General features: G+C 48.4%; 1 protein-coding gene and 2 long non-coding RNA genes across 3 annotated transcripts in view; all 3 read right to left on the bottom strand.

Annotated features, from left to right (window-relative positions):
* Positions 1-1430, bottom strand: part of LOC118840951 — a 4547-nt gene extending 3117 nt beyond the window's left edge. The window contains exons 1-2 of the long non-coding RNA XR_005009832.1: positions 1389-1430; positions 828-1005 (exon numbers count right to left, since the gene is read on the bottom strand). This is a non-coding gene — a long non-coding RNA (uncharacterized LOC118840951). The remainder of the gene's footprint in view (positions 1-827; positions 1006-1388) is intronic.
* LOC118840952 lies at positions 1428-8311 on the bottom strand. The gene is made up of 3 exons (XR_005009833.1): positions 8000-8311; positions 7779-7888; positions 1428-1466 (listed from the first exon to the last, which is right to left on the bottom strand). It is a non-coding gene; the product is annotated as an uncharacterized LOC118840952 (long non-coding RNA).
* Positions 8312-16410: 8099 nt separating this feature from the next.
* Positions 16411-48065, bottom strand: HS1BP3 (HCLS1 binding protein 3). Its single transcript, XM_036752480.1, has 7 exons — positions 47852-48065; positions 43879-44044; positions 34071-34278; positions 31117-31330; positions 20063-20241; positions 18599-18722; positions 16411-17477 (listed from the first exon to the last, which is right to left on the bottom strand). Exons 1-7 carry the CDS (start codon positions 47884-47886, stop codon positions 17210-17212), a joined length of 1194 nt encoding a protein of 397 aa, XP_036608375.1. The 5' UTR covers positions 47887-48065; the 3' UTR covers positions 16411-17209.
* Positions 48066-70832: the final 22767 nt, after the last annotated feature.

Here is a 70832-nt window from a genome sequence, read left to right as displayed (position 1 = left end):
AATTTACCAGGGGTGGGGGAGAGAGCCGGCTAAAGGCATCTCAACAAACTGAGGAAGGAGAGGCCACTGGCAAAGGGGGTGGGGGTGGGGAGAAGACAAAGTACCTTCACGGGGCCTTGGAGGAAGGGGGGAAGAGAAGGCAGAGAGGGTGGAATGAGAATTCCATTTCATGGCTCTGCCCTCTCCCCTTAGATGACCTCTATATACTAATTGGTGTCCATGCTGTCACCACCTCCCCCTCCACTTCCTCCCTCCTTGTTGGCATAATTCTTGGTATACAGTAAGTGGTGAATAAATGCTGACTGAATTGGACTGAGCTGAAACCCAGAATGGCAGGATAGCTCGGCCGCTGCCAGGTGCCTCAGAGATTGATGGTCCAGGGAAAGCATCCTAGATTTGAGGAGCTGCTGGAGTCTCAGAGGGGACCCATTCCTGCATGCCCACTCAGACACCCCCCACAAATGCCCAGACCTTGGCGAAGGGGAGCCCGCTGCCTCAGGAGGCAGCCTGTTTTGCTCTGGGACAGCTCTCACAGGGAGGGAGTCTTTGCATGGCCAGCCCTCTCTGCTCAGAGCCCAGCCCTCGGGCCAAGCAGAACAACGTGGAGTCCTCTCCAATGCTCCCAGCCCTCACCCACCTGAAGAAGCCGATAATATCATGTCCCCCCAGGCTTTTCTAGTCTGGCTCTCCCCGTTGCTGTCAGAGCCCTAAATCTGGTGCCTGTGGCTGAGCCACATTTGCGAGGGCTCCAGACCCTTCCCCATGCTGGCTGCCCTCCTCTGGACACTCCCCAGTATGAGAATGTCCTTAAATGGGGATGCTCAGACCTGAACCCAAGCTCCAGCTGCTCTCTGACCACAGCAGGGGCCTCTCTCTTCCCTCTTCCTGGACACTCATCACTCCTGGGGTAGCTCAAGGTCCATTTGCTTCAGGGGCGGCCATGTGACGCTGGTCATTCATTCATTCCTTTAGCATTTATGAAGCTCTCAGCTTGGGGATGGGAGTCTGGGGACAAAAATGAAACAGACTGTCCTTGACAAGCTTACATTCTGCTCGGCAAAACAGTGTGTAAGCATATATTAGTAAGTGTGAAATATAAGAAGCTTGAAAAAAATAATTTCGAAGGGGCCCCATTAACTAAAGGGGATAAAAATAATGTTAATAATAACTAATAATTAATAATAATAACTAACATTTATGTAGAGCTTCTTATGTGACAAACATTGTGCTAAACTCTTTACAATTATTATCTCATCTGATCCTCACAACAACACTGTAATAGGTGCCATTTTATAGATGGGGAAACCAAGGCAGACAGATTAAGTGACTTTCCCAAGATCCCACAGCTAGTGAGCAGGATGGTTTTAGAAAAACCTGAGAAGACTTACATGAAGTGATGCGAAGTGAAGTGAGCAGAACCAGGAGAACATTGTACACAGTAACAGCAACATTGTAACGATGATTACCTGTGAAAGACAATCAAGGCAATGATCCAAGGGACTTATGATAAAAATGCCATCCGTCACAAGTGAAATGGAATTTTCTCACTTTGGGTATTTCTTGCTTTTTTGTGACGTGGCTAATATGGAAATATATTTTGCATGATTTCGCATGTATAATTGATATCATATTGCTTACCTTCTCAGTGGATGGGGGAGGGACTGGAGACAGGGAGAGAATTTGGGACTCAAATTAAAATTTTTTTTCAAATAAATTTTTAAAAAGGAAATTACAGGTTAAAGTAATTTTTTATAAAGCTACCCCCTCCAGGTTATTGCCTGCCATTCTTGAAGAGGACCAAAGTGACATCATTATGCTAGAGAAAAGTTATGCTGTGTCTGACTATGGCTGATCAGACCAATATAAACTTGGAATGCTCTGCTACAGGTTGGACACAAATACTCTATGTGAACATTTGGGGTGGATTCTCTAAGTTTGCACATCTCATTTTTTTTTTGAGCTTCTTCAATTCTGCTTTGCTCATAGAGCACAGCACCGTCTCTGATGAGGACATACCATGCTGGGCAGTCCTGTGCCAGTGTCTCCCATATCATATAATCAATTCCAAAGTTTTTGAGAGACCTTGAGAGTGTCCTTGTATGGCTTCTTCTGACCACCATGTGAATGCTTACCCTGTGAGACTTCTCCATAAAATAGTCTTTTTGGCAAGCACACATTTTGCATTCGAACAACATGGCCAACCCATCACAGCTGCGCTCTCTGAAGCAGAGTTTGAATGCTTGGTAGTTTAGTACAAGAAAGGAGCTCAGTGTCTGGTACCTTATCCTGCCAGGTGATCTTCCGAATCTTCCTAAGACAGTCCATTTGGAAGTGATTCAGCTCCCTGGCATTGCGCTGGTAGACTGTCCAGGTTTCACAGGCATACAACAATGAGGTCAGCACCACAGCTCTGTAGACCTTCAGTTTGGCAGTCAGTCTAATACCTCTTCTCTCCCATACTTTCCTTTGGAGCCTCCCAAACACTGAGCCAGCTCTGGCAACGCGTGCACCAACCTCATTATCACTGTGTACCTCCCTGGAAAGTACACTACCAAGGTAAGTGAACTTATCCATAGCATTCAGAACTTCTCCATTTGCTATATAACTGATGGTTCCACATAGGGATGGTGTGGTGGTGGCTGATGGAGCACCTGGGTTTTCTTGGTGTTGATCATTAGGCCAAAATTAGCACAAGCAGTAGAGAAGTGATCCATACTTTTTTGCATCTCAGCTTCAGAGGCTGCATTAAGCGCACAATCATCTGCAAACAGAAAATCACGTACCAGCACTCCCTCCACTTTGGTCTTGGCTTGTAGCCTTTTTCAAGTTGAAGAATTTACCATCGGTGCGGTAGCTGACCTTGATACCATGTTCATTCTCATTGGAAGCATTTGATAATATGGCTGAAAACATCATGCTAAAAAGCCTGGGAGCAAGCACAAAGTCTTGTTTCACTCCATTGGTGACTGGGAAAGTGTGAGAGCATTGTCTATTACCCAGAACCCAGGCAAGCATGCCATCATGAAGTTGATGTATGATGCTGAAGAACTTCGCTGGGCAACCAGATTTTGACATAATTTTCCATAAGCCCTCACGACAAACAGTATCAAAGGCCTTGGTCAGATCTACAGACATTGTGTACAGACCTCTGTTCTGCTCCTGCTTCTGGAGTTGTTGGGCAGCAAACACCATATCAACTGTTCCTTGGTCTTTTCTGAAGCCATACTGGCCCTCTGTTAGATGACCATCTTCTAGGTGAAGGATCAGCCTATTAAGGAGAACTCTGGCAAGAATCTTGCCAGCAACAACTAAGAGACAGACCCCATCCTCTCCCTGTGATTGTCACCGGACTATCTATTTCCTTTACCTTTACAGAGATAGACAATGGAGGCATCCTTGAACTCCTGGGGGATAACCTCCTCTTGCCAGGTAACCCAGAGAATTTCAGTCAGCTTTTATATGAGCAATGGACCTCCCACCTTGGAAATCTCAGCTGGAGTAGAATCAGCACCAGGTACTTTGCTGCACAAAAGGAGACTAATAGCATTCAAAATCTCTTCTTCCATTGGAACTTCAGCCAGGGAGGAATTGACTCCAACTTGAGGTAAATGGTCAATGGCCTCAGCATTGATTGATGGTGGTCTATTGAGAACACTATGGAAGAGTTCAGCCCATCTCTCTAGGATCATGTCCCTTTCACTAATCAATGTGGCTCCATCGGCGCTGAGTATTTGAGATGCACCATAGGTCTTTGGCCCATAAATAGCTGTCAGGGCATTATAAGAGCACCTTGGATTGTTACTAGCAGCATAAAACTGAATTTCATTTGCCTTCTTACTGAGCCAAGAATTCAGCAGCTCTCTAAGCTTCACTTACATTTTACTTTTGATGGAATTAAATCCTGCCTTCTTAGAGATGGATGAACTATCTTGCTGGTAAACCCTGTGGAGTTCTCATTTTTCACCTCCAGGAAGTCTTCCTGAAGCCCTCAACTGGAATCCATTACCCCCTCTTCTGTTCTCCTTCTCAGTTACTCCTCTTTGCATTTATTATGATTCTTATTGTATTTATCTCTCTTGCTACAATAACTAAACTGTGAGTTCCCTAAAGGCAGGGTCCAGATCTTATATGTTCCCTAGGGCTCAGCCCAAGTATGCTAAACACAGTGAGAACTTAATAAATGCCTGTCCATTCGATGGATAGATAGATGAATAGATGGATCAATGAAAGGGTAGATGGATAGGTGGATAAATGAATGGATGGATGGATGGATGGATGGATGGATGGATGGAAGGATATGTGGACAAATGGATGAGTGAATGGAAGGACAGGTGGATGGGTAAATGGATGAATGAATGGAAGGCTAGATGGATGGATGGAAGGCTCGATGGATGGTTGGAAAGATGCAAGTGTGGATGCATATATTCATCTGTAACTTTCCTTAATGAACTTCCCATTTCTTCCATTTACTGCATGGGTGACCTTGGACAAATCCCTTCTGTTCTTTGGGACTCTGAAGAAATTAAGGGGTTGGAGGAGTGCCTTCTCTGCTTCCTTTACAGCTGCAGTAGTGAGATTTTTCAGACTTATTTTTATCCCAGTTTTTCATTGGGATAGACTCTGGGTGGGTCACATACCAAGAATTATGGACAACAGATGGGCCTTCTGACTCAAAGACTAGATCCCAAGGGAGAGGCTGATAATACCACAGGATGGATGGATGGTCCAGTTGTTTGGGACAGAAATGGAGACAGACAACATTGATTGTTCTGAAATTTAGTGAGTCTGTGCTTGGATGCTGCCCAATGATGGTGGATTTGAATGAATGATCAATCAAATTGGTGGATAAATAAATGAATGAATGAATGAATGAATGAACAGATGAATGAGCAATGAATGAATGAATGAATGGATTCTGACCCCAGCCCTGCCTGGATCCCCTGTGTGCTGAGCTCTTTCTGTCACTCCATGGCACCAACAGGGGAGCTTGGAAAAGGTCAACAAACTTGTTAGGAGGCCACATGTTTGCCCCTTGAGATCATGACGGACCCTTTGACCTCAGCCACTGACTCAAGACTCAATAGGTAAAGAGCAACTTAATGATTAGTCAAATGTGGCAATCATGTGATGCTGAGATTGAAGGAGACCGGCTGAAGGGGCTTCGTAACACTAAAATGCCCCCCCAAGGCAGCCCCTGCTTCTGAAACAGTGGGCATAGGGGACCTGCACACCTGTCTCAGACCGGGCTGGGAGGGGTGGGCCAGTTGTGGGTAGAAAGAAGCGCAGGGTCTCAAGACCCCTGCTTCAGCTGACGTTCTGTGAATGCAGTGTGGCAGGTGGGGGGTGGTGCTTCCTGGCAGAGGTTGGATTTGGCCTCAGCATCACAGCATCTTAGGACCTGGGAGACCACTGCTCCAACTCATAAAGGAGCATGTACTCTCCAAGTTCCTAGAGGGTGTCAGCCAATGTACACTTGAAGACCCCCTCCAGAGGCAGCTCACTCCACACTGGGATGGCTTTGGTGGTTCAGAAGTCCTTCCTGAAACCTATCTTTGTATCTTCCACTGGTTGCTCCTGATTCTGCCCTCAGGAGACAAGCAGAATAAAGCTTAGGCAGTACTTCAGTATGGCTACCACTTCTCCCACTGGCCTCCCCAGCTCCTTCACTGGCTCCTAGCATGATGTGGCCCCTGGGTCCTTCACTATCCCAGCTGCCCTCCTTGGACCCTTCTCTAGCTAGTCAATGTCCCTCCTAAACAGTAGTGCCAGAACTGACCCCCAAGCTTGAAGGAGGCATAGGTTTGGCCTCAAAGACCTAGTCTCTTTGGGAGCAGTTGGAAGTAAGAATGATCCTGGTGCCACCTTCCCCATCCATGCTAAGACTAGGGCAGATAATCCATGTCACTGGACTGCACTTGGTGTGAGGTCTAGCTCTGCATTCCCAGCCCCCAAAATGAAGCCTTGGGCAAGGAGGTGCCTCTAAAAATGTCTGCCCAATTAAATGGTATGAGTGGGCCTTCCAGGCCTTGGGACATGTGGCAGAGTCAGAAGCCAAAGAAAGAATCCTCTTCCTGGGCCAATTCCTGCCCATTATCCTCAGTCTCTTAACCCAAGTCCTCATCTGACCAGCCTGGGCACAGGGGTGGGGTGGCAGGGTGTCAGACATAGCTGGGACCATTTTATAAGCCTTGAGACTTCAGAACTTTCCAAAAATCAAAGCCAAAAGACACCAATAAAAGCCTCTACCAGGCCAAACAAGGCAAAATGACTTCTCACAGAACACAGGAAGCTGGAGCTGGAAAGGATGAACCAGGTTCCCAAGCTGGGGGCTCAGAGTTATACAAGGGGCCCATCGTCTTCAGTGCCTCAGTGTAATAAACAATGAGACGGGCTTTCTGTTGATGGAATAAACACAATGTCTACCACATCAGCAGATGACTCTTTTCCAAATATAAGTAGATGCTCTGGAGGAGACTAATAAAATACAAATTAATTTGAACGCTTCACTGAAGATAAGGGAGCTTTTTATATAAATATATATATATATCTATGTATATGTATGTATGTATTACACATATATGTGTGTATATTTAAATATACCAAACCATCCCTTACGATGAGGAAAAACAATTAAGAAAACGCGTCTGATACAGTGACTATATCTGACGATGTATTCAATACTCTGTCCTAGTAGCCCCTACCTCTGCTATGAGGGGAGAGGTAGGTTTTACTTCCTGTTCTTCAGGACATCACATATTTTCTCAGTTAATGGATGCTACCCCACCCTCATCCAAGGAGATGGGAAGGGAGCGCCTCTTACTGCCCTTGACAAGTTTGAGTCCCCCATCCCCCGGCTGAAAGGATCTATGACTGCTGAGCCCTGTCAGAGACCTCTGCAAGATCATGACACATCAGGGAGGTGCCCCAGTTTTGGAGAAGGGTCAGGGTCCCCATCTTCCGAAAAAGGATGAGAATGGAATTGCAGCCACTGGGGTGGGCTGGGGGGAGTCAGGAAAGGGCTCCTGGGGAGGTGACCCCAGAGCTGAGCTCCGAAGGAAGAAAGGGATTCCATAAAGTGGAGATGAAGCCAAGGTGCCTGTAGGTCCCTGGGGACACAGTGCCCAAGGGCATGTTGGGAGCCAGCACTAGGGCTGGGGCCAGAGGCAAAGTCCCCCATCCCTAGCCTGGTCATTGCCCTCTGGCCGCCTTATAGAGTGGTGCTTCCTCAACTCTTCCTAGGCCCAGGGGTGAAGGGACCAGCATTGGCGAGGCGGGGGGTGGGGGGGGGGTTGGGGGGGGGGGGGGGTGGGGGGGGGGTGGGGCGGGGGCACCGGAAAGTATCTGAAAGAGCCGGACTCAGCCCGGTGTTCTGGATCCTGGGCCAGGCTTCTCTCTATCCACAGCCCTCCTGTATCCAGCACACACAAACACATGCCACACTACACATATTAACCACATCACACACACCATATACACCCGCCCACATTTACCACATACCACACATAGACACCACATGCACCATACACACGCCTCACACAAACACGCCACACACACACACACGCACACACACACCACTGTTCCTCAGCTGGCCTACCTGGGGGCAGTGAGCACCGGCTAGGCCCACCCTCAAAAGAACATAAGCTCTCTTGTCCCAGGACCAGAGGAACCTGTCAGGCCATCCTCCCAGACAATGTGTGCGTCCATGCCGCAGGCCGGCTAGGGCAGCAGAAAGAACAAACTCTAGCTCTGTACCATGTGGCTTTGCCCAAGTCCCTTACCCAGTCTGGGCCTCAGTCTCCCAATTTGTAAAAGGAACACTTGGGACTCGATAACATCCAAGAGCAGTTCCAGGTCGGGAGCTCATGGTTCCGTTCAAGACTTCATATCCCTAGAGGAAAGGTTTGAACGATCGTTACCGTCCCGAGGCCTGGCCATCTTAGCGGCTGACCGCCCCCTACCCCAATATGTTTGTGTGTGTGCCCGTGAGCGTGCCCCACACCTGCACAAGAGGTCTGAGCCCTGGGCCCTCACGGGGTTCACAGACGTCCGAAGGTCTTTTTGCGAAAGAGGCCGCAGTTTTGGACCCGAGAGACAGCCAAGAGACACGGCCCCTCTTCCGTCAGCAGAGCCCCACAGCTGGGACACGGGGCTCCTCCATAGCAACAGGGAAGAAAAACAAAGCCCTGGGTGGCAGGAGGCCAGACCTGGGCCTAGGCCAGCCGCTCTTCCCCTCCCTACAGGTCCCTGGCCGGCCTTGGACTCGGCCTCACTGGGGACGCTGGGCTCCCAAGATCTGGAGTGGACAGAACACCCCAAGGAGGAGACAAAGATAACACGCCCAGCGGCTCTGCCCCACACGCCGCCCCCTGGCCGGGCCTCCCCGGTTTGCTGAGCCCTGGGGCCCACGTCCCCTCCCTCCAGGGCTCTCATCTCTGCTGGGTTCCAGGCTTTGGGAAGTGCTTTCCTCCTCAGAACCCTACCCAAATGTAGACGGGCTTCAACTACTATTGCCCCTGGCAAGACCCGAGTTCAAATCCAGCCTCAGACTCTTCCTAGCTGTGTGACCCTGGGCAACTCCCTTCACCTTGTCTGCCTCGGTTTCCTCATCTGTAAAATAGAGAGAATAAGGACACTGCTGGGTGGGGCTGGGTGGGGCAGCCTCGATGGGTGTCCTCCTAGGGCTGCATTCTGGGGATCACCTTAGTCGTGACCGTGCCCTGTCAGAGAAGGAGGGCCCCAGGGTTGGTCCTGGTTGTGTCCCCAGGATCAGTCTCTTCCCTCCCAGGGCTTCTCAGCCTGAGCCGGCAGGTGCTCCCAAATTCCCCCAGCACCCTGCAAGGGAGGCAGGCGCCCTTGGAGTGTTGTCCCAGGCTGGGGCTGAATCTCTGGAGGTGGAGCATCGTGGAGTGTGGCCCAGGAGCCTCAGATCCCCATGAGAGGACGATTGCGCAGCCCATTTCCATGAAACAAAAGCAGAAGAGAGGCTGGGAAGGATCCCAACGCCCATTGTACAGACGAGGAAACTGAGGGTCAGATTAGGAAATCCATTTCCCCGAGTTTCTCAGATAGAGCCAGGTGCGAGACACCCAGACCAGGCCCCCGTGGCCTCATTCCCTACCCTTGAGAGAGCCTTACCAGATCTGGGCCCAGGTCAGCGGCTCTCCCCCTCCCCCTCCCTCCAGGGCTCTGGGTGGCCTTGGCCGCGACCTCACTGGGGACACTAGGTTCCCAAGACATGGAGTCGTTCTAAACGCCGGATGAATCCTGGGAGAAAGGGTGAGCTCAGGCCTTGCTGAGCCTGCAGCCTGAGGGCGGGCCTGAGCCCCCAGGGCCCTGACTGCCAGACCAGCTCTGGGCCTTTCGGGAGCCCCAGAGCCTCTCCAAGCCCCGCCCCCTCTACAGACTGGGGGAAGCCTCGCACCAGGAGACCTGTCACTGGCCAGCTCGGGGCCAGGCCTCTCTGGGCATCTGGAGAGGCAGGGGCTGGCCAGGACGGTCTCTGCTGGCCCCTGAATGCTGCACCATGGCCCTGCCCGGCATGGGCCAAGAGCTCCCCCCATGGGCCAGTTCCTCTTGTCCCACGGAGTGAACCCTGCCTCTGGTACCTGCTAGTGGTGGGCCCTGGGCAAGTCGGCATTTCCTCGAGCCCCCTTTTCCTCATCTGTAAACTGGGGTTCCTACAGTGTGTAACACCTACCTTGTGGGGGCTGGGAGAGGCTCCAGTGCCCTGGTGACCTGGCACAGGGCTGTGTGTTCAGGGGGCCAGGGGCCTCCGAACAGGGGAGGATGCCCACTCACGGGGATGCAGTCAAGCCTTCGAGCCCTCCGGGGCTCCTCTGGAGATTCAAGATTAATTGTGGAGGATTGATTAATTGAGACTGGAGGACCCGCCTGCACTATCTCTGCAGGCAAGAGCATGAGGCTGAATCTGGTGAGACACAGTGACACAGTATGACCAAGTGAATGTAAAGACATTCAGAACACCAGCCTCCCAAGTACCGGCCAGAGGGGTGTGGCTAGACCCTTAAGGGACCAGAAAAAAGATCCCAGGGTTCTAGGTGCCCACAAGCCCAGTGTGATTTGGTAACTTCCAAAAGTCTGTGCCATTGTGGGTTGCCCTGAGAGGGGCAGACCTTCCAGGAATAAGGAGGCAAGGGTCCCCTGTCCTCTGCCCTTACCCTTGCACTCTCTGTCTCTGTCTCTGTCTCTCTCTCAGTGGGGGTGGGGGTGGGGGGGTGGGGCAGGCACGGTGATGGGACAGAGCTGATGCAGGAATTTCTTTTGCTTTGTTCCACATGTTTGTGATGGGTTTCATTTTTCCTGTTTTGGGCATTGTCTCTGGTGTCCCTTAGGCCTGGAAAGTTCTCCCTCCTCTGCTCCAGCTACTGACCTCCTTGGCTCAATTTTGGGTAAGCTCCTTCAGGAGGGCTATCCCAGCATGGAGCAGGCGGCCCCTGCCTCGGAGGGAGCTGGGCTCACCTCTCCAGAGGTCTCTAGGCTCCAGGGGGATTCTTTCCATTATGAACAGAGCCAGCTGGCAGCTCCCTCTTGAGATTCTGTCAAGGTTGTTTCTCGTGTTCAATCGAAGCCCCAGGCAAGGGAAGAAGGCAGTGGCCTCAGGTGTGTGTCTTTGTTATAGCCTGGAGCTAGGAGAGACTCGGGCTCTGGATGACAGAACTGAGGCCCCGGGGAAGAGGGGATTTACAGCCAGTCAGCCAGCCAGCATTTGTTAAGCCCTACTATGTGCCAAGGCCCTGTGCTCAGCGCTAGAGACAATGGAAGAACCCCCACCGTTGATTGCACATACATGTTGTACCCGTTCATGCATGTAGTTCTTGAGCATCAGTCTAGGCCCTGCTCCTGACTCTCTCTAGACTTGCCCCATCCTTATTCAGTTGCCTTCTCTCTGTGGAACATGGGCCCTCCAACATTCTGGTGCCCCGCTATGGGTGGATTCTTTCTGGGGCCTCCATTTGGGTGATGGGCATCACTGCCCTCCCCTCCCAGCTGCGCCCCCCCACGGCACCTTCTCCATCCCCCCTCTTTTGTGCTTTCTTCCCTCTCCTGGAATGTCAGCCCTTTGAGGTCAGGACTCTGTGTGTGCGTGTGTGCATACACACACTTGCCATAGAGTAAGCTTAACAGATTGATGACTGACCATACCTGGTTTCTTCCTCTGGGCCTCAGTTTACCCCTGGGGATATCTGAGGCTCTGCCTCCTTGAGCCATTGATGGTGTCAGGGGGCTCTTCCCACCCATAGAGTCGGGATCCCAGGAAGGAGGCTCTCAGAAGGAGGGCTGGCTGACAGGCTGCCCCAGGGACCGTTTCTCCATGTTTGGCTGTGGCAGACACATTTCTCCAGCCCTTCCAGGGGACCCTGTAGCCAGCAAGCCTGACCTAGGCCTGCCAAGCCACCTTCTATCCCTCCTGCAGCAGAGCCCTGGGCAGAGGAGAGGACAAGGCCAGGCTGTGGAGGGAGACACATGCAGACTGTCAGGTCCAGGGCTGGGGGGCCAAGCTGAAGGGGCATGGCCAGGAGGGGCATCTGGCAGCCCTGGATGGCTGTTGGGAGGCTGGTTATTCTGGGCATTGGTACATGGAGACATGAGGCCAAATTTATGAGCCAAGAGATAATTCATCAGTTCCACAAATACTTCTTATCACATGCTTACCCTCAGGCAGGGAAAAAGAAGGAGTCTTTCTGTCTGTAGAGGCCTGCAAAGTGCCCTGCTCTGTGTGACCTGGGGCGAGGGCGCCCTTCCCACAGAGGCCCTGCTCTGCACTCATGACCCCCGAGTTCAGTCCTGGCGGTGCGAGTGCAGATGGACAGGGCTCCTCCCTGGGCTATCCGGGGGCTGCTTGCTCGGGGATTCCCCAGTAGACAATGCAGGCCAAACGCCCACATCCTGCCCACTCTTCACACAATGATGGGACACCCTGGGGTCAGTTCCTAAATAAAGCAGCAGCCTCGGCTCTGGCCCCCTCCCCAGGACAACACAATGGGAGACATCCCCAGCATGGGGCGGGGTGGGGGGGAGAGAAGGAGCCCGGCAATGGCCCCTCCTGGATTCCAGGGAAAGAGAAGCCCTGAATGTCAGAGCAGGAGAGGCGTGTAGAGCACAGTGTGGAGGAAGGGGAGCAAGGGGTGGGTCAGGAGACTGGCCAAATCTCAGAGGGGGAGCTAGACGAGTGACCTCTCAGGCAGGGAGAGGGAGTGGAAACCAAGAGGAGAGAGAAAAGGGAGCTCAGAACCCCTAGGAAAGAGGCCGAGTCCTTTGCTGAGAGGGAGGATGAGAAGAAAGACAAGGTGGGAGGTCGGGGAGGAAGAATCCGGTAGGGTCCAATAGAGGGAAGGGCCCAGGCCACATCAGTGGGGGGTGGGGTCCCAAGCAGCAGTTTGAGGGCAGGATTGGAGGAGGGGATGGTCTGGGGCAAATCGGGCTTGAAGGGACCAGAGCAGAGGGCAGCATGACAGTGACCTGGTTGACAAGGAGATTTGGCCTGTGAAGGAGAGGGAGGGAGATGGCCTAGGACCCCAATGGCCTGGAGGGGGATCATGGTGATGATGAAGGTTAGCTTGAGGAGGTGGGAGCCAGAAGCTGAGGGGAGGGAGGAGAGAAGCCCAGGTCAGGGTCAGAGTCAAAATCAGTCTCAGAGCCTGTGGATCTTTAATGCTCCCTGCCTCGTCTACCCTGCGGCCCCTTCCGCTCCTTGTTTGACCAGGGCAGGGGGCAGAACTAGGGGCAGTTGACCTGGGGCATCTCCCAGGCCCTTGCAGGGAGAACGCCCTGAGGGGAAGGAGTCAGAGCTAGTAGGGAACAGAGGGAGGGAGGGTGGTACAGTGGTCAGTGCTGGGCAGGATGTCAGGAGGCAAAGAGTTTGAGTCGCTGAGTCTGTCATTCATGGGCCTCTGCTCTAGGAGGCTTCATTCCTGATTATGGAAGTTCGACCATTTCACAGTGAAAGACAGAGGGATAGGGAAGTGCCTTCCTCCCTCTTGAAGCTCCTTGGAGCACCCCCTCCCTGCCCCTATAGGCTCTGGCTGGCCATCCCTCAGGGAGAGATAAGGAAGCCTCTGGCCCAGTCCAATCCCACGTTGGGGTCAGTGGGGGAGCCCCCACTATTCTCCCATCATCGTAGACATCATTCTACTGAAGCGAAGAAAAGAAAAAGAAAAGATGACTGATGAGCCAGTAGAGACAAGAGGGTTCCCGGGGGATTGAAATACAACATGATGCTGATAGGGAGGCTAGAGACAAGCCGGACAGTGTTGGTGCTGCCCTGCCACCAACATGTTAAAACCCAAGCAGGACCTAATAGATCTGGACATGTTTCACTTATTTTTCTCAGTTAACATTCTTCTCTCCCTCCCTTCCTGGCCCTGAGAGGGAAAGAAAAACCAAGCCTCGGGGGACAAATTAAGGCTGATTGTGGCTCTTTCCGTTCTTCTTTGGAGATGGAAATGCTCCAGTGCAGGAATTATGAATAAAGCACTTACTAAGCCTTACTTTGTGTGTTGAGACTCTTAAATTTATGTCTAAAATGAAGCAAACAAGTCCAAAGAAACCAGCCCAGCCCAGCTATGGTTCCTGCTGGGAAAGCTTCAGGTTTACAATGGCTTCCCATCTCCCCAGCAGGCTTCCTATGTGTCTCATTGGCCATCGAGGCTCATCCTGGGTTCCTGCCCTGGCTGTTGCTCTGGAGACTCCAGGTTCCTGGACGCTCTTCTCCCTCCTGCTCACACTGAGCACTTGGGAGAAACCAGGCTATCTTTTCTCTGGAGAACGAATAGTACTGCTGACTTTCATCTCACTGACTGTTCCTCCAACCTGCCCAGAGGGTCTGCCCTCCTCCCTCTATCCTCAAGACTTTCAGGGCTCCGACTGGCTGGCAGCCAGTAGGAATGTTATCATCACCCCCTTTAACAGATGAGAAAATTGAGGACCCAGGAGAAGGACAATCTCTCTCCAAGGCCATCCAATGAGTGTCAGGCATGGCTTGAACCCACTTTCCTGCTTCCTGGTTCCCCTCCATGCCCCAGCCTACCTGACATCACTGTTTTGGAAAACAAGTCTCTGAAATAACCAGGGATGATGGGGGGACTTTCCCATTGTATTTTTAGGTAGAAAAGGAAGTCTGGAGAAGGCTGACAGCTGGGCCCTCCTCAGCTGCAGGAAGCAGGATGTGGGACCCCAGGTATTCCATGAACGCAGAGACATCCTCCGTTCTTACCGGCCTCCGCCAAAAGAAAAACGGAGTGTGGAATTTTAATAACAACACCAAGGACAATCCTCCCTCCTGACAGCGTTCCTGGGACAGGGAAGAGTTAGTGCAAAATATGCTCATCTTACAAATGAAGAAACCGAAGCTCAGAGAATGAGTGGCCCAGGATCAGCCAATTATAGTGTCAGTCTGGATTTGAACCCTGGACCCCTGACCTGAGTCTGATCCAGCCCAGATCCAATGCCTTCACTCTGCTGGGCTGTGCACTCAATTCCAGACTCTCCAAAGTAGTCTCCATGGGCAGCTCCACCTCTGGCCAGCAGGGTCTTGGGCTGGCCTGGCCTGACTCACTGTGGGGTTTGCACTTGCCTCAGGGACGTAAGCGGTAGAGCTTCCTCTTGTCTGTATTTCCCATCACCCCCTCAGAGACCATCACACCGTGTTATGTGCCAAAGGGCCAACCTGGGAAGGACATTGAAGCCCCTGGAAAGAATGTCCTGGGATGTCTAGTCCACGTCCATTTTACAGATGAGGTACAGAGAAGGAGACTTTTCCAAGGTCATTCACAGCTGGCTAACAGAGCCAGGATGTGACATAAATAAACATCAGGGATTTGAACCCAGGTCCTTTGGCTCAAGTCCAGGGCTGGTCTCTCTTCATCTCAGAGTGGTCAGTCCACAGCGCCTGGTTGTTTCCCCATAGGCCTGATAGTGGGGGGCTCTGCACCCTAAATCTCCCCCTACGCCTATCATCTCATGCTCTGATCTGCATCACAGCCAAAGGAATGTGGCATGTCAGAGCTGCGAGGGGCCTGGGAGACCATCTCATCCCTGCACACAACTCATCTAACAGAAGGAAAGTGAAGCTGGAGAGGGGAAGGCCCATGTCCCAAGTCACACAGCCTCGAAGTGGCCTCTTCTGATGGCTCCCTTTTCACCCTCCCCTGAAGACTGATGGTGAGTTCCCTGTGGGTAAGGGGTCTTTTCATCCTGCACTGTCTGCCACTCACCCTGAGCCCTTCTCAGAGAAGCCCCTTCCTCAATCAGTCACTCCTGGCCCGCATGTGCCAGCCCCACGTAGCAGACCTTGGCGACTGGAGGGCAGAGAAGGGCCCTGTCCTTGGGGACCTCGAAAACGTTTCCTGACTAGCTTTGCCACTCAGGAATCTTGGCTCGGATGCTCAGGAACTTTCAAATTCCTTCTCAGAACCAGAGCCCTCGCTGTTCTCAGGATGGTAGAGGAAGGCTGTCACTCTAGAGGGGCTATGCCCACAGGTCCCATTTCTAGAACACAGTAAAGGCTATCCTCACAACCACCCGGGGGGAAAAAGTGGTGCTAACATGACCTCATTTTACAGAAGAGGAAACAGGCTAAGAGATGTGAATTGCTAGCACCCTGGCCAGGCTACCCTCTTTGGCCCTCAGGGCAAAGGGCTCGAGTCACCCACGATGCCAGCAGGTGGCTTTGGGAAGGGGGAAGGAGAGGCAGACGCACTGCCTGGAGAATCTTCTGCCAGTGGCCATTCTGCTCAGGAGCCAGGCAGGGATGACCAGAGGGTCTCAGGGCTCGGGCACAGGCTGCCTGGACGATCCTGAGCCTGGGCATGTTGCAGGCATCTTCTGGCCTAAAGTTCTTGGAGCCTTCTCCTTGTAGCAGTGGGAAGGACAGCAATGTTTAATGATGCCCCCATTGCCAGAGAGCTTGCTAGGATTGTACTGACAGCCCCATCCCGAGGGCCAGGACTCCCTGGCCCCCCGGCCCTGAGCCCCACCAGGACCCGCTCAATGCTACCCTGACCAGGTTGACCAGGGTCATGGTGTCAGGTCCCAAATGTGGCAATCATGTTTCTGGGGTTGGAAGCTGCTCAGGATCTCAGAGCTGGCAGGGCCTCCATGGGACAAGCCTCAGAGGGAGTGCCTGGCCCCCAGCCTAAATCTGCCTCTCTGCACCTCCCCCTCCTCATTCAGCCCCCTGGGCACAGCCTTCATATACCCCAGACTTCCCTTCTTCAGGAGACACACACCCAGGTGGCCTGGGGAGGAGGAGGCAGAGTTTGGTCCAGCCTCAAGCCCCCACCCCCAGGACAAATGGCCTCCCACAACCACTCCTAAGAATGAGGCTGGCCGCTCCTTCCTGCCTCACCCAGCAGGGCACCCCTTTTCCCCTTCAGAAAGGCCGGGGCAGGGTGGAGTGGGGAGGGGCACCTGGGCAGCCTCATTTCAATCTATTTATTTGAGCACCTGCTGTGACACGGGGAACACTGAAGACATATGGCCTCCCCCCTTTAGAAGACAGAAGCGAGGCCTCCAAGGCACTTGACAAAAACTCGAGGAAGCCTCGAAGGAAGCCGCTAAGGCCAGCAATTCTTCTCACTTTGTAGATGAGGAGACTGAGGCACAGGAAGTTAGTGACCTGCCCAAGGTCACGGAGTTAGTGATCGGGTCCTTTGGGGGCCTCAGTGGGGTCTCACCCAGACCCTCTCATTGGTGAATGCTCTGCTCAGAGCCCAGGGGCCCAAGCCTGCCCAGGGGCCTGAGCTGCCTGGAGGATGTTGGTGGGGCCCTTACAGCCGGGTGGCTTGTTTTCAGCTGGCCACCACACCAACAGGGAGCTGTAGTGCCCTCGAGTCCTGGCTCCCAGGTCTTTGTCTCTGTCCTCCCCTGGTGCCAAGGTGCCCTTCCTCAGTGGTATAGTCCGTCCTGGCTCTTCTGACTTTCATCCCACTGGATGGGGCTGTTTCTTCCCTCTGTCCAGACAGTCTGTACCCCTCCATCCACCCCCCATAGCCCCCAGGTCCTGACAAGCAGGGCATCTTCCTCCCAGCTCTCCATCCTACCCACCACCCTTGGGTCAAGGTCAGCACAACACTGCCAGACCCAGGTCCTAGAGGACAGCAGGCAGGGCTCACTCCTGGGGCCAACTTCTGGGGCACTGGGAAGGGCTGACTCCTGGGCCGTGGGCACCAGCCAAGGGGCCAGGGCTTATTCAGAAGAGACTGGGGGCAGTATTGTCGGCTGAATTTTGGTCCTGGATATACTTCAGGATGTCCAGCTCATTCAGAGCTTGGACCTGTACCTGCTGCTGGCCCTCCCGTGGGGCTGCTCTCACCGGTGGGGTGCCAGCCTTTGGGGGTGGGATCATGGGCTTCTTGGGGATTGCTGGTTTGGTGGGCACCTGAGGCTTGGCCCTGGGTAGGGCCTGGGATATGGGCTCTGACTCCAAGCTCAAGATCTTCTCCAAGTCTTCTTCGACTCTGAGGAGTAGAGGAAAGAGAGCTGGGGAGCAGGCCCTGGCACCAGCAGTGCCAAGGCTGGCCAATGCCCACCCCAGAGACCTAGTCCTGAACCTGATTCCTTCTCACCCACCCTAAGGCCAGAGGTCTCCAACCTAACTTGAGCTGGCACCCAGTGTTACTGAGGGGGCTTCCCTGGGACAGGGAGGGCAGGAAGCCCCTCATCTGATGACTGACCAAACAATCAATTGTTTAAGTGCCAGGAGCTGTTAACTGACAGAGACAAAAGGGAGAGCCTATTCTCAAGCAGCTTACATTCTACTGGACTGTAGGGGAGTGATCAGGGCAGGACTGGCCCGGGGAAGGGTAACGAGATAAAGTGCTCAGGTCTCCCTGCCATCCCTCTTTGGAGAGACAAGAGGCACTGACGCATCAGTCACAGGACCACAGGCCACCAGCTCTGCTGGCCTTGGGCCCTGGAACCCCATGGCCCTTGGCTCCCAGCTCAGCTGACCCAGATGTCCCACCCTCCATCTGGCCCAGTCATTGGGCAGAATCAGTCCTATTCACCCTCCAGGACTAAGCCTGAGTGAGAATAATGGAGCCACTGGTTCCCAAGGATAGCAGAGGGTGGAAGAGATGGGGTCCCAGGAGTCCAACCCCCCCCCATTTTACAGAGGGAGGAGAGTGGGGCAGCCCACAGCAGGGTAGGGACCCCACACTGGGCTCCTGATGCCTAGGCTGGCTTAGACCACGATATACCCCTGCCTTTAGGCACATCCCAGAGAGACAAGAAATCTGAGAGTCCAGCCATGGGGAGGGGGCTCCAGGGCATCTGCAGGCACTAGAGAGCCCACAATGTCCCATCATGCTCCTGGGGATCCCTGAATGAGGGCAGCCCTGGTGGGGGTCAAAGCTGAGCCTTATGGGACAGGTCCTTCGGGGGTCTCGGCAAAGCCTTTGGGCAATGGGACAGAGGGAGGAGTCCTGGAGTGGGAGCCAGAGGACCTGGGCATAAATCCTGCCTGACACCTTCTCCCTGGTGACCCTGGGCAAGTCTCTTTCCCTTGGGCCTGGGTCCCATCTGTCGAATAAGGGGGGTGGGCTTCCCTTCCAGCTGTGGATTCCCCTGAAGCACATACCCAAACAGGTCATCACTGATGCCCCGTGTGGGCACCTGGCGGCGCTCACATGCAGTTGGCAAAAGCAAGGAATCTCCCAGGGAAACCTTTCCTCCTAGGTCAGGGTCATCGAACAACCTGAGGCCTGGAAGGAGAGGCAATCAGTCAAAATTAATTAAGCACCTACTGTATGCCAAGCAATGAGCTCCCTGCTGGCAGGACACAGGGACCCTGGCGTGGGGCTCCAAGAGGTAAAGGACAGAGAGGATGCGGATGAGCCATCCTGGCCCTGGGGGAGGGCCCTGCTCTGGCCACATTCCACCATGCAGGCACATCCCACATGTTAAAGCATGGAGTTATTTTGTATGACCTCAAGCATTTGTTATAAGGGAGAGCTTTTATTTTGGTGGGGAAGAGTGTCTGATGAATCTGGGCATGAACACACTGGGATGAGTTGGGGATCCAGGTTGAACCGTCTCGGAGGTTCCCAGTGGGATTCCGCCGGACTTATCTACCCCCACCTTAACCCTGGCTCTAGGCCCTACCGCAGAGTACTGGGCCTGGAATCGGGAAGACCCGAGCTCGAATGCAGCGGCAGAGGCGCTTAATAAATGATCACTGCCCGACTGACGAAGCCACCAAGAGTCCCAGGCCCTTCCCTGATGATGCAGGTGCCAGATGCAATGGTCACCTAGGCCACAAACCTGCTTCCTTGCTGGCAGGGCTGAGGGAAGGGCCCTGTCTGAGCGGAGCACCAAAGCCAGGGTGGCTGGAGCCAGCCACTGGTGGGAAGGGCAGAAGGGTAAAGGCCGGTTGGGGCCAGGCAAGGGAGGGAGAGACACACAAGACCCCAGCTCTGCCTGGGTAATGGAGGGTCTGAGGCAGGTCAGCGCTGAGGGGCTCAAGGACTCCCAGACCCCTAGCAACTCCCACGGCCCCCATCCTTGTCTGGAGTCACAATGAGGCCAGAGGCCCTCAGCCCAAACTTCTCCCTGGTCCAGGCACATTGGGCTGTCCACAACAACAATGGGGTGGGGCGTGTCGGGGGGTTGGGGGCTGAGGGAGCAGGTCCTGCCCCCTTGGAGCTTAGAGCCAATAAGATACAAACTCAAACTCCCAAGGAGACCCCCTGGAGGAGGGTGCCAGGAAGACGTGAGCCCTGGGCTCTAGAGGGCTTGGAGAATCAGGGCAGGCTTCCAGGAGGAGGCGATGTTTGAACTGATCCAGGGTCCTTCCTGGACCAGCAGCATTCACACAACACTTGGCAGAGAGTCTCTCCTTTGACCTTCATACACCAGGAGTTGGGGGCTATTATGATTTCTCCCATTTTACAGAAAAGGAAAATAAGGCAGAGGGTAAGGGACTTGCCCAGGGTCACACAGCCGCTAAGTGCCTGGGGCAGAATTTGAACTCGGGTCTTCCTGACTCCAGCCCCCTTTCCAGACCCAGCCTGGACACCCAGGACACACAGGGTGCTTTACTCACTGTCTCGGCTGGGGCCCCGGGGAGCCGAGTGTACTAGCTTGGGGCTAAAGAGCTCCTCATCTCCATCCACCTCCTCATCAAAGATGGTCATCTTGGGCCGGCTCTCCTTGCCTGAGCCCAGTGGGGTTTCCTTGGGTCTGGCCTGGATGGAGGCAGGAGGCTTCTTGGGCTTCTTGGACCTGGGGAGGAAGAGGAGGGCAGCCTTCAGTGTTTGGTGTCACCCCAGAAGGTCTCTAGTGGAGGGCCCCAGGGGTCTGTGCTTGGCCCTGAGCTGTTTGGCCCTGGTCCAGGGGTCATGAGGCGGTTGGGTCTGGGGTCCCTCCCAGATCAGCGAAGGGCCTCCCCCCCACTTTACAGAGGAGAAGACTGAGGCCCAAAGAGAGAAGTGATATGGCCCATGGGCAGAGAGATGGCAGGATCAGCCCCAGGATTCAAACCCAAGGCCCCAGAGCCCTCCTCCCCATCCCACTCTCCCTTCAGCCAGGCCAGGTTCTGGCCACCCCACTGCTGAGCCACTTGAGTGTGCCCCTGGGAATGAGGCCCCTTCCCAGTGCAGGGCTCAGGCTGGGCAGGACCCAGGGCTCCAGTGGCCCCGCAGGGCCCAGAAGTACCTGGAAATGACCCATCCTGGCATGTTTTCCTCAGTGCCACCAAAGTCTGGATGTAGGCGGGCAGGAGAGAGGGGGCATTCTCCCATGACTTGGCTGGGGACCCAGGGAGGGGCCTTGGAGACCATCCAGGGGAGGAAGCTGAAGCTGAGTCCTCAGTACCCTCCCCTCCTGCCCCGGGGAGGGAATCCTGATAGACCGGAGAGGAGTGGGCCCTTGACCAAGGTCAACTGAAAAGAGGAAAGCCTCTGAAAAGAGGGGAGGCCATGGGGCGGTCAGCAGGGGTAGAACCAGCTGCAATACTGGCCCCGGACCAGGACAGGTCTGCAGTGGTGTGCCCCAGGGATCTGCGTCTGGGCCTGTGCTGTCAAACACTTTTATCGACAGCAGCTCCTCCGAGCTGCAGATGACAAAAGCTGGGAGGAACGGGAGGCAGGCCCCAAAGGTCAGAACAGCCGGGATAAATCCAAGAGGACAGAATGAAGTCAGGAGGACACCCATGATCCCAGTGCACCAAGGGGGATGGGCAGAAGGACATGGCTGGGGCTTGGGGCTGACTGCATTTTAGTTACAAGCGGGAAGGGCAGGGAAAGAAAATGGACTTTTGTCAATTGATTTAAAAAGCTAATTGGGCTCAATATTAGGTCATAGAATCCCAGAATCTCTGAGCCAGACAGGGCCCTTCAGAGGCATTGAGACTAACCTGTGCCTGACCCAAAATTCTTCACAAATGGTCATCTGGCCTCTGCTTGGTGACCTCCAGTAATAGGGAGGAGGGAAAGAGACAGGGATGATAGGGACGAGAGAGAGACAGAGTGAGAGAGAGAGAGAGAGAGAGAGAGAGAGAGAGAGAGAGAGAGAGAGGAAGAGGAACAGGGAGTGGGAGAGGGAGAAAAAGGGACAGAGACAAGGACAGAGACAGAGAAAGCATGCCCAAGGGCGCCTTGTGCCTATACAAAGGTAGTTCTCACCTTCATCTGGCTGGACTGTGAATCCTAGGAAGGATCATGAGAAAGAAGGCTGGAAAGGAGGGTCAGACCCTGGCTTCAGAAGACCCAAAGTGCCTCATCAGGGCACTCTGTTTCTATGTTATCCTAGCCACTGTAGGTGTTTCCATGGGGGAGGGGCTTGGTCAGAGCTGTGCCTTAAGTAAATGGTGGGGGGCAGCTACAGGCACTGGATGGGAGCGGGGTGAGCCTGGAGGCAGGGAGAGCAAGGAGGAGGCTCTTCTAATAATCCAAGCGATAATGACCCAGCCTGAGCTACAGGAAGGGAAACTGCAGTGAAGGGCAAAGCCTCTTGAGCTGGTGTCTGCCAGCCTTAGCACTCCAGTGGTTATGGGGGAGAGGAAGTTTGGAAGAGGAGCAGGTTGGGGGGAAGACCATGAGTCTGTTCTGGGCATGCTGTGCTTGAGATGTCTCTGAGACATCCAGGGGAACTGTCCAGCAGGCTAGCTGGCAATGCTGACCAGAACTCTGGAGAGAGGTAAGGGCTGGAGACGCAGATGAGGAGTCATCTGTGCAGAAGGTATCTTTGAACCCATGGGAACTTCAGATATCATTAGGAGAAATTACAGAGAAAAAAGAGAAGAGGGACCATGACAGAGCCCTGGGGGAGCCCCCCAGTTAGGGGGCAGTGTGGGAGTTGGAAAAGAAGGCAGCAGAGAGGAAGAATCTGAGAAATCAAGGGAGGAGTGTCCAGGATGGGGCTGAGGAGGGGTTAGCTATATCAAAAGCCACCGAGGGATGAAACAAAAAGGCTCGAGACTGAGAAAAGGTCACCAGATCTGGCACTAAAGAAACCTCGCTTTGGTGACCCTGGAGAGAGAGCTTCAATTGAGAGGCCACAAGGTACAATGGACAGTTAGGCTGGGTGACCCTGGGGGCCGAGGAAATAGGCCCATTTCCTCACCTGTAAAATAAGGGTTGGATTCAACAGCATTGATGCCACGTCTGCTGGCCAAAGCTGCCCAGGGGAGGGAGGGAGCAAGGACTGCAGGCAGACCCAAGGGCCAGGACTGACTGGTATTAGCCAAGGTGGGCAGGGGCTGAGCCGCCAGGCCAGGGACCCATGCACACCAGGCAGGGCTGCTCTTCTGGCACACAGGGTTTCAGGGTTGTGCTTTTCACCCAGGTGCATGGATGGGGTGGCTACTTCACAGATGTCAGCAGCAGCTCTTGGGCTCCACACTCTGGCCACAGTGGGGATGGACAGCTGAGGTCTCAGGTACAATCACAGCCCAGGGGGACTGCTCTCCTCAAGGGGGGCTGAGGGGACTGCCTGTCACCTGACAGCAGCCCACCAGGGGGGACCCTGGGGACAGATTAATGGGAGGGATAAAGTGGAGGATGCTGTCTTCATCAACAGGACCTTGGGGATCCATCCCATAGCCCCCCCAAGCCATTTTACACATCAGAAAACAGGTCTGCTGAGGGGAAGAGGATCCAGGGTCACACATGTGGCAAGGGGAAGAATCTGATTTGGAATCAAGGCCTCCAATTCTAAACCTAGAGCTTTCTGGCCAAAAGTGTCCTCAGACAGCACTGAGTGCAGGTGTGACTTGGGGGTGGCTGGTGCCTCAGCCCACAAACCCTGCAGAAACATCTCAGAGGAGCCTGGGCTCCTGACTGTTAAGAAGAATGGCAGCTCACCAGCTGAGCTGGGCATCCGGGTGTCAGGAGGCCTGCATCATGGCCAGTTGTGGGACCCTGAGCCTTCTGTGCTCTGGCTCTCCCCTTCTGTCTTGTGGGAACCACAATCCCTCCCTTGCCTTCCTTCAGGGACCCAATGAGAGAGGGCAGGAAAGCATGTGGGAAACATAGAAAACATGAAGTGATACACAGGAGAGTGACTTTGGGGTGTGAGAATCATGGCCCTGTCTCACTCACCAGGTAAGACACTCTGTGTGGCTCAGAGAAATGGAAGGCCACCATTGTTCCTAGCCCTGCCCCCATGCCTCCAGGATCCATGCTCCTAGAAGGAAGGACAGAGCTGGGAGGGACCTCAGGGACCCTCCAATCCACCCCCTCATTTTAGACATGATGACACTGAGGCAAGGAAAGCTGGGGGCCAGTCCCACTGAGCTGCCCTCAGCTATGGACCTCCCCTATCCTTCTGGGCTCAGTTCTGGGTACCACAGAATTGAAGAAAGACAGTGAAAGGCTGGGGAGTCTCCAGAGGAGGCAGCTAGGGTGGCAAAGGGCCATGGAAGGAGCTGCTCAATGACCTAGGGATGTTCAGCCCAGATGTGAGAGTACCTGAAACACCTGGAAATCATTTCCAGAGAATTGAATCAGGGGTCACAGAGGGGAAGCTACCAAGAGGTCCACTGAGGCTGGAGGTCAGGGAAAGCTTCTGCACAGCCAGAGCTGTGCAGAGTGGGGCTGGGTTCCCAATGCTTTGACCAGGGGGAAGGGGGTGGGGTGGGGTTGTCTTCCCTCGAAGCCTGCATGGCCCCTTGCCAAGGACATTCTATGATTCGGGCTCTGGCTCTTAACGTCTCCTCTCGAAACCTGTTTTCTCCCTCACAAAATGGGGGGAAGGATGGACTCAAAGGTCTCCGAGGGCCCCTTGAACTGGCACCCTGGACTTAGGATGCCCAAGTCCAACTCAAGCCTCTTGATAAGACACTTGGTGTTACTTAGCATGTTTACAGGCACGCCACCTGGAATAGGCAGGAGCCCTGCATACAGAAGGCACTTAATCTATGCTTCTAGGATGGAAAGTGAAGAGACCTGACTCTACTGAACCTGATGACAGGCCAGCCACCCAAAGGGAAGGACCCCAGGGCTGGGCTGGGTACCAGGCGGCTGCTTCTTGGCTCGCCAAGCTCTCGCACCTTCTCCTGGAATGAAGAGGAAATCCAAGGGAACATTCTCTGTACCCACAGAGTATTTTCCTACCCAAAAAAGGAGCAGCTGAAGTCTGGCTCCGAGAAAGCCAAGTGTCTCTGTGTTCTGTTGGATCGGGCTAGCAGGAACAAGAGACAGAGTTAAGGACATACTCTTATCTCTACCAAAACAAGGCTAGAGTTGGAACACCCGGGTCTGGGCAGCACTGGCGGGCATGTGCCAGCTGATGACAATATTATCACTCTACTTTAGCCCTCTGCTATCCCCGCCTGACCCCAACTACTCAGCAAATGGCTACGAGACAGAGGGATGGCCATCAGCTTTAGCAACCAAGGGAAGGCCCAAGGAAGGCTGGGGGACCTTGACAACCATCTACCATCTAGAGGGAAAAGAAGTCCAGAAAGGGGAAGCCAGTGAACAAGCAGCAGACCCAGAACCTGGTATCGCTATCCAGTCCTACAAACCAGTATTAGGGATTTCTAGTTCACAAGGAGGTGAGGCTGGTGCAGGGCAAAGGTGAAGGCTGGACCCAGGGCAAAAGTGGCTTTGCCAAAGCTGCCTTGAGGGGAAGAGAAGACCAGAGAAGAGAGAGGATGAGTACCAGGGCAGATGGGAGGATGATACGTGGACAACGGAGAGGGCAGAGTGGCCTCAGATGAGTCTGCTTGGAGTTTTCTTGCTACAAAGGGCCCAGATCAGGAGATGGGGAGGTGATCCCCATGAGAAGCAAGGAGAGAGACTGCCCTGGGTGAATCCCAGGCACCAGACACAGAGGAAAGACATCCAGGGGTCCTGAAAGAACCGGCAGATGTGACTGCCTCCCAGGAATGTCTGAAGACTGGAAAAAGAGGGAGGGACTAACAGCCTGGAGAAAGGCAAGGATCATCCTGACCATCAACAAAGGGAGAACAGTCAGCAAACTAAAGACCAGGCAGCATGGCTGTGGCTCTTGGGAAGATTCCAGGACTTTTCATGAAAAAGGCAAAGAAAGTGGGGATCCCATGGAGCCAGACCTGGAAAGGCCCCAGAGAACTATTTGCTTTGGTGATGGGGCTGCTACAAGGGAAGATCGGGGAGGCTATACCGATGGCCAACAGAGATTTTTGCAAAGTGACAAAGGTCTCATATTGTCCTTGTAGAAAAGACAGAGAGGTGAGACTTCAGGGGCGAAATGGAAAAGAAGGTACAAAAGCTCACTGAAGACAGTAATTCCTTAAAAATTAGAATTGGGCAGGTGGAAGCTAATGACTCCATGAGACATTAAGAAACAATTAAACGAAATCAAACAAATAAAAAAAATACAAGAAAATGTGAAATATCTCATTGGAAAAACAACTGACCTGGAAAATAGATTGAGTGGAAATAATTTAAGAATTATTGGACTACCTGAAAGCCATGATCAAGAAAAGAGCCTAGATATCCTATTTCAAGAAATTATACAGGAAAAAACGCCCAATATCTTAGATCCAGAGGGTAAAATAGAAATGGAAAGAATCCACTGATCACCACCTGAAAGAAATCCCAAAATAAAAACTCCCAGGAATATTATAGCTGAATCCAGAGCTCCCAGGTCAAAGAAAAAATATTGTAAGCAGCCAGAAAGAAATAATTCAAATATTATGGAGCCACAGTCAGGATCACACAAGATCTAACAGCTTCCACATTAAAGGAGCATATGATATTCCAGGAGGTGAAGGAGCTAGAATTAAAATCAAGAATAACTTACCCAGTGAAAGTGAGTATAACCCTTCACAAGAAACAAGGATATTTGCTAAAAGAGAAGATTTTCAAGAATTCTAATGAAAAGAGCAGAGCTGAATAGAAAATCTGGTATTCAAACACAAGTTGCGCAGAAAGCATCAAAAGGTAAACAGGAAAGAGAAATCATAAGGGATTCAGTAAGGTTAAGCTGTTTACATTCCTACACGGGAAGATGATACATGGAACTCCTAAGAACTTTATCATTATTAGGGCAGTCAGTCTACATAGATGGAGAGCATGGTCAATTATAATGGGAGGACCTCAAAAACAGGTGAGTGAATAGGTGAGAAAGAGGTATGCACTGGGATAAGGGGCAGGGAGAGGTAGAAAGGGGCAAATTTTGTCACATAAAAGAGGCATGCAAGAAAGAGCTTTTATAGCAGAGGGGGGCGTGGCAAGCAGTGCCTGAACCTCACTCTCACTGGAATTAGTTCAAAGAGGGAAGAACATACGTGTGCGCGCGCGCGCACTCACACACACACACACACACACACACACACGCGCACACACACATACACACACTCAGCTGAGTATACAAATCAATCTTACCCAATAGGAAAATAGGAAGGGAAGGGGATAAGACATAAGAGGGGAGGGTACAGGGAGAGAAGGAAAAGGATCATAAAAGGAAGAGTGGACATAAGGGAGGCAGTGGTCAGAAGCAAAACAGACTTTGGAGGAGGGACAGGATTAAAAAAAGAGTGAAAAAGATAAACAGAAGAAAATAGGATGGAGAGAAATACACAGTAATCACTACTGTGAACATGAATGGGACAAGCTCACCCACAAAATGGAAGCAGATAGTAGAATGGATTAGAAACCCGAATCCAACAATACGATGTTTACAAGACACACACTTGAAATAGAAAAGCACACACATGGAATTAAAATAAAGGGGTGGAGTAGAATATAAAAAGCTTCAGCTGAAGTAAAAAAGACAGAACATTGTATGTGATTATCAACTATGATTGACTTAGCAATACAATGATGCAAAACAATTGCAAAGGACTCATGATGAAAAATGCTACCTCCAGAGAAAGAGCTGATGATGGAATCTGAATGCAGATCAAAGCAGATGATTTTAACTTTTTCTTTCCTTTTTTTTTTCTTTTGGTCTGTTTCTTCTCTCACAACATGACTAATATGGAAATATGTTTTACACACATATATGACCTATATCAAATCTCTTACTGTTTTAGGGAGAGAGGAATAGAGGGAGGATTGCAGAAAATTTTGCAGTCAAAATTTTCAAATAAAAGTTAAAATTTGTCTTTACATGTAATTAGAAAAAATACTATTAAAAAAGGCAGGGGTAGCAATCATGATATCAGAAAAAGCAAAAGGAGACCTAATTAAAAGAGATAATTTTAAAAACTACATTTTTCTAAAAAGTAGCACAGATAATGAAGTAATATCAAAAATTTTTAATCCACATACACCATCGGCCTTTCTATATATTACTAACAAAGCCCAACAGCAAGAGATAGAAAGAGAAATTCCATTTAAAGTTACTGCAGACATTATAAAATATTTGGGACTCTACCTGCCAAGACAAACCTAGGAATTATATGAACACAATCACAAAACATTTTTCACACAAATAAAGTCAGATCTAAATAACTGAAAAAACATCAGTTGCTCATGGGTAGGCTGAGCTAATATAATAAAAGTGACATTTCTACCTAAATTAATTTATTTATTCAGTGTGACACCAATTGAACTACCAAAAACTTATTTTATAGAACTAGAAAAACTAATAACTTCATCTGGAAGAACAAAAGGTCCAGAATTTCAAGGGAATTAATGAAAAGAAATGCTAGGGAGGGTTGTCTAGCCATACCAAATCTTAAATTGTATTATAAAGCAGCAATCATCAGAAGTACTTGGTACTGGCTAAGAAATAGTGGTGGATCTGTGGAATAGGTTAGGTACACAAGACACAGCAGTCAATGACTATAGTAATCTACTGTTTGATAAACCCAAAGACCCCGGCTTCTGGGATAAAAACTTACTATTTCACAAAAACTGCTGGGAAAACTGGAAAATAGTATGGCAGAAACTGGGCATAGAAGAACAGCTTACACCATACACCAAAATAAAGTCCAAATGTGTGCACAATTTAGATCTGGGCTGTCCAAAATGCGGACAGCCTCCAAACATAAAAATTTACATAAATACTTTAGGAAATGAAGCTGAACTACCACATAGCTCTCACTAAAATGGCAAATATATTGTCTATTGTTTCAATAAAAACCTAAGGTTGGACAGTCCTGATTTAGATATAAAGGCTGATACTATAAGCAAATTAGGAGAGCAAGGAATAGTTTGTCAGATTTATGGAAAACAGAGGAATTTATGACCAAACAAGAGTTAGAGAACATTATGAAATGCAAAATGGATAATTTTGATTACATTAAATTGAAGAGTCTTTGCACAAACAAAGCCAATGCAACCAAGATTAGGAGGGAAGCAGAAAACTGGGAAAGAATTTTTACAAGTAGCGTCTCTAATAAAAGCCTCATTTCTAAAATATGTAGAGAACTGAGTCAAATTTATAAGAACCAAGTCATTCTTCAATTGATAAATGGTCAAAGGATATGAACAGGTAGTTTTCAGAGGAAGAAATTAAAGCTATCTATAGTCATGTGAAAAATGCTCTAAATAACTACTGATTAGAGAAATGTAAATTAAAACAATATTGAGGTACCACTTCACTCTCTCAGATTGGCTAATGTGACAGAAAAGTTAAAAAATAAATGTTGGAGAAGATGTGGGAAAACTGGGACACTAATGCATTGTTGGTGGAATTGTGAACTGATCCAACAATTCTGAAGAGCAATTTGGAACTAGGCCCAAAGGCCTCTTAAAATGTGCATGCCCTTTGACCCAGCAATACTACTTCTAGAGCTGTATCCCAAAGAGATCATAAAAATAGGAAAGGACTCATATGTACAAAAATATTTATAGCATCTCTTTTTTGTGATGGCCAAGAACTGGAAATTGAGGTGATGCCCATCAATTGGGGAATGGCTGAACAAGTTGTGGTATAGGAATGTAATGGAATATTACTGTGCTATAAGAAATGATGAGCAGATGGATTTCAGAAAAATCTGGAAAGACTTATATGAACTGATGCTGAATGAAATGAGCAGAACCAGGAGAACATTATACACAGTAACAGCCACAATGTGTGATGAGCAACTTTGATAGACTTAGCTGTTCTCAGCAATGCAAGGACCTAAAACAACTCCAAAAGACTCATGATGGAAAATGCCACCCACATCCAGAGAAAGAAATATGGAATCTGAATGCAGATTGAAGCAGACTATTTGTTCCCTATTTTTGTTTTGTTTTGTTTTTTCTTTCTCATGGTTCCTCCCATTTGTTCAAATTCTTCTATGCAACATGACTAATGTGAAATTATGTTGAATAAGGATGTATATATAGAGTCTGTATCAAATTGCACACCGTCTTGTGTAGTAGCAAGTAGATGTGAAGATCTTTCCCACCCATTAATAGGCCATGTGACCTGCTTACATCACAGGAAGCCTAAGATACTCGTGGTGGGAGGAGCTTCCTGACAGGAAAAGGAAGTTATGTCACAGGAAATGCTGAGAGAGAGAGGGGGGGGGGGGGGGGGGAGAGAGAGAGAGAGAGGGAGGGGGGGGGGGGGGAGAGAGAGAGAGAGAGAGAGAGAGAGGGAGAGAGAGAGAGAGAGAGAGAGAGAGAAAGAGAGAGAGAGAGAGAGAGAGAGAGAGAGAGAGAGAGAGAGAGAGAGAGAGAGAGAGAGAGAGAGAGAGGGAGGGAGAGGGAGGGAGAGGGAGAGGGGGAGAGGGGGAGAGGGGGAGAGAGAGAGAGAGAGAGAGAGAGGGAGGGAGAGGGAGAGAGGGAGAGAGGGAGAGAGGGAGAGAGGGAGAGAGGGAGAGAGGGAGAGAGGGAGGGAGGGAGGGAGAGAGGGAGAGGGAGAGGTAGGTAGGTAGGTTATGGCTGCTGATGGTCACCCTTGTAATTGTTAGAACTGAACAGGCTGACTTAGCTGTACTGTGAGTTTGTTTTGGGGAAGACCCCAGCAGGGGGTAGTCACAGAGGTTTTGGGATGGCGAGGCTCGTATACTTTGCGATACAGAACCACGTAGGCATTTTGACAATTTTCATCTACATTGTTATTATCGCCTTACTGGTACATCTTGAGGAAGAGGGGAGGGAGGAAAATTAAAACTTATGGAAGTGAATGTTGAAAACTAAAAATAAATAAATTTATTTAAAAAATGGTTGTAGAAATTAAAAAAAATATACCAAGTTTCTCTGAAAAAAGGTCTCATTTCTCAAATATATTGGGAAATGAGTCAAATTTATCAAGGTAAGAGTCATTCTTGAGTTGATAAATGGTCAAAGGATATGAACAAGCAGCTTTCAGGAAAAATCAAAGTTATCTCTAGTCATATGAAAGAATGCTCTGAATCAGTATTGATTAGAGAAATGCAAATTAAAACAACTCTGAGGTACCACTGCACACCTATTAGAAACGACAAACACTGGGAGGGATGTGGAAAAATAGGGATGTTAATAAACTGCGAGGAAAGCAGTGAGCTGGTCCAGCCATTCCGGAGAACAATTTGGAACTATGCCCAAAGGGCTATAAAACCATGCATATCCTCTGACCTAGCAATACCACCGCTAAGTTTGTACCCCAAAGAGGCCAAGGAAAAGGGAAAAGGACCCATAGGGACCAAAAGAGAGCAGCTCTTTTGCAAAGAACTGGAGTAAAATGGCAAGGCCACTACTTGAACCCAGGCCCTGGGATTCCCAACCAGTGAGCAGGATGAAGACATACCGCATGATGCCCAGGGGGTCCAGCACCTCCTCCTCCTCCTCTTCCTCCTCTTCTCCTGAGCGGCTCAGGCTGCTAGGCAGGGGAACCCCACCCACTGTCTTGTCTGGCTCCTGGAAGAAGTCAATCCCATCCTCTGTGTCCCCATCAGCTTCATCCTTTGCCTGTTCCAGGGGACCCCTCCCAGTTAAATCTGTTCCCCCAGAGAACTTGGATCCTGTAGCAAGAGACACAAAAGGAGAGGTAGGAGCATGTCTGTGGGGCAGAAGGCACCAGTGTGGGCACCGACTTCACCTTTGCCAAAGGAATGAACAAGGCACAGCAGGCCATGGCACCAGGGATCTGCCTTTCCTAAGGGTGAGGAAGGGCATGTGGGAAAGAAAGAATTTGGAATGGGAAATAAACTAAAATGGGGTTAAATAAAGACAACTCTGAGGTAGCAGCATCTCACCCCCATCAAGCTGGCCAACATCCTTAAAAGCACCATAGCCCAGTACTGGTGGTGCTGAGATAAACAAGTCTCTGCTGCTGGGATGGCAAACTGGTGGAATCTTCTCAGAGAGTGGATCTGCAGGCCCCCAGTCAGACACCCATGTGAGCCCCTTTGTCCCAGCAACTCTGGCTTCCTCAGTCCCAGCGTCTGCAGGAGGCTATTCCCAGTCCAGCTAGACAGCTGCTAGTGCACCTCCCCCCCTCCCCATGACCTTTTAGTCATTCTGCAAACCCCTGAGGTGGGATTTCCATGCTGGCTCTCCTATCCAAACAGGAGCTCTTTGAGGACAGGGACTTTCTTTGTCAGTCCAACATGGCACACAAGAAGCACTTGTGAACTCAGTCACATTTTTCTCATCCATCCATTCCTCTACCTCTGTCAATCTATCCATCCAGTCCCTCTGTCTCTCCTCTGTCTCTCTCTCTTCGTCCCTCCCTCTCTTCTCTCTTTCTCTCCCTCCCTCCCTCTCTTTCCTTTCTCTCTCCTCTGTCTCTGTTCCGGGGGGCCCCCCCCCGCCCACCTCTCTCTCTCATTTCCCCCACCAGACTGTGAACTTCTCAAAGTCAAGGGCTGTGGCCTTTGCTCTTCGTTGCATTCCCAGTGATTAGCACAGAACCTGGCACACAGTAAATGCTTACTGAGTGATCAGAAATAAAAAAGTTATCTTTACAGAAACGTTTCTGGCAGCATTGTGTGTCATTGCCTCAGAGTGGAAACCACCTGAATGTCTGAGATCAGTCGGGGAAGTGTTGAGGACGCTATGCTCCCCCCATGACCAGAAAACAAAAACGTGACAAGGACTAGGAAGTAGGGGGAGAACCAAGAGATGTGGAGAGATCTCTAGGATATAATGAGCAAAAAGCTGACCAGAGTCAGAGGAACGGCTCCTGGGGATGATGATCATGGGAGAAAGAAGACATGAGAAGGAGGGGGCAGAGAATGCTGAGGACCTAGGAGGGAGGGTCTGACCTTGGAACAGGATACCTGGTGCACTGGAATGAAGTCATTGGAATGAAAATAGTCACCAATGAGTTTCATTGTTTGTCTATGGCAGCACCCACTTGCCACACCCTGGCATTCTGACCCTCCCTCATTTCCTGAGCTCACCCCCATGTCTCCAACTCTGTGCTTGACACCAGGGGGTGATGGGAAACATACAAGAGCCTATTCTGGCCCTCAGGCCCAGATAGCTCTGGCAGTGGGACAGCAGTGGCCTAGAGGAGAGAGGATCTCTGAAGGCAGAAGGGGTGAGGAAAGTTTCCTGCCAGATGTGGAACCAAGCTGGGACAAAAGGAGGAGGAGTGGGATTGGGGTGAGGGGATTCTAAGCTGAGGGGACAGAAGAAGCAAAGCAGTGGAGGGGAGAAGCAGTTTGGTGAGGAGGCACAGCTGGCTAGAAGAGAAGGGATGCTGGGGAAGCAAGAGATCCTGGGTTCAAATCTGAGCTCTGCTGCCTCATTCCTGGGTGACCCAGGCTAAGTCTCTTCCCTTTCTGGGCTTCCTCAGTTTTTCCACCTGTAGAACGAGGGGGCTGGAGCAGATGGCCTCTAAGATCCTTTCTCCTTCTAAACCTGGGGTTCTATGAATTTGGGAAACCCAGGATGGCGCCCAGTTGGGAAGGGCCCCTGGCCTTGGTGTTCATTCCTTTACCCAATGGCAAGCTCTCTGGGGGCAGGGACCTGGCCTTTCAGACTCATAGAAATCAAGCTGGAAAGAACCTCAAAGATCCCCTAGTCTGACCCCATAACTTTCAGAAGCCCTGGACTAGGAAGCAGGAGAATGGGGTTCAAGACCTGCCTCTGCCTCTCTGTATGACTTCGGGCAATGCCTGTCCCCTCTCTGGGCTGCCATTCCCAGTTTTCTGCTCCAAGGCCCCTCCCAGCTCTGACATTCCCTGTTCTATGTTCTAAGAGCTTTCCCCACCCTGATCTTCCCTGTTCTAAGCTCTCTCTCAGATCTGACATTCCATGTTCCAAGGCTCCTACCAGGTCTGACTTTCCCTGTTCCATATTTTAAGAGCTTTCCCAAACCTGACATTCCCTGTTCTATGTTCTAAGCTTCCTCTCAGCTCCAACATTCCTTGTTGTAAAGTCCTCCCAATTCTGACCTTTCCTATTCTAAGGTCCCTCCCAGCTCTAACCTTCTCTGTTCCATATTCTAAGGGCTTCCCCAAACCTGAAGTTCCATGTTCTAAGCTTCCTCTCTGCTCTAACAGTCCCTTTTCTAAGCTCTCTCCCAGTTCTGACATTTCCTCTTCTAAGGTCCCTCCCAGTTCTGACATTCCATGTTCTAAGTTCCCTCCAAACTAACACATTTCCTATACATAGGCTCCTCCCAGCTCTGACACTCTAGAAACCAATCCAGATCCAGCCCAGAGACCTTAGCCAAGAATGCCTACATGTTGGAAAATAGGTCAGAAGGCAGGATAGCGGATGTGCCTGATAGCGGAGAACCTGATCACTCACCTAAGAATGCCAGCAGCTCGGGGCTGGTTGCAAGCTCCTCATCCTTTGCAATCTGACGCATGATTTCATTGAACGCAGTTCTCCGTTCCCGTATGTCAGACTCCCCAACAAACAAGATTTTTCTGGGGAGTGGGGGAAGGGCAGCCTGTGGATATCGACTTGTCAGCTTCTGGTAAAACTCCTCGATCTCACTGTACTTTCTGGAAACCTGCAATGAGATGGGCATGTGTTGACCTTGGCACAAAGGCAGCCCAAGGTGAAAGGTCAGCCTGTGAGGGTGGGAGGAGGAAGAACCCAGTCATGGGATTGGTGATTGCCTCTGAGGGGTACCTGTGGCTTCTGACCTCGAGAGCTTGGCTGTCCCAAGGTTGTAAAGGGGAATTCCCAGCACTTGTCATGAGCCACTTTTAGTGATCAGTGTGGGCACTGAGGAGAGTGGGGGGAGGAGCCAACAACCCCTTACTGAGGAGTACAGAGCCTTGGGGACTCCAGTCTAGCCTATGAGTTGCCCAGAAACTGAAACATTCTTGGTAATTCTGTCTCTGCTTGAAGATCATTAGGGAGGGGAAGCTCACTACCCCAGCTCATCACTGTCACTGAGTCAACAAGCACCTAAACCTGGGCCCTAGTGAGCTGGTGGACAGCTCTCCTTGTTAAGAGGGTATTCCTGATATTAAGCCCAAATTGGTCTCTTCATAGATGCTCACTGTCCTCTGCTTCTGTCCTCAAGCGGCATAAAGAATGATCCAATCCCTCCCCCCTCCCATTCTGGAAATGTGGTTCTGGAAAAGGGTAATTTACTTATTTTTTATGATAGTCTTTTAAAGGTGAATTATTTTGTTTTTTCCCCAATTACATGTCAAAATGGTTTTTAATATTAATTTTTTAAAATTTTGAGTTCCAAATTCTCTCCCATCCTCCCCAATCATTGAAGCCAATTGGCTATAGGTTATACATGTGCAATCACACAAAACATATTTCCATATTAGTCATGTTGTGAAAGAAAAGAGAGCCCCCAAAAAACAAAAAAAAAAACCCCAAGAAAAATAAAGTTTAAAAAGTGTGTTTCAATCTGTATTCAGACACCATCAATTCTTTCTCTGGAGATGGAGAGCATTTTGCATCATCAGTCTTTTCGAATTGTCTTGCATCATTGTATTGTTGAGAAGAGCCAAGTCTATCTAAGTTGATCATCCTACAATGTTGCTGTCACTGTGTACAGTGTTCTCGTGGTTCTGCTCATTTCACTCTGCATCAGTTCTTGTAAATCTTTCCAGGATTTTCTGAGAGAATTTTGTTTTTCACTTCTCATAGTACAATCATATACCAGAACTTGTTTGGCTATTCTTCAATTGATGGGCATCCCCTCAATTTCCAATTCTTTGCTACCACTAAAAGAGCTGCTATAAAGATTTGTTTTTACACATAGGTCCTTTTCCTTTTTTTTTTATCTCATTGGGATACAGAACTTCTGGTGGCACTGCTGGAGCAAAGTGTATGCATGGTTTTATAGCCCTTTTAGCATAGTTCCAAATTGCTCCCCAGAATGATTGGTTCAGTTCACAACTCCACCAACAGTGCATTAGCATCCCAATTTTCCCATATCCTCTCTCCAACATTTATCATCTTCCTTTTCTGTCATATTAGTCAATCTGATAGGTGTGAGGTGGTACCTCAGAGTTGTTTTGATATGTATTTCTCTAATCAATAGTGACTGTAAAGGCAAGCAAAGTGGGATTTTTTACTGTATTTTTCTTTTGGAGTACTCAGCACCAAGGCAATCAAGTGCCTTTGATTGAGTCTTGCCTTTGTTTGTAGGAAGGCCCATACCATTTTGCTAGTTAGGTCATGAGAGGTGTGAAGCTCTCTGACCCTAAAGAAGTGTATATATACTCTGAGGTTAGCATTTTGTTTGGGGCTCACTCACTGGAAGAGTGTCATGTGATTTGACCAGATGAGACTCTGGATAGCCATTGGAGTCCCCTGGCTTTGAAAACCCAGATATTGGTGCTTCTCTCTCTGGTAACTGTATGTATTGCTACGGACAGACAGCTAGAAGCCTGTCTGCTGATTTGTGTTATTTTGCTCTGTTTATACAATTTCTGCTTGTAATTTCTGTTTGTGTTTTCTCTGAAGTTCAGGGTATTGACTTTTTCCCCTTAAGTAAGTGAATGATATATGTATGTTTAATTAAAGTGAGATTGTAAACCCCTTAAAGTTGATTTCCTTAGAAAAGCAGATCAAAGAACCTATGCTAGTAGCCCTTCTGTGTGCTGGTGTTACTGGCCTTACACCTCCACAGCAGCTGCAAGCAGCATTATTGTTACAAAATGGCATAGTCGGCAGGATCTGCAAATTAAAAGGAAAGCATGGGGCCTGGGATACTTGTTCACTGTTTCCCAGTTGTAGTAACTATGATTCTGTGGAGCCTGGAGCAGGAGCAGAGAGCTGCCTGTGTGCAGAGCTTTGCTTTCCCAGAAACAGAGGCTCCCCTGGAGCTTACTATCAGGCAGGAGCAGGAAGAACTTGAAGCTGAGCAGTCCCCATGAGCTGAGACAAGGAGCAGGAGCAGAGAGCTGCCTGTGTGTGAATCCAGGCAAGAGCTGAGAGTGGTCGGCCCATGCAGGAAGAGATATGGGACTTGAAAGTCAACCTCAGGTCAAGATGAAAAGAGGACTTTACTTCGGTGCTTCATATTGACTGAGGAGATTGTGACTTGCTGTGACCTAGGGTCAATGGTGATTGTATTTTCTGCCACCCCTAATGGATGATATGTTGTTCTAGGGAAAACCCTGGCCTGGGACCCCCTGCTTGTGTAAACAAGCATTTTGAGGAATGCTACTGAATGATGTTTTGCTTAAGGATGTTGCTATGAATGTTATGGCTCAGTTTATTGAACTCTCTGCTCTCTGTTCCTGCTCCAGGCTCCACAGAATCATAGTTACTACAACTGGGAAACAGTGAACAAGTATCCCAGGCCCCATGCTTTCCTTTTAATTTGCAGATCCTGCCGACTATGCCATTTTGTAACAATAATGCTGCTTGCAGCTGCTGTGGAGGTATAAGACCAATAACACCAACACACAAGAGGGCTACTAGCACAGGTTCTTTGATCTCCTTTTCTAAGGAAAGTGACTTTAAAGGGTTTACAATCTCACTTTAATTAAACATATATTTATCATTCAGTTACTTTGGGGGAAAGAGTCAACACCCTGAACTTCAGAGAAAACACAAACAGAAATTACAAACAGAGAAAATATAAGCAGAGCAGATATCACAAATCAACAGACAGGCTTCTAGCTGTGTGACCAAAGTTATACATACATAGCTACTAGAGAGAGAAACACCAACATCTGAGTTTTCAAAGCCGCGGCGGGTGGGGCAGGGGAGGCTCCTTAACAGTTACCCAGAGTCTCCACAGCAACACTCTTCCCATGAGTGAGCCCCAAACAAAATGCTAACCTCAGAGTATATATATATACTTCTTTAGGGTCAGAGAGCTTCACACCTCTCATGACCTAACTAGCAAAAGGGTGGGGACCTTCCTACAAACAAAGGCAAGACTCAATCAAAGGCACTTGATTGCCTTGGTGCTGAGTAGCACTCCAAAAGGAAAAAAACAGTAAAAAGTCCCACTTTGCTTGCCCTTACAATGATTTAGAGCATTTTTTGTAATGATAGATAGTTTTGATTGCTTATTTTGAAATATGCCTGTTCATATCTTTTGAGCACTTACCAAATGAGGAATGGTTCATATTTTTATGAAATTTGACTCATTTCCTATAAATTTGAGAAATGAGGCCTTTATCAGAGAAATTTGCTATAAATTTTTTTTCACAGTTATGATTACTAACTGTATTTCCCACCATCCTACTTCCCTTTATCCTACTTTCTCTCTCTCCTTTTACCCTGTCCCTCAAAAGCATTTTGCTCCCATCCACCCTCCCTATCAGCCCTTCTCTTAACCCCTTTCCCTTCTACTTTCCCATAGGGTAAGATAGGTTTCTATAACCAACTGAGTATGTATGTTATTCCCTTTTTGAGCCACTTCCAATAAGAATAAGGCTTAAGTACTTCCCTCCACCTTTCCCATCCTTCTTTCCATGATAAAAGTTATGTGAAATAATTTACCCTATTTTACCTCTCCCTTTCCCCTTCTTCCAATGCATTCCTCCTTCTCACTCCTTAATTTTGTTTTTCAGGTATCATCCCATCATACTCAACTCACACCTACGCCCCCTGTCTATGTATATTCCTAACTGCCCTGATGATAAAGTTCTTATGAGTTACAAGTATCATCTTCCTATGTAGGAATGTAAACAGTTTTAACCTTACTGAATTCCTCTTTCTTATTTACCTTTTTATGCTTCTCTTGATTCTTGTATTTGAAAGTCAAATTTTCTATTCAGCTCTTGTCTTTTCATCAGGAATGCTTGAAAGTCCTTTATTTCAATGAATATCCATCTTTATCCCCTGAAGGATTATATTCAGTTTTACTGGGTATATGATTCATGGTTGTAATCCTAGTTCTTTTGCCCTTCAGAATATCATATTCCAAGCCCTCCAACTTTTTAATATAGAAGCTGCTAAATCTTGTATTATGGCTCCACAATATTGGAATTTATTTCTGGCAGCTTGCAATATTTTCTTCTTATTTGGCTATAATATTCTTGGGAGTTTTCATTTTGGGATCTCTTTCAGGAGGTGGATAGTGGATTCTTTTGATCTGTATTTTATATCTGGTGGTTCTAGAAAATTAGGGCAAGGGTGGAGCCAAGATGGTGGCAGGAAAACAGGGACTAGCTTAAGCTCTCCCCCAAATCCCTCCAAACACCTTAAAAATAGACTAACTCAAATGACAAAAGAGCTCCAAAAAGCCAATGAGGAAAAGAATGCCTTGAAAGGCAGAATTAGCCAAATGGAAAAGGAGGTTCAAAAGACCACTGAAGAAAATACCACCTTAAAAATTAGATTGGAGCAAGTGGAAGCTAGTGACTTTATGGGAAATCAAAATATTATAAAACAGAACCAAAAGAATGAAAAAAAATGGAAGACTGTGAAATATCTCTTTGGAAAAACCACTGACCTGGAAAATAGATCCAGGAGAGATAACTTAAAAATTATTGGGCTACCTGAAAGCCATGATCAAGAAAAGAGCCTAGACATCACCTTTCAAGAAATTATCAAGAAAAACTGCCCTGATATTCTAGAACCAGAGGGTAAAATAGAAATTGAAAGAATCCACTGATTGCCTCTCGAAAAACATTCCAAAAAGAAAACTCCGAGGAATATTGTAGCCAAATTCCAGAGTTCCCAGGTCAAGGAGAAAATATTGCAAGCAGCCACAAAGAAACAATTTGAGCATTGTGGAAACACAATCAGGATAACACAAGATCTAGCAGCTTCTACATTAAGGGAATGAAGGGCTTGGAATATGATATTCCGGAGGTCAAAGGAGCTAGGACTGAAACCAAGAATCAGCTACCCAGCAAAACTGAGTATAATACTCAAGGACAAAATATGGATTTTCAATGAAAGAGGACTTTCAAGCATTCTTGAAAAAGAAAAGACCAGAGCTGAAGAGAAAATCTGACTTTCAAATATGAGAATTAAGAGAAGCATGAAAAGGTAAACAGGAAAGAGAAATCATAAGGGACTTACTAAAGTTGAACTGTTTTGGTTACATTCTTACATGGGAAGATGTTATTTGTAACTCATGAAACCATTCTAAGTATTAGGGTAGTTGAAGGGAATATATATATATATATATATATATATATATATATATATATACATATACATATATATATGTGTGTGTGTATGTATGTATGTATAGACAAAGGGCACAGGGTGAGTTGAATATGAAGGGATGATATCTAAAAAATAAATAAATAAATACGATTAAGGGGTGAGAGAGAGAAATATATTGGAGAAGGAGAAAGGGAGATATAGGATGGGGTAAATTATCTCACATAAAAGTGTCCAGAAAAAGCAGTTCTATTGGAAGGGAAGAGGGGGCAGGTGAAAGGGAATGAAAGAATCTTACTCTCATCAGACTTAACTTAAGAAGCAAATAACATACACGCTCAATTGGGTATCTTACCCTACAGGAAATGGGGGGAAGGGGATAAGAGAGAGGGGATGATAGAAGGGAGGGCAGAGTAGGGAGGAGGTAATCAAAAGCAAATACTTTTGAGAAGGGCCAGGGTCAAGGGGATAAAATTGAATAAAGGGGGACAGGATAGGATGCAGGGAAATATAGTCTTTCAAACATGATTGTTATGGAAGTGTTTTGCATAATGATACATGTGTGGCCTATGTTGAATTGCTTGCCTTCTCAAGGAGGCTGGGTGGGAAGAGAAGGAGGGAGAAAATTTGGAACTTAAAGTTCTAAAAACAAATGCTCAAAAACAAAGTTGTTTTTTACATGCAACTGGGAAATAAGATATATGGGCAATGGGGTATAGAAATCTATCTTGCCCTACAAGAAAGTAAAGGGAAAGGGGATAAGGGAGGGAAGTGGGGTGACAGAAGGGCAGGCAGACTGGGGAAAGGGGCAATCAGAAAAAATGCCATCTTGGGGTAGGGGTAGGGTATAAGTGGGGAGAAAATTTGTAACTCAAAATCTTGTGGAAATCAATGCTAAAAACTAAAAAAATATTAAATAAAGAAATAAAAAGAAAAAAAATTAGGGCAGTTTTTTTTTTCTTGATAATTTCTTGAAAAGTGATGTCTAGGCTCTGTTTTTGATCTACCTTTCAGGTAGTTCAATAATTCTTAAATTTTCTCTCCTTGATCTATTTTCCAGGTCAGTTGTTTTTCCAATGTGCTATTTCACATTTTCTTCTGTTTTTTTTTTCATCCTTTGGACTTTGTTTCTTCAAGTCTCATGAAGTCATTAGCTTCCAGTTTCCCAATTCTAAATTTCAAGGAATTATTTTCTTCAGCAGACTTTTACATCTCCTCTCCATTTGACCAATTCTACTCTTTAAGGAGGTCTTCTCTTCAGTGAATTTTTGCGTGTCTTTTAAAGTGTTATTTTCTTCAGCATTTTTTTTGTGTGTCTCCTTTATCAAGCTGTTGGCTTTGTTTTCATGATTTTCTTGCATCACTCTCATTTATTTTCCCATTTTTCCTCTACCTCTCTTATTTGATTTTTAACATCCTTTTGGAGCTCTTCTAAGAATTCTTTTTGGGCTTGAGACCAATTCACATTTTCTTTGAGGCTTTGGATGTTCTGTTGTTTTCTGAGTTTGTGTTTTGATTTTCCCTGTCGCCATAGTAATTTTCTATGGTCAAGTTCTTTCTTTGTTGTTGTTTGCTTATTTCTCCAGCCTATTTCTTGACTTTGAACTTTATGGTAAAATTGGGCTCTGGTCCTGGGTGGAGGTGGCACTGTGTCAAGTTTCAGGTTTTTTGTGCAGCTGTTTTCAGAGCCAGCTCTGGGGGTCTGTAAGCTTTCATTTCTTCAAAAATGGTCTGATCCAAGGGGAGGTGTGTTGCAGTTTGGCAGAAACTAGATATAGACTGACATCTTACACCATATACCAAGGTCAAAATGGGTACATAGTTTATAAGTAAATTAGGAGAGCAAGGAATAGTTCACTTGTCAAATCTATAGAGAACGGAAGAATTATGACCGAACAAGAGGTAGAGAGCATTATGAGATGTAAAATGGATCATTTCGATTATATTAAATTAAAATTTTTTGCACAAACAAAACCAATGCAGCCAAGATTGAAAAGAAAGCAGAAAACTAGAAAACAATTTTTATAGCAAATGTCTCTGACAAAGGCCTTATTTTGTGTCTGTATATATATATATATATATATATATATATATATATATATATATAGAGAGAGAGAGAGAGAGAGAGAGAGAGAGAGAGAGAGAGGGAGGGAAGGAGGGAGGGGGAGGGAGGGAGGGAGAGAGGGAGGGGGAGAGAGAGAGAGAGAGAGAGAGAACTGAGTCAAAATTTATAAGAATACAAGCCATTCCCCAACTGATAAATAGTCAAAGGATATGAACAGCAGTTTTCAGACAAAACAATCAAAGCTATCTGTAATCATTTAAAAAAAAGCTCTAAATCACTATTGATTAGAGAGATGCAAATTAAAATAATGCTGAGGTACTACCTCACACCTATCAGATGGACTAATATGACAAAAGGAAAATGCTAAATGCTGACGGGGGTGTGGGAAAATTGAGACACTAATGCACAGTAGGTGGAGCTATGAACTGCTCTAACCATTCTGGGGATTAATTTGGAACTATGCCAAAAGGGCTATAAAACTATGCATACATACCCTTTGATCCAGCAATACCACTACTAGGTGTGTATCCCAAAGGGACTGAAAAAGGGAAAAGGACCCATTTGTAAAAAATATATATATATTAACAGCAGTTCTTTTAATGGTAGCAAAAACTTGGAAATTGAGGGGATGTCCATTAATTGAGGAATGACTGAGCAATTCATGATATATGATTGTAATGGAATATTATTGTGCTATAAGAAATGACAAGCAGGATGATTTCAGAAAAACCTGGAAGGACTTGCATGAACTGATGCTGAGTCAAGTGAGCAGAACCAGAAGAACATTGTACACAGCAACAGCAACACTGTGCTCTTCTCAGAAATATAATTACCCGAGACAATTTCAAAGGACTAATGCTGGAAAATGCCATCCACATCCAGAGAAAGAACTATGGAGTCTGAATGCAGATCAAAGCAGACAAGTTCCACTTTTTAAAATTTTTTGTGTTTTTTGGCCTGTATTTTCTTTCACAACATGACTAAGATGGACATATGTTTTCATGACTATACAGGCATAACCTATATCATAATGCTTGCCTTCTCAGTTAGAGGGGAGGGGAAGAAGGGAGAGAATTTGGAACTCAAAATTTCTTAAAATGAATGTTTAAAATTGTTTTATATGCAATTGGGAAAAAAAATTAAAGTGCACAGAGCTTACCTATGAGTCTATACCTGCTGTATACCAACTGTCTAATCTCTCCTGAGCATCCCCAAGTGGATGTCTAAGTAACTCTAGAACCCCAAAAGGCCAAGACCAAGCTACTGAGCTCCCCAGACATGGTCCTACCCAGACCCACACAACCCTGACACAAAATGCCCCAAAGTATGAGGATCCCCAAGCACGGTGGCATAGGGTGGGAATCTGGAGACCTTGGAGGCTCATGCAGCCACAGAGGGGATCCTCCCAGGAAAGATAGGCCAGGAGCCCCAGTTCTAAAACAAAGGTGCCCCCCCTGCTCCGTGCCCACCCTCTAGAGTACCATGGAGTGCTGGAGCCCAGAGAGCTGGGCAGCATGCTCTCTCTCTCTCTCATACACACACACACACACACACACACACACACACACACACACACACACGCACGCACACAGAGGGACATACGCATGCACATACATGCACATGCACACACTATCTTAGCAGAGCAACTCTTCTGGCCTCTTGGTTGGAAAGAGCCCCATGCACACTTCCATTTTTTCTCTGGATCCCCAGCGTCTAACACAGAGCCCAGCATACAGCAGGCACTTAATCAATGCTTACATGAATGGGGGGTCCTTCATGACCATCTCTCACCTGAACTACAATGGCAGGTTCTCAGGACTGACTGGGAGGAGTGCCAGAGGGCCCCTGGGGTCACGGAGTGAGAGGCCCCTGAACTAGACTCCAAGCACCCTCCAGCCTCTGCCTAAAGCCCCCTAGGGGAGCCTGCCTTGGAAAAGGATCTCATGTGCCAGATCCAGGCCCCCTGCCCAACACAGCTCGAGGACCTGTGCTCACCATGAACTGGACGATGTCCTCTGCTCTGTGCTTGGCCGACTTGAAGGCGGGCAGCCAGGTCACCACCATAATCTGGTATTCTATGTGGCCGGACATCATCTTCCCCCGGAACTCCTGGTACGTGGGGACGGAGAGGTCCAAACCAGTGTGAACATTCTGAACTTGCCTACAAAGAGGAAGGCAAAGAGGTCAGAGAGTTAGGTGAGGGATCTCTGGACGACAGGCCGGAGGGGGGCACACCTCCCTGAGAGTCACTCAGTCAACAACCACTTATTAAGTGCTTATTATGGGCCAGATTCTGGGGATGCCCAGTTCCTGCCCTCAGGAAGCCCTGCAGACAGAAGGAAGAGGAGGAATGGGGAGCTCCCTCTTTGCTTCCTGGTCCAACAGCCTCCTCTCAGTGGCTCAGGCAAGTAGCTCCTACTTTTATCATCCTGCTTGTGCAGGAGAGGCAATGGAGGCAGAGGGAGGCCCAGGATCACCAAGCTGGCAAATGCCTGAGGCGGATCTCGAACTGGGCTCTTCTGACTCCAAATCCCAACACTCTCACCTGGTGAGTCAGCCTGTTGATGGGAGGGTCAGTGACAGCTCTGATATAATGCACCCACTTGACTACCCAGCCTAGAAAACAACCCCCTTCCACATGGTGGAGGCTCAGATGTCCCCAAGTTCAGGAGAGAAGAGGCACTGCATGGTGACCCTGATGTTCCTGAGAGCTCCCAAGGTGCTCTGGCAGATGAGATGCTTGCCATTTTCTGGCCAGGTCCATTCATCAAGGAGGGGATGAGAAGTCCTGAGGTTTGGGACCCTGAGATACCCTCCACTCCCAACGCAACTCCCAAATCTCCAGACTTCTCCACCATTCTCCAGCTGCGTTCTCCCCGTGCAAGATGTCTCTGGTCCTGCCACACCTGCCACAGCCACCTGGGGAGGAGGGATTCTTGCCTGCTTCCTTGGCTCCCTGAGGAGCCATTCCATCATTCTCCAGGCCCCCTTGGCTCCCCCCACCTCACTGCAGTGATCACCCAGGTGCCTGATTCCCTGACTCCATTCTGAAGGTGATAACAACCAGAATACATTCCTCAATGAGTAACCCACTTCCACGCCCTCATACCCTCCTCTTCCCAGCGATTCTGAATCCCCAGCTGCCATTAGCCCATTCTCCATCCCTGCTTACTGACATCCTTCTTAACCTCCCTACCCCCAACTCTCCCCTCTAAAGCTACCCCCCCTTCCCCTGTGCCCTCTGGAATGCCAGCAAACTAGCTTTCATTTTAAATCTTCTGCTTTCCCCCTAAGACTGGGCTTCCCTGCCCTCCGCACCCAATGACACAGCCTCCGGCCCCTCTCTCCAGGGCTGGCTGCCCTTTCCCTCACTTCCTGACTGAATAGTCGAGGTGTGGGGGTCTCAATACTCCCAGCTCCCCATGGCCTCATCCTGGCCCCCTACTGCCATCACGCAGGTTCACTCAATCCACATTTACCCCCACACACTCTGGATCTAACCCTCCTCCCTCATCGAGTCACTCACCAGTGCAGCCCTTCAAAGCTTCCCTCACAACAACCTAGGGTGCTGTTATTATCTCTGTTTTACAGATGAGGAAACTGAGGCAAAGGTTAAGTTCCCTGTCCAGGGTCACACAGCTAGAAAGTGGCTGGGCCCATCAGGTCTTTCTCACTCCCGAGTCCAATGCTCTAGCCACTGGGCTGACAAAGCTCCCTTTGCCCGAGAACCTTGTGTCCTGTTTCACTGGCTGTGAACTCCCTCTTTTGCTTCACCTCAAATAACTCAGTACCTTCTGCACTGTCCTCCTGGCCCTCGTCTCACATCAAGAGGCGATGCCCCTTCTCCTGGCCAAACTCCTCAACACTCACAAGTGGTCCCCGGCCATCCTGTCTCCTCCAAGAGCTCCCCACTCTGCCAGCTCCACTTCTCACTGACCTTCAGTCTCTGTCTCTATGGGCTCGGTCCCTCCTGCTCACAGACACGCCCAGGACTCCTCCATCCTCACCAAACAGCACCCTGCATCTCTTCTGCCCTTTGTAGCCAAACCTGAAAAGGCTGTCTATGCCAGGAGCTTCTCCTCTCCTCTCACTCATCTCAGCCCCTTACGATCTGGCTTCTGGTCTCCCCATTGAACCCCAGCTGCTCCCTCCAAAGTGACCTGGGATCTCTTAGTGGCCAAATCCAATGGCTCTTTCTCCTTCCTTATGCCCCTTGACCTCTCTGCAGCTCTGTGGGTTACTCTCTCCTCCTTGACTCTCTTCCCCCTAGGTTTTCACGACAGACTGACTCTTTCTCTCTCTCTGTTTCTCTACTGGCTCTCCTCCTACCTGTGTGAATATTCCTTCTCAGTCCCCTTTGCTGTATCTTCATTCATGTCACAGACAAGTGGCCCTCAGGGTTCTGTCCCAGACCTCCTGATCTCCCTCTACAACATCTCTTCTATCCACCTTCTCTCCCCAGACAATGCAACCAGCCTAGTGTAGGCCCTCCTACCCTCTCCTATGGACCATCACAATAGACTGCAGCTGGGGCTGCCCCCCTCAAGGTACCCCCACCACTCCACTCATCCTCCACTCAGCTGTTAAAGTGATCTTCCTGAAATGCACTCTGACCACGTTCCCCTCCCCTTCAGTAAAGGCTGTCTATTATCTCCAGGACCAAATCTAAAGTTCTGTTTGGCTTTCAAAGCCCTACTGATCCCTTCCTACCTTTCCAGTCTTCTTCCACTTTCCTCTCCTCCACCGACTCTGTGCCCCAGTGACACTGGCCTCCTGGCTGTTACTCATACACTCCTGACTCTGGGCATGTTCACTGGCTGTCCCCCAAGGCCTGGCCTTCTCCCCCTCCTCATCTCTGCCTCTTGGCTTCCCTGCCTTCCTTCTGGTCCAGTTAAAATCCTATAGGAAGCTTTCTCTCTGTTGATTCTCTCCAGTTTGTCCTGTCTGTATCTTGTCTGGACAGAGTTGTTTGCATGTAGTCTCCATGTCAGACTCTGGAGGGCAGGACCTTGTTTTTGTGCTGGCACACAGTAGGCATTTGATGCCTTGTTGATCGGACATTTCCTCTGGGAAGCTCCATTTTGAGGGAGTGCTCAGGGCCAGCCCACTCCTCTCTTTGTCTCTATCTCTGTCTCTGTCTCTCAAGGTCCCCCTCCAGCTCATCCAGGGCTCACCACTGCCTCCATAGATTGACTGTCCAAATCAACCAATGTGCCCATTGGAGCCAACCCTGCAGACTCTTCCCTGAGCTGAGAAGTGGCAGGCAGTGCAGTGTTTTGGTTCTCCTACAACAGGGAGCCTCCAGCTTCAGGCAGGAGTCCTGGGTACCCTTTGCAGCAATTCCCCTGACTTGCTATGTAACTCTGGGGCCTGCCTCAGTCTCCTCCTCTGTAAAATGGGGGTGGTTGTGGGGACAGTAAGAAAAAAATGCTAGAGAAAGGGGAGTTGTTTTTCCTCCTCCTCCTCATCTTCGGGCAGAAGGGAAAATGAAGCAAATGAGAAAAAAGCCCCAAAGGCCTGGACCTGAGAGGCCCTCCCTACTCCCCAGCCCCACACGCAGAAATTCTCAGGAGAGAGCAAAGGCGGTCTAAGCTGCCTCAGAGAGCAACCAGCAGGAAATCTGCCTCCAGGCCCAACATAGGCCAAGGAGAAACCGACTGGCCCTCATTTGACAGGCGAGGACACCGAGGCAGCCGCCTCCCGACAAGGGCAGAGTCGGGCAGCCTGCGGCTGCGGGGGCCCCCACCCTGGGCCTCAGTTCCCGCCTCGGGGAAGTGGGGGGATCCTGCTCAGGGCTGACCCTGGAGGGAGACCCGGCCAAGGGCCCCGGGATGGGCACGCGTCTCCCGTTGGGAGAGCCCAGGATTAGGGGCCCGGTGAAGGGCCCTCGAGGAGGATTGGCTGGACCTCCGGAGCTCTGAAAGACTTTGCCCCCGCCCGCCCCCGTCCCTGCCCCGCCGGGGCTCACCTGCTGGCCACGAGCACAGAGGGCCCCGGCTGCATGGCGCCGCGCTGCCACGGCCACGGTCACAGTCACGGGATGGAGGCCGACGCCCCTCTGCCCCACTCCCTAGCGTCTCGGGGGGCTCCTCCGCCTGCCGCGCGCTCCTCCTCCTCCTCCTCCTCCTGCTCCTCCTTCCTTCCCTTCCTCCTTCTCTTCTACCTCCTCCTCCGCCCCGCCCCTGCAGCGGCCCGCTCAGCGCCCCGCCCAGCTGGGGAGGGTCCGGCCCAAGCCGGGGTGGAGCGAGGATCGGAGCCGCTTCTGGCTGGAGACACCAGGCCCCGGCCGGCACACCCCCTCCGCCTCCCGTCATTCACCCCCGCCCCCAGGCGTGGACTGGGGGCCTCCTGTGGGCTGGAGACCACAGAGTCCCTGCCCTCCGGGAGCGCAGAGTCTAACGGGGAGACACCAGGCTATGGACCAACGAGCTAGAGACTGGATCAATAGGGAGTAGTCTTAGAGGGAAGCGAGGGGTGAGCTGGCAGGTGTTTAACAAGCCGCTCCTGGAAAATGCGTACACTCGGCACACGCGTTCTTAAGTGTAATCTGTATTAGCGCTGTTTTCTCCATCAGTTTCTTCGCTCTAAACAATCAATAAAACAATCGATCTGAATCGAATCATTTGTGGTGGTTTGGATTTCGGAAGGAAGCCGGCAAAGCCAGGCAAAAGAAGAGGGAGGGAGAAAGGACGGGGAGGGGAGGGGGAGGAAAAGAAGGGGGAGGAGGAGGAAGAAGGGGAAGACGTGGGGGAAGAGGAAGGGGAGGAGGAAGAGGAGGGGGAGGAAGAAAGAGAAAAGAGGAGAGAGAAGGGAGAGAGAGAGAGATCCAGACACAAGGGGGAGCCAGTGAAAATGGCTGGAATTGGAGGTGGGGCATCCTCTGGCAGGAACAGCAGAGTGGTCAATGTCACTGGATAGTATACCACTGGGAGGAGAAGAAGGTGTAAGAAGACTGGAAAGGGAGGGAAGAACCAGGTTGTGAAGGACTTTCAGAGCCAAACAGAGAAGAGTCGGAGGTGTAGCTCATGAGGACAGTCAGTACAAAGGCAAGGAGGTGGGAGTTCTTTGTGTCAGGAAGGCCAGTTTGGCTGAATCCCAGTCTTTTGTCCTTCATTTCAAAGAGAACCCACAATGACATCACTGGCCGATGTCTTGACTTGTGGGTGAATCGGACCGAAGTGAGGCAGAGCTACAAAGTCATCAGCCTCACTCTCTCTTCCAGAGTCATCACAGTCCAGTGGCATGGCAAATGTCAGGATGACCGGGGATGGCCTGCGGTGTGGCGGATGACTGTAGAGTCTTCGAATCTGTTCCTAAGGTAGCACATTCTCAGGGAAGGGTTAGAACCCCAGAGATGGATTTCTCCCAATTGTCTGGACAAGCAGAGGCAGTTAGTCAGAGGAGGGGTCCTCTGGCAATACCAGATCTAGGTAGAGCTGGGGAAGTTACAGGCAGAGTTTATTAAAGAGTTCTCACTCACTAACAATAACCATAATTAATCATAATAACTAACACTGGTACAGTGTCTGCTTTGTGCCAGGCAGTGGGCTGAGAGCCTGACGAGTATTCCCTCGTGGGAGCTCTTCCTCTCCCTTTAGGGGCCCAGTCCTTGCTTCACTCCTTACGTGCTGTGTCCCTAGGCAATTACATAGCACTGTGAGGTGGGGAAGGCACTGCACAAATATTGTCTCATTTGATCCTCATACAACAATCCTGTAAAAGGCAGGAGCCGTTATTATCCCCAATTTACAGATGAGGAAATAGGCTGAGGGGGGTTAAAGTGACTTACCTAGGGTCACATAGCCAGGAAGCATCTGAGGCAGGATTTGAATTCAGGTCTTCCTGACCCCAGGCCCAACCCTCTGTGCACTGCTCCACTCAACTGCTTAAGGCAGTTGCATCCTCTGAGCCTGTTTCCTTCTCCATAAAGTGGGAAAAATGATTCTTCTGTGTCACCCGGAGCCCAGTGGAAGGTGGCTGCTTTGAAAATGGTAAAGCTTGGCAGAAGCTGTATCTCACTGGTCGGTGGAATGGCCAGCTGTCATACCTGCCATTTCCATGGTGCCTGGAGGTGTGCCCAGTGCTGACCAGACAGGAGCTCATCGAAGCCTGTCAGGAAAATACGCTATTAGCTCCATCCTTCAGATGAGGAAACTAAACCAATGGCAATAGCTTCAGACCACTTTAAGGTTTGCAAAGCACTTTACAATTATTATTTCATTTGACCCTCACAAAAACCCTGGGTGGTAGCTGTTATTATAACTCCCATTTGACAGGTAAGGAAACTGAGGCACGGAGAAGTTAAGTAAGGTCACCCAGATAAGAAGTTGTAACTGACTGTCTCCCTCCTTAGGATGCCAGCTCCTTATGAGTAGATATTGTTCTGTTCATTGTACTTGGATTCCCAGCACCTAACACATTGCCTAGCACATAGTAGGCACATAAGTACTTTTTGATTAATTGATTAGACTGAGGCTCCAAGAGTGGTCACATAGCTAGTCAAAGGACCGATCAACACTAACTGCCTACTAAGTGCCAAACGCTGACGATGGGACTAGGAAAGTGGGAGAGACAAATAGGAAAGTTCCTGCCCTCAGGGAGCTTATATTCCACTAGGAGGCTCCAACAGGTTCCCCGAGGCACCCCTGAGGACAGACTGATAGAGCTATAAGGAGATTTAGAAATTATCTAGTTTGTTCCTTTTATTTTTCCTCCCCTCACCGATCTGCTGGATCCCAAAACTTCCCACAGAAGTGAAGATGTGCTTTTGGTAGGCTACATACTCTGACCCCTTGCCAAAGGACATGAATAACCAGTGGCTCCCAGTGTGTCCCTATGATTGGAGGCTGTATTGAAAGTTATTGGCAGCTAAGCCAGGAATAATTGCCTAGGATTGGACCTCATCTACACCTCTTTTCTGCTTCTGTCTGTGTCTCTCCCTAAGCCCATATGACTGAGCAGAGATCCTGAGATGGCAGTTTCTAGCCTTGGAGGTGACCTCATGAGTCCAAGAGGCTGGAGGGCCTAGAGGTGAGTGCTGGCTCTCCAGAGGTGATTTCTTCTGTAGCTTCTCAGAGGAGGAGACCATTTCCAGAAGGATGCTGCAGCTGAGGGGACATCTAAAGCCCACACCATGTCCTGGCTGCCCAGAAGAAGCAGACTGGGAGCTGCTCAGGTTGCATCATGAGACATCTGTTGTGCAGGGCTGTTGACCTGCAAGGGTATTTTTCCCACCAAGAGAGTACAATAAAGATGATGGGTTATTGTTTCCAGTTTTAAATATCTGTTCATTCCAATGAAGAGGATTTTTGTGTCTTGATCATTCCTTTTATGGTGGAGGAAATAAATAGCTGTCCTATATCTGATATTTACTTTGTGCATTGAGTATATTTTCTAGAAAAGATCTTGTTCTCTTCTAGGGGAAGCTTTAGTCATGAGCCATAAAGTTCTAGTGATGAAAACTTCTGGATGGGGCTGAATGAACTAGAAAGATGGAGAAAAGTTTGACTTCTTTCTTTAGGATCAGGCCAAGCCCCTTTTCAGGCCATAGGGGACATCATGATGAGGGCTTGATGACATACCTAGAGACCAGAAAGATGGGACACAAGATCATGCCTCCCTTCCCTGTTCACTCCACACTAATCTATCCATTAGGCGTTGCTCCCTACCCATCTGGGGGGTTTCTCCAGATAATAAATAATAATAACTGGCACATTCAAATAAGGATTTAAAGTATGCAAATCAGTCACAAAATTCCCTCCTCTACTCTTTACCATTGTGAGCATGAGTTATTACTATCCCCATATTACAGGTAAGAAAACTGAAGTGCAGAAAGAGGAAAATGATGAGAACTTGTGAAAAGAAGAGAGGAATCAGCCAGGTCTTTCCAGCTCGAGGACCAGCATTCTTTGCATTAAACCACACTGCCTATCACTTCTCATAGGTGAAATAAACATTTATTAAGCACCTTCTGTATTTCAGGCTTCCAATGTATAGAACCCCTTCCCCTAGCATACTCTCACTGGGTGGTTACATCAGCCTCAACACTGATAAAGTCAGGCTCACAGCGGGGACAGAAGAGGTGGGAGGCGATATTGCAATATGACTAATATGGCTTGTTAATACCCAGCCCCATAACACAGAGACCCCCAAACATGACTCCAAGTGGGATGTTTCAAATTTAATAGAATTGAGAGCGTTGGAGTGAGAGGTAAGAGACCCAGGGTTTAGTGCTGGCGGCCAATAGCTTGTTGAGTGAGCCTGGACAAGTCCCTTTTCCATCTGGACCTTAGTTTCCTCACCTGTACAATAGGTATGCTAAGACTTGTCCTGCCTCCCTGAGAGGGCTGCAGGGAGAAAAGCCCTTTGGTGCAGTAGACCGAGCAGTGGAGAAGCCCAGGGTATGATCTCAGCTTCTGATATTTATTAGCTGTGTGAGTCTTCATTAGCCCCTTCAATTCTAAGCCTCAGCTTCCACATCTGTAAAATAGTGTGGTAGATAGAGGGCTGTCATCAAAGGGAGGTCTGAGTTCAAGTGTTGCCTTTGATCTACTTTGGCCCTGGGCAGCACTTGCTTCTCAGCACCCCAGGCAGCTCCCCAAGATTGTGGGATCCAGGGACTGTGATCTGAATCAGGCCATCTCCACCCCAGGGTTCCCAGGTCTCCCCCGTGGCCACCTCAGACTCCCTCAGGGGGATCTGGATGAGATGGTCAAGCCTCTCCCTGTTCCAGCCTCCACTCCATCCCAGGACAAGAGAGGCCCCTCCTTCCCAGGCTGCTCCTCCCCAGTCCCCCAAAGTCTATCTGAGAGTCTGTCATCCTGCTGTCCCCCTGATGTTGGACTGAGCACTGGAGAGGACCTTAGGGAGCATCTGGTCTACATGGGGGAAAACTGAGGCTCAGAGTGGAGGAGGGGGACCAAGCCAGAGAAAGAGTCCACCTTTACCTGGGGCCCCTGACAGACACCAGATGCAGGGCTCTTTGCACAGGGTTCCTTCTGGAGGCTGCTGGTGCTGAAGAGGTCCCTCTGAATGGGGACCCAGGGCACAAGCCACACATACTTAGGGACCTTGGATGTTTATAGGAGCCCATGCAATAGGGGGTCCTACCCCACTTTCTCTAAGCTGCCTGGGAGACAAGTGACTCCCTGGCCCAGGGAGCACTTGGGGGGCTTTTCCCCAGGGCAGCTGTATTGGGCTGGGGCAGGGGGCAGCTCCATGGAAGCTCCTGCTCCTTCTCCCCACCCCACCCCATTTTCCAGGTGGCCCTTTAAGGGCACTGAAGACCAATCTTTCCCACTCACCAGCCCAATGGAGCAGAGCAGGCCCAGACTCAGCCCAGCCACATGGGCCACTTGCTAGTTCTGAGGCTTTTAGCAAGCTCCTTCTCTTGTCTGGGACTCAGTTTCCCCTGCAGTCAAAGGGATTGGCTTCACAGTATGTTCTTTTTACTCTGTTCCAAGTCTCTGCTGGGACTCTGTCTGGCTAGGACACCTGGCCTGCCCAGTGAGTGAGACAAGTGGCATTCTCAGGAGCTGCTGTAACTCCAGTGAACAGCAGATGGAAGTGTTCTCCTGCCCATGGATACAGTTTCTCCAGCTTGTTCTTCCTCCTCAGCCATAGAAAAAGAAAGACTCTCCTCTTCCTCTCCATTGCCTCCTCTCTCATCTGCTTCTCCCCTTCCTCCTCCTCATCTCCTTTCTCCTTGCTCCCCATCATCTCCTCCTCATGCCCCCCTCTTCCTTCTTCTCCCCACTCCCCTCCTACATCAGCCATGTGGGAAGGCTTGGTCCTGAGATCAGGAGGATGCCTGCACTGTTGCCCTTAGTAACCCAAGGCAGGCAGGGCTTTTCACAGGGAGAGGATGAGGGACACTGCAAAGGCCTGCTGCAATTCCACCTGGGGCAACTGGCAGGAACCAAGGATCCTGGCCTGGAATTTGTGGAGAGCCCTCCCTGTGTGACTGAGGAGGAAGAGGAGGAGGAGGAAAAGGAGAAAGAGGAAAAAGAAGAGGAAGAAGAGAAGGAAGAGGAGGAGGATGAAAAGGAGGAGGAGGATGAAAAGGAGGAGGAGGAGGAAGAGGAGGAGGAGGAAAAGGAGAAGGAGGAAGAAGAGAAGGAAGAGGAGGAGGAGGAGATCTGTCCATTATTCCCTGAGGACCACCCCCAGGCCACCCCTTCCTACTTCTGGCCACCCCAGGTTGGGAAGGATTTTCCAGGGTGGGGCAAAGCAGAATCTCTAAGAGTTTGGGGGCCCACAGCCTCTAGCCCTCAGCTGCAGTGACAGCCCAGGCCAGTTGCTTTGGGCAAGCTGCCTGACCTTCCATTCTCCCTCTTTCTTTGGCTTTCCTCCTTCCCTCTTAGACAACCACCCAGTACTTATCTAGTTCCCCTTGGGTGCCAGGGTCTAGGCTCTGCTGTGGGGGAGGCACAATTCTTGCCTTCAGGCAGCTCGTAGTGAAATTCCAGGGAGGAAGAGAGCTTGAAAAGCTTCAGGGCCTGTCCCACAGCCGTAGGGGAGGGATGGACAAATGCCTTAGTCAGGAGAGGGAGTGAGTAGGTGCAGGTGAGGCCAGCAAGGCAGGCTTTCTGGAGGAGATGGTCTTTGAGGTCCACCTGAACCATCTGTGGCGTTTGGCCAGGTGGAGATGGGAGGCCAGCACACTGCAATCAACTCTTCTTCATCCTGTTTTCCTTCTCTCTCCTGCCGGGTCTCTAATTCAATGCATGGCTGGCATGTAGTGTGTGCCTCCCCCCATGCCAGGCGTCATGCCAGGTGTGCCCACCACGATGAGATGGATAGAAGCTCCGGGTCAGCCAGAGGCCTTCGGGGCCTGCTGATGAGCCCTCCAGCCTCTTGGCCTTTAGAGAAATAGAATCTCTAGGAGGATGAGTGAGTCTGGGCCTCCTGGTCTGAGGATCAAGAGCTGATTCTTGCTCTTGCAGTCACAGAGCCTGCGTCTAAGCAGTCACCAGCCAGATGCCAGGACACTTTAAACATGCCACCGGGGATGTCCGGGGGAGTTCCCGGAGCCACCAAATCCCCTGGGCACCGCGCGCACCGACTGCTTGCCCGGGGCCGGGCTGGCCTGAGCGCAGCGCAGCTGAAGAGGAGAGGGGCGTGAGGAGGCGAAGGCAGCGCGGCCGCCACCAGAGCGCAGCTCACTCCGAGGAGGCGGAGAGGGGAGCGGAGAACTGGAGGCAGCCGATCGCAGGGGCGTCGGGGCAGCGCGCAGCCAGCGGAGAAGCAGCCGATGGACCTGGGCGATGCCGCGGCGCTCTGTCTGTGGCTGCTGAGCGCCTGCCGCCCCTGGAACCTCCTGGAGGAGGCCGGGCGGCGGCGGCGGCTCAGTCCCAGGGTCAGCTTCCTCCTGCCAGTCTGGGAGGCTCTAGTTGTGTGCGCGCGGGTGTGTGCCCGCGCAGCTTCTCCGGGTCCGGGTCACTGTTAACTTTGCATTCAGCAGCGGCCAGGAGCCCCGAGGTCTTTCTCTGCCCTAGCCTGGTCAGATACGCTTGGAAGAGGGTGTGGATGAGTGCCTGTGTGCGAGTGCGCCTTGAGTCTGATTTCCGTGGTCACAGGTAAAGAAGGATATATCTTCCGAAGCGAGGAAGATCAGAACTACTTTGGGTGGATGGGCAGTGAGGGATCTCAGCCCGCCATTCCATTTCGGAAGTGTATCCGATCGGGCGATTTGTCTGGGTCTCTGGACCTTTGGGACAGAGCCCAAAGTGGTGAGCGGAGCGAGCTGACCCGGAGGAGTCTGTAGCATTGGAGTCCAAAGGCCTTCCCTAGCTCAGTTCCTGCCTGCCCACCCTCAGACCCCCACCACGGGAACAGTGTCTGCATGCTACTGAATCTCACCAGTTTTTTTTGAAGGGGAAGGACTGCTGGGAGTAGCGAAGGGAGGGTGTGACTCTTCAAAGCTCGTCCGTCTGGGGGAGATGCTGGCTGACACTGGTGGCCTCGGGCCGCCGCGGACTTCAGAAATGCAGCTCTGTACGGTGGCGCACTGCAAATGCCAAGAATAATTGAATGTGGGCAGAACTGTGCGGAGGGGCCAGAGGCCTAGATCCCAAGGCTCTAGAGGGGGCGCAGAGGTTCCCCTCCCTGGGGGCTGACTGACCACTGATCTCTGCCACCACGGATTTTACAGAGGAGCAGGATGAGAGCCTGGAGATTGGGAGGGTCCTACCCGAAGTCATACAGCTAATTAAAAGAATGATTCATATCGAAATATTCTGTCAAAAATGTTATTACTACATTGTAAAAAAAAAAAAAAAGCATTTCTAAGTCGTTTTAGAAAACAAAGGGGGAAATCCTGTTTTTCAAAAAAGATACTTTTAACCCACCCAAGATTGGTCAATTTATTCAAAACATATAAGTGTACAAGAATTAGCTCAAGAACAGACTTGGACAATGGTATAGAATGTCAAAAGTCAATGGTAGAGAAGGCTATTTATGGCATGCTAATGCAACTTTTAATTAAGTTACAATCCAAAAGTGCTCTGGCAACAAGTTATAACTTAAGTTATAAAGTTACAATCAATATGTATAAAGTATGTATGTGTTATTGTATTGATTTGGTTGTGTCTGACTCTTCATGACACCCTTTTGGCACGGGTACTGGAGTGGTTTGCCATTTCCTTCTCCAGATCATTTTACAGATGAGGAACTGAGGCAAACAGGGTTACATGACTTGCCCAGGTCACACAGCTACTGTTTGAGGGTGGATTTGAATTCATGAAGATAAGCCACCTAGCTGTCATGTATAAACGTACAAAGTTACAACTTGAAAGGCACCACTTTTGTTTCTAACTAATGGAGTTGACAATATAAGACTAGTTTAAAACAAAATGGTAATGAAAAGTTTTACAATTATCCCTGAGAAATGTAAGAAAGTTTTCAGATAAAAGTTAGTTAACAAGAGGTAAATAACTTATGTTTTGTGGGAAAGCCCATATTAGTTGAAATTATATAAAAATGCATAGAATGGTTGCCAGGCAAGAGACAAGGAATGTCAAGCCACCAGCTCTTTTGTTTTTCCCCTTAGTCACTTAGCTAGCTAACTGGAAGATAATCTGTTTAAAGCTCCAGATGAATCAATTCCAAAGGTCCCATTAGCGCTGCACACCCTGCTTTGGATGTGGGATGGCTGCTAGATTTACAGTTATGATCCAAAGGATGCCTGAGTTTAAAACAGAGATTGTCATTCAACTGGTTACAAACCAGCTCCAACATTCATTTCACATCTTTCCTTTGCGCACTCATGTGTGAACGTCGGTTTCACCTGAACTGGATTATATTTACAATCTTTATCCATGTATTGTCCAATCACAGCATGGATTTCTCCCCTTCCTACTGTAACTGGGGTAAATGGGGTGTTCAGGGAAGATGGGTCCATCTAGTGTGAGGACTGCTGGGCCCTTTTCAGGGCTGCTCATCCACCTTTGGTGTCCACTTGCTACCCAGCTCTCACTTGTGGCTTCAGAAAGCTGTAGCATGTGCTGCGGCCACACCCAGTAAAACGATCTTGGCAGACTAGCTAAACCAGGTTGAGGATAACAGACAAGACTGGGTAAGTTAGGGGGATGTCTTCCTCAGCACAATAGGTAATTCCACCAGCCATGAAGGTGGCCGAAGCAGGCACTGTGAAGTGCTCTAAGCTTGGTCAGAATTTATGATTCCAAGATAATCCACTGCATCCCAGGCCATTGCCAGTCATCCTGACTTGTGTCTTGCCTCTAGACTTCGAAGTGAGGCAAAGTGTGAGTCAAGACACCACCCATACCATTTTACTATTTCATGATTTTATTACTTTACTATTCAACTATTTAAGTCCTGTGGTGACAGGCAAGTTACCAAGCAACAGGTGCTGGATACAAAGAAAATGGCTTCAACCTGAGGTATATGGCCAATGGCTTCAGCATTGATTGATGACAGTCTGTTGGGAACACTATGGAAGTGTTCAGCCCATCTCTCCAGGATCTTACCATTAATCAATGTGGCTCCATCAGCACTGAGTAGTTGAGATGCACCATAAGTCTTTGGCTCATAAATAACCTCCAGGGTTCATAAAAGTACTTTGGATTGTTATTAGCAGCAAAAAAACTGAATTTCATCTGCCTTTTTACTGAGCTAAGAATCCTGTATCTCTCTAAGCTTCACCTGCATTTTATTTTCGATGGAGTTAAGTGTTGCTCACTTAGAGATGGATAAACTATCCTGACAGTAAACCCCTGTGGAGTTTTTGTTTTTCATTTAATAGTGCAGATCCCCCCAAAATCCAAGCTACAGGAAAGGAAAAGTTGAGGCAGAGCTCTGAGCACATATCAACTTATTAGGGTGATCACTGGTCCCCAGTTAATTGAATCCAGGACTTGCCCCTGGGTCAAAGACCCCTCTTCTTGAGGAAAAATTGTTTCTATAGCCATTAAGGGAGTACCAAAAATAGGTTGAGGCAGTACAATTCCAGAAGCAGGGGTATCCCTGTGATTGGCTAAAGGGCATATTCATCAATTACCAGTGTTTAGTCAATGGTTAAGTCTCCAGGGTGCTGGGACTTTAAAAATAAATTATTTTTTTGTTGCATTTTACATTCTAAGCTTTCTCTCTCCCTCCCTCCCAACCTTGCATTTGGCAAATATATACTTCCATATATTAGTTCTTTCTTTGGAAGTGAATAGTATCTTCCTTAGATCCTTTGTAGTTGATTTGAATATTCATATTACTCAGAACAGCTTAGTCATTCACAGTTACTTTTTAAAAATAGTATTTTTCCAACTATATGTACAATTTTTAATATTCATTGTTTATAAAATTTTGAGTTCCAAATTTTCTCCCTCCCTCCTTACTTTCCTTCTTCCCTAAGATGCTAAGCAATTTGAGATAGGTGATCTATATGCAATCATGCAAAACCTATTTCCATATTGGTCATGTTGTGAAAAAAGCAATGTGCAAATTAGTTTGCAAAAGGGAAAAAAAAAACATGAAAAAAATAAAGAAAGTGAAAACTGGATGCTTCAATCTGCACTCACACTCCATCAGTTCTTTCTCTGGATGTGGATAGCATTTTCCATCATTAGTCTTTTGTAATTGTCTTGGATCACTGTATTGCTGAGAAGAGCTAAGTCTATCAAAGTTGATTGTCCTACAATGTTGCTGTTACTTTATACAACATTCTCTGGTTCTGCTCACTTCACTCAGCATCAGTTCATATAAGTCTTTCCAGGTTTTTCTGAAATCTGCCTGCTTATCATTTCTTACAGAATAATAATATTCCATTAGATTCATATACCACAACTTGTCCAGTCAATTGATGGGCATCCCCTCAATTTCCAATTCTTTCCCACTACAAATATTTTTTGTACATGTAGGTCCTTAACAATCTCTTTGGGATACACACCTAGTATTGGTATTGCTGGATCAAAGAATATGCACAGTTTGATTGCCCTCTGGCCATAGTTTCAAATTGCTCTACAGAATGGTTGGATCAGTTCACAACTCCACCAACAATGCATTAGTGTCCCAGTTTTCCCACATTCTCACCAACATTTTATCATTTTCCTTTTCTGTCATGTAAGCCAATCTGACAGAGGTGAGGTGGTACCTCAGAGTTGTTTTAATTTGTATTTCTCTAATAGTGATTCAGAGCATTTTTTCATATGACTATAGATAGCTTTGATTTCTTTGCCTGAAAACTGCCTGTTCATATCCTCTGACCACTTATCAATTGGGGTATGTCTTGTATTCTTGTAAATTTGACTCAGTTCTCTATATATTTAAGCAATGAGGTCTTTATTAGAGAGATTGCTATAAAAATTGTTTCCCAGCTTTCTGCTTTCCTTCTAATTTTGGTTGCATTGGTTTTGTTTGTGCAAAACCTTTTTAATTTAATATAACCAAAATTACCCATTTCACATCTTCTAATATCCTGTCTCTTGTTTGGCCATAAATTATTTTCTTCTCCATAGATTTGACAGGTAAACTATTCCTTGATCTCCTAATTTGCTTATGGTATCACCCTTTATGTCTAAATCATGTACGCATTTTGACCTTATCTTGGTATATGGTATGAGATGTTGATCTATGTCCGGTTTCTGCCATACTATTTTTCCATTTTCTCAGCAGTTTTTGTCAAATAGTGAGCTCTTATTCCAGAAGCTGGAGTCTTAGGGTTTATCAAACAGTAGATTACTATGGTGATTTACCACCGTGTCTCATGTATACAGCTCCTTTTTGAACAATACTGCCATTACTGTATGTAATGTTCTATTAGTCCTGCTCATTTTGCTCTTCATTAACTTCACACATATTTTTCTAAAATCAATCTGTTCGTCATTTCTTACAGCACAGTTTATTACCAGTTTATTCAGCCATTCCCAGTTGATGTGCATTCCCTCAATTTCCAGTTTGTTACCACCACAAAAAGAGCTGCTATAAATACTTTAGTACATATAGGTTCTTTTTTATTTTCCTCTGATCATCTTGGGGAAAAGACTTCATAGTGGTATATTGGTGGGTCAAAGGGTACATACATGGTTTTATAATTCTTTGGGCATAATTCCAGATTGCTCTCCAAAATGGTTGGATCAGTTCACAGTTCAACCAACAGTGTATCAGTGTCCCAATTTTTCCACATCTCTTCCAACATTTGTCATTTCCCACTTCTGTCATTCTAGCCAATCTGAGAGGTGTGAGATGGTATCTGGAAGTTATTTTCATTTGTATTTCTCTTATCAATAATGATTTAGAGCATTTAAAAAATATGACTATCTATAGCTTTGATTTCTTTTTCCAAAAATTGCCTGTTCATATCCTTTGACCATTTTTAATTTTTCTACATTTTACCTCTCCCTAACCAATTATATCTTTTAGGATCATGTCAACATACTCAACTCCAAGCCTTCTATGTATCCCCCTTTCAAATTAGTCTAGTAATGATAACATTCCTAGGAGTTATTGATAACATTTTCCTACATAAGAAGTAAAGAGTTTAAACTTGCTAAATCCCTTATAATTAGTCTTCCATGCTTACCTTATGTTTCTGCCAATTCTTTGTAGGTCAAATTTTCTGTTCAGTTCTGGTCTTCTCCTCAGTATCTGAAAGTCTTTTAATTCATTATATAGCCATTATTTTTCCCTTGCAGGATTAGTTGGCTTTGCTGGGTAGGTTATTCTTGGTAACAAACCCAGCTCCTTTGCTCTTCAAAATATCATATTCTAGCCCTTCAGTTTTTTTTTTTAAATGTTGAAGCTCCTAAATCTTGTGCTATCCTGACTGTAGTCCTACAATATTTAAATTGTTTCTTTCTAGTTGCTTATAGTATTTTCTCCTTGAACCAAGAGGTCTAAAACTTAGCTATAATGCTCCTGTGAGTTTTCATTTTGAATCTTTCAGGAAGTGATTGGTGGATTCCCCACCCCCCCAACTATATTTAAGTCTTTAGTTTTAAAACTTGAAGGCAATTTTCTTTAATAACTTATTGAAGTATAGTGTCTAAACATTTTTAAAATCATAACTTTTAGGTAGTCTAACAATTCTTACATTTCTTCTCCTTGATCTGTTTTCTAGGTTAGCTGTTTCAATGAGATGGTTTACATTCTTTTTTTTTTATTCTTTTGATTTTGCTATGCTAATTACAAAGTCATTAGCTATCCCTTGCCCAGTTCTAATTCTTAAGGAGTTATTTTCTTCCATAAATTTGGATCTTTTTCCATTTGGTTTACTTTCTTTTCATAACTTTCTTGTATTACTTTTTTCCCTTATTTTTAACTCAGCCTCTTATTTAATTTTTAAAGTCCTTTTTAAGCTCTTCCAAGAACCATTTGTGGGCTTGTGACTATTTTACATTTTTCTTTCAAGAATTACAAGTAGCTATTTTGACTTCACTGTCTTCTCCTGAGTTTGAACCCTGATCTTCTGTATCACTACAGTAGCTATCCATGGCTGCGTTCTTTCTAATGTTTATGCGTATATTTTGGCCCATTTTGTAACTGCTAACTGTACGTTAGGATCAGGCTCTGCTCCCCAGGTGTGGGGGATATCTCAGGCTTCAGATTTTTCATGCTATTGTTTTCAGAGCTCTACCTGGGGGTCTTTGACTTTTTGGTTCTTCCGGTGTTCTATAGTCCAAGGCCAGGTGTGGTCACTGCTCCTCCAGCTTATGCCTTGGTCCATGAGCAACTTCTGATACTCCTTTCCACCCCTGAGCCACAACCGGGTCCCAAGCACCCCATAACCACCAATACTCTTGATTCCTTCAGTCCCTCCATCACATACTCACTCTTCCTCCCTGGAACCAAAACCAGGGACTCCCACTCTTTCATGAATGACTTCATTTACTTTTGTGTGCTTACGCCTTCTCATCCACAGCCTGAGATGCCCCTGGGCCCCACTCAGGCGCTAGTAGACAGCCCTTGTAATCATCCCTGATCAGCTGCCTGACCCCCACACCATCAGTGTGTGTGCAGGGCTGCTGTTTTTGACCTGGTGCTGTCTGCATTTTGCTCTGGCCAGATCACCACCCAAGCTGTCTTAGGCTGGACTGCTTTACTCCAATTTTTAATTATTTTTGCTGTTTTCAAATTCATTTTGAAACATTACTTTGAGTTATCGGGGCATGGGGGATTTGGAGAGCCAGGTAATTTCCTGCCTTATTCTGCCATCTTGCCACAATTGACTCTTGCTGTGGCACTCTGCACAAGCAGCTATGAACATCAGGCATAAAAGAACATAGAAAATGGGGAAACTGTGCTTTATTTATTTTGGGGGGAACATACCTCTCACAGTACGTTCATAAATATGAGGTTGATACACATGGTAATATTAATCTTTATAACAGACCTAACCAGCATATTTTAAATCTGTAAATCAATTAAAAACAATACCATGCTTAAAACATGATGGTCCATTGATTAATCCTAACCTATACAACTCCTATCCTAACAGTGTTAATTAAGCTTAATCCCATTCTCCTTAACTCATTAATACAATCACAGACAACTGAGTAAAGAGTGATTAAAGTGAGTTTTTGTTGCTATTGTACAGTCCTTTCAGTCATGACCCCATTTCGGTTTAGCTTGTCAAAATTATTCTCACAGAAGCTTCTGAGTTTCCCCAGTCCTGATGTTTGTTGGTGTTCTGGTTCAATTGAGTAAATGTGGTGCTGCATGCCAAATCTCTTCAAGCTGCCACTTCTTTTCTGCTCCACTCCTGCCAACCTCGTTGGCTCAGCTTTCCCTCCAAATCAGCAAAACTGTTAAGGCTCAGAGAAGCATTCTAATCTGCTGACATGAAGTCTCTTGATACCGAACCTGCCTTGGGGCTGCTGCTTTTGTTGACTGTGAATGTTTAGCTTGGGGCCGAGAAGTCTATGATCACTTCTGGGACACACATCACCTTGGTCACTCTCACATCTCCTCTGTCTCTTCTCCTTACAATGACGTAGTCTAGTAGATGTCAACATTTGCTTCAAGGGTGAATCCACATTTTGTTTCGGGCAGGGAGCTGGAAGACCATGTTGGTGATAAGATGGTGAGAGGAACACATCTTACAGACCATCGCTGTTGCTCTTTCTGATCCCGTGCCTCCCAAGGACTCCTGGCCATGTCTCATAGCCTGAGCCTACTGTGGCATTGAAGTTGCCCAGAATTACAAGCTTGTCCTCTTCTGGTACATTGATGATGAAGGTCTCCAGGTTTTATAATTTTTTTTTTTTACCTCATCACGGTCTTTCATGGTGGGAGCATAGGCACTGATGATCATGGCACAGTGCTTTCCCACAAGTGGCAATCACCCTGTCATGAGCCTGCCATTCACTCCTTTTGGGAGGTAAACCAAACTGCTGACCAAATCAGATCCAATTGCAAAAGCAGCCCTCATCACTGTGGCCACTCCTGAAAAGCATGTATCCAGCTCTGCCTCCAGTAAGCTGGCCTTCCTTGGCCAGCCTTGTTTCACTCAGGGCTGTTAGTTGGAGGCAATATGAGCTTAGTTCTCTCACAACAAGAGCTGTTCATCTCTCAGGTCCACTAGATTTCCCCTGGTCCATAAGTGTGTGCACATTCCCTGTGGCAGTGGTGAGTGGTATTACAGTACGGTGGGCTAAATTTTGGTCCTGCATATAATTCAGCTCGTTCAGAGCTTGGACCTGTACCTGCTGCTGGTCCTCCCATGGGGCTGATCTCACCAGTGGGGTGCCAGCCTTTGGGGGTGGGATCACAGGCTTCTTGGGGAGTGCTAGCTTGGTGGGCACTTGAGGCTTGGCCCTGGGTAGGGCCTGGGATCTGGGCTCTGACCCCAAGCTCAAGATCTTCTCTAAGTCTTCTTCGACTCTAAGGAGCAGAGGAAAGAGAGCTGGGGAGCAGGCCCTGGCACCAGCAGTGCCAAGGCTGGCCAATGCCCACTCCAGAGACCCAGTACTGAACCTGATTCCTTCTTACCCACCCTAAGGCCAGAGGTCTCCAACCTAACTTGAGCTGGCACCCAGTGTTACTGAAGGGGCTTCCCTGGGATGGGGAGGGCAGGAAGCCCTTCATCTGATGACTGACCAAACAATCAATCGTTTAAGTGCCAGGAGCTGTTAACTGACAGAGACAAAAGGGAGAGCCTGTCCTGAAGCAGCTTACATTCTACTGAACTGTAGGGGAGTGATCAGGGCAGGACTGGCCCCAGAAGGGCATGCTGGTAACTAAAGTGCCCAGGTCTCCTGCCACCCCTTTTTGGAGAGACAAGAGCCACTGACACGTCAGTCACAGGACCACAGGCCATCAGCTCTGCTGGCCTTGGGCCCTGGAACCCCTTGGCCCTTTGCTCCTAGCTCACCTGACTCAAGGCTATCTCAGGACTCAGGCTGAGCAGGACCCAGGGCTGCAAGGGACCTGAGCTCCACAGATCCACAGGCCTTAGCAGCTGCCTGGAAATGGGAGGAGTGTCCAGGAGGGGGCTAAGGAGAGGTTAGCCATGTTAAAAGCTACCGAGGGATGAACCAAAAAGGCTCGAGACTGAGAAAAGGTCACCAGATCTGGCACTAAAGAAATCTCCCTTTGGTAACCCTGGAGATAGAGCTTCAGTTGAGAGGCTGAAAGGTACGATGGACAGTCAGGCTGGGTGACCCTGGGCCAGTCACTTAACTGGTCTAGGCCTGTTTCCTCACCTGTAAAATAAGGGTTGGATTCAACAACATTGATGCCATGTCTGCTGGCCAAAGCTGCCCAGGGGAGGGAGGGAGCAAGGACTGCAGGCAGACCCAAGGGCCAGGACTGACTGGTATTAGCCAAGGTGGGCAGGGGCTGAGCCGCCAGGCCAGGGACCCATGCACACCAGGCAGGGCTGCTCTTCTGGCACACAGGGTTTCAGGGTTGTGCTTTTCACCCAGGTGCATGGATGGGGTGGCTACTTCACAGATGTCAGCAGCAGCTCTTGGGCTCCACACTCTGGCCACAGTGGGGATGGACAGCTAAGGTCTCAGGTACAATCACAGCCCAGGGGGACTGCTCTCCTCAAGGGGGGCTGAGGGGCCTGCCTGCCACCTGACAGCAGCCCATCAGAAAGGACCTTGGGGGCACATTAATGGGAGGGATAAAGTGGAGGATGCTGTCTTCATCAGCAGGACCTTGGGGATCCATTCCATAGCCTCCCCTAAGCCATTTTACGCATCAGAAAACAGGCCTGCAGAGGGGAAGAGGACCCAGGGTCACACATGTGGCAAGGGGAAGAATCTGATTTGGAATCAAGGCCCCCAAATCTAAACCTAGAGCTCTCTTCTCTGCCCTCTGGCCAAAAGTGTCCTCAGACAGCACTGAGAGCAGGTGTGACTTGGGGGTGGCTAGTGCCTCGGCCCACAAACCCTGCAGAAACATCTCAGAGGAGCCTGGGCTCCTGTTAGGAAGAATGGCAGCTCACCAGCTGAGCTGGGCATCTGGGTATCAGGGAGAGGAGCCTGCCCTGGTAGAGTCAGGAGACCTGCATCATGGTGAGCTGTGGGACCTTGAGTAAGGGCCTTCTGTACTCTGGCTCTCCCGTTCTGTCAAGTGGGAACCACAATCCCTCCCTTGCCTTCCTTCAGGGACCCAATGAGAGACGGCAGGAAAGCATGTGGGAAACATAGAAAACATGAAGTGATACACAGGAGAGTGACTTGGGGGGTGGGAATCACAGCTCTGACTCACTCACCAGGTAAGACACTCTGTGTGGCTCAGAGAAATGGAAGGCCATTATTGTTCCTACCCCTGCCCCCATGCTCCTAGAAGGGAGGACAGAGCTGAGAGAGACCTCAGAGACCCTCCAATCCACCCCCCTCATTTTAGACATGAGGAAACTGAGGCCAAAGAAGGCTGAGGGGGGTCAGTCCTACTGAGCTGCCCTTCACTACAGACCTTCCCTATCCTTCTGGGCCCAGCCCCAGAGCCCAAGGTCGCTTTCTGGTCCTACCAAATTGGTGTCAGGGAGGTCAAGTTCACAAGAAGATGTCGGTGAAAGAAACTCAGGGCAAAGCTGCTTGGGGGAGGAGGAAGCCCACCAGAGGGCAGGTGGGAGGGGATGGAAGAGCAGATGAAGAGATGCAGCAATCAGAAGACAAAGAACACTGAGGAGGAATGAGAGAAGAAAATAAACAGAAGAATACAGGATGGAGAGAATACAGCATTAGTAATCTTACATGAAGGTGAATGGAGCATGAGCTCACCAATAAAATGGAAGCCGAGAGTAAAATGGATCAGAAACCAGAGTCTAACAATATGATGTTTACAAGACACTCACTTGAAACAGAAAGGTGCCCGTGCACATGGAGTTAAAATAAAGCGCTGGAGCAGAATCTAAGAAGCTTCAGGTGAAGTAAAAAAGGCAGGAGTACAATCAAGCTATCAGAAAAAGCAAAAGTAGACCTAATTAAAAGAGATAATTAAAGAAGCTACATTTTCCTAAACAGTAGGGTAGATAATGAAGTAATATAAAAAATGTTTACAGCAAGTTTCTCTGAAAAAGGGTCTCATTCTCAAATAGACTGGGAACAGAGTGGATAAATAATCAAAAGATACGAAGAGGTAGTTTTCAGAAGAAAAAAATCAAAGCTATCTATGGTCATATGAAATCATGCTCTGAAACACTATCGATTAGAGAAATGCAAATAAAAACAACTCTGAGGTACCACCTCATACCTATTAGAAATGACAAACACTGGGAGGGAGGGATGTGGAAAAATAGGGACATTAATAAACTGGTAGGAAAGCAGTGAGCTGGTCCAACCATTCCGGAGAACAATTTGGAACTATGTCCAAAGGGTATAAAACCATGCATATCGTCTGACCTAGCAATACCACTGCTAAGTCTGTATCCCAAAGAGGCCAAGGAAAAGGGAAAAGGACCCATAGGGACAAAAAGAGAGCAGCTCCTTTGCAAAGAACTGGAGTAACATGGCAAGGCCATTACTTGAACCCAGGCTCTGGAATTCCCAACCAGTGAGTAGGATGAAGACGTACTGCATGATGCCCAGGGGGGGTCCACACCTCCTCCTCTTCTCCTGAGGGGCTCAGGCTGCTAGGCAGGGGAACCCCACCCACTGTCTTGTCTGGCTCCTGGAAGAAGTAAATCCCATCCTCTATGTCCCCATCAGCCTCATCCGTCGCCTGCTCCAGGTTAAATCTGTTCCCCCAGAGGGCTTGATTCCTGTAGCAAGAGACACGAAAGAGGCAGGAGCAAGTCTTTGGGGCAGAAAGCATGAGTGTGGGCACCAACTTCACTTTTGCCAAGGGAACGTGCAAGGCACAGCAGGCCACAGCACCAGGGACCCAGGGGAACACAGGCCAGGTTGGGAGTAAGGAAATCTGCACAAGAATGCCTGCTCTGCTCACTAGCTGTGTGACCCTGAGCAGGACTCCTGACTGATCTGGGTCTCCACTTCCTACTATGTAAAACAAGTGGACTGGGGAGGATTAGACTAGTGGTGTCCAACTCAAATAGAAATGGGTGCTGGGGGAAGATGGCGGAGTAGGTCAGAAAATTCCAAGCTCTCAAGATTTTCCCCCACAAAAGAGTTAAAATAGCACCTTAGGGAGAACAAAGTATGGGTGGAGACAAAGAAGAACAGGGCCACAACCGGGGTCTTCCTGGGACAATTTGAGAAGATCTGAAGAAAAATCCCATGAAGAGGTTTGGTCTCTGTGAGGATTAAACACCTCCAAGCTAGGTCCCGTTTTAACAACAAGCGGCAAACACCTTAAACAAGGGGCAAGTCCTGGGGTTAGTTGGTTTGAGAGGCTGCCTCGGCCCCAGTCACCAGAACTTTTCACCCAGGGATAGTAAGGGGAGTTGGGCATTTGAGCCGAGGAAGATTGAGGGAACCTTTGCTGGCAAGGAGCGCCAGACTCAGCTGTGCTTGGAAGGGAGGTGGGGGCAAGAAGGAACCACCACAGGCCCGGTGGGTACAGAAGCGGTGAGGCAGAAAGCCCCTGGCTGTGGGCCCTTACAGGAGGTTGGAGGTTTGGCTTTGGTTCCAAGCTAGAAGGGAGAACTGAAGATCTGGGGCGAAAGGCACCATTTTCCACACTCCAGGGCTAGAGGTGATTACAAAAATCAAGCTATTACCCACCCCCCCCCCCCAACACACACACACACACACACACACACACACACACACACACACACAAAATGCACGGGCAAAGGAGAAAGAATCCAACCATAGAAACCTATTATGGGAATAGAGATGACCGGCTTCATCTTCAGAGGGGGATATTGAAGTAAAAAAACCTCCAAAGAGTAATGTCAAATGGTCACCTGCTTAAAAAGCATTCACAGAGGATCTTAAAAAAAGACTTTAAAAATCAAATGACAAAGATGGAGGAAAAACTAAAAAAAGTAAGAAGAAGAATCCAAGAAAAACAAGAAAGTTGTGAAAGGAAAGTTAACCAATTAGAAAAGGAGATCTAGAATCTTAAGGAGGAAAATGACACCTTGAAAATTAGAACCGGGCAAAGGGAAGCCAGTGAAATTATAAGAGATCGAGAAATAATTAAACAAAACATGAATAATGAAAAAATAGAAGAGAAAGTGAGACATCTTATAAGGAAAATAACAGGCTTGGAGAATAGATCAATTGGACTAACTGAAAGTTATGATCAAAAAAAAAATCTTGATACAATAATACAAGAAACAATTAAAGAAAATTGTCCTGAAGCATTAGAACAAGGCAGGGAAGTAGAAACAGAAAAAATCCATAGATCACCACTTAAAAGAGATCCTATGAGAAAAACTCACAGGGATATTATAGTCAAATCCTGAAACCCCCAGCTCAAGGACAAAATATTAAAAGCATCAAGATTAAAACAATTTAAATATGAGGGCGCCACAATAAGAATTACACAAGACCTAGTGATGGGATGCTTGCACTCTAATTCTAACAGCCTCTGCTTGGGTGCCTGTGTCTGAACCCCAATTCCAAAACCACATCCAGTTCTAAAATCACATCTCTCCCTAGCTTCAAAATACTGTCTTTCTAACTCAAGGGCAGCACTCCCCAGCAACACATTTATCTCTACTCCTTTCACAGTAGGTAGCTGTGACTGTCTATAGACTGACTCCTTGTGTACTGATAATTGGCTGTGCACTGGGTCGTGACCATATTTATGACTTACTGATATGTATCCTATATATAGTTAAATGTATACTCTGTTACATTTGTCTAATAAGACATTTGATGAGAGCCACCTATTATTCCCAGTCAGCCCTGACCCTTAGTTAACTTAGTGATATTTCACAGTCAAAACCACTCCTCCTGGTAGCCCCCCTTTGGGCTATTTCCCAGGGAAATCTGGGTAATATGCCTGCACAGTAGATACAAAAAGTACATGTTTCTTTAAGAACTGACCACCCCTTAACCACTCCCTAATCCCACCTCAAAACACCTAATTGACAGGTTTCACCCCTAAATCTCTTATACAAACTTTTCCTGCATACCTGTAAGGTTGCAGGTTCCCTAAGAACTCTTGCCCCCCTGTAAAGCGTAATAAATCTTTGCCACCTTGACTTAAAAGAATGCTTGAGATCATGAATTCATTCCAGATGGCCTCGACCCTCTCCAGTACTCGGGTCCTTGAGGGGTACTCCCCCTCAACGACCCCATCTGGGAACTCCAGTCCTGGGAACTTTAGTTTTGAGATTCTTGAATCCCTGGGGTTTTTCTCCCTCAACACTAGCAGCAGAGACATTAAAGGACCACAGGTCTTAGAACACAATATATAGAAGAGCAAAAGACCTGGGGCTCCGGCCAAAAATATCATACCCCGCAAAGTTAAGTATTATTTTGAATGAAAATAAATGGACATTTGATAAACTCACAGACTTTCAAAACTTTGTAAAAAAAAAAATCCTCAACTTAACAGAAGATTCGACATACAAGGACCAAGAGAAACAAGACATATCCCAAAGACTAATTATAAGGGATTCATGAGGACACAGTTTATCTTTTATATAACGTAAATTTATGTCTAAGATTCTTATTAAAAACTGGTGAGCTTGTAAGAAAGACTGGGATAAACCTATGATACGCATTTTAAAAAGTAAAACCATTTAGGAACAGCTAAAAAGAGTTAACTATTTTATATAAATGAGGCCCAAGAGGAAGAAAGGATACAGAGGAATTAGATGAGGGAAGAGGGCTGGTAGTTCCAAGTAACCTACTTGCATCAGGAATGGGTTTAAGAGGGAACAAATCATATATATTTAGAAGAGTATAAATTTAGGGCATAGAGACGGGGGGAGAGGACAAGAAAGGGATCTTTAAGAGGGGAGAATGAGGGAGCAGGTAAAAGGAGGGTATAGAAGGGTGTTTAGATTAATGGAATGGGAGGATGGGGAGGGATCCTTGGAGTGGGGTAGGCAAGTAATAGCAGATCAAGGTAGCAGGTAGAAGTAAAGCAGAGGAGGCAGGAGGGACAGGAAACAAGAGATATGTACA

The sequence above is a fragment of the Trichosurus vulpecula genome, chromosome 3 (genome assembly GCF_011100635.1).
Source record: "Trichosurus vulpecula isolate mTriVul1 chromosome 3, mTriVul1.pri, whole genome shotgun sequence".
Classification (NCBI taxonomy): Eukaryota; Metazoa; Chordata; class Mammalia; order Diprotodontia; family Phalangeridae; genus Trichosurus; species Trichosurus vulpecula.
The sequence above is the reverse complement of the archived record's forward strand: the minus strand, read 5'-3'. Positions and strand labels throughout refer to the sequence as shown.

Coding starts and splice junctions, on each gene's coding strand:
- HS1BP3 (XM_036752480.1), bottom strand. CDS start 47,886: ATGCAGCCGGGGCCCTCTGTGCTCGTGGCCAGCAG. Junction 44,045..47,851: donor TCTGTGCTCGTGGCCAGCAG/GTGAGCCCCGGC, acceptor TCCTCTTTGTAG/GCAAGTTCAGAATGTTCACA. Junction 20,242..31,116: donor GACCCCCTGGGCATCATGCG/GTATGTCTTCAT, acceptor CTTCCTCCCCAG/GTCCAAGAAGCCCAAGAAGC.